Source organism: Vanessa atalanta, chromosome 25 (genome assembly GCF_905147765.1).
Source record: "Vanessa atalanta chromosome 25, ilVanAtal1.2, whole genome shotgun sequence".
Lineage (NCBI taxonomy): Eukaryota > Metazoa > Arthropoda > Insecta > Lepidoptera > Nymphalidae > Vanessa > Vanessa atalanta.
The window spans coordinates 7,090,666-7,150,304 of NC_061895.1; the positions used below are offsets into that span (position 1 = coordinate 7,090,666).

Sequence of the window (59,639 nt, forward strand, 5' to 3'; positions counted from 1 at the left end):
AATACCACAATACAAAATCTTGTAGCAGTCAAATGGTTACAAAATGGACAATCACTAGATTGTCGCAACAGAATTATCTCAACAATCAAACAAATGGCTTCGTAGAAATAACAATCGCCGATCAATTTATCTAGCCGAGGCAATGTCAGCGAATCAAGCTCCCGCGATGATCCCCAGTGATCACCAACACCATCCGGAGGGTCAGAATTGTCGAACGAGCAACGCTCATAAATTCTTTCAACGACTGACAGTTGAAGGGTTCACATGTAGATGATATTGTAGTGGGTGCGATGGTAAGCTGTGATACCACATTCGTGCCCAAGCATGTGGCGGGACAACACGCACCTGTCAAATTCTCCGCCGCCATATTGTTGCCTTTGACGTTTGCTGTTGCGTTCGAAAATCGGGTGCTCGGATACACATACCAGTTTTGTGTTTAGTGTATGACAATGTTTGTGTGCTGTGTGGTGTCGTTATAGTGTACTGTGGTGCGGTGTGTGTTTAATTTTATAGTAAGTTTACTTAAACAGATTTATAATCTCGTTGATTATCAGCCAGCATTTTGCGCTACTATTCTGGTTTTAGATTAAACTAGTATGAATTTACACAATGAAAATTCTAAAATAAATTCGTGTATCATAAATAGAAGTAGTTATTAGCTAAATTGTGGAAGGTGAATTCTCTTCACCGATTTAGTAGTAGTTTTTTAAATAAGAGCTGGAAAAAAGGTACGCTAGTCAATTGGTCTGGTGACTACTGACATTGGTATGGTTTTACTTAATAGCTGGTGGTAGGCTACTTATTAATCGATACTGGTATTATTTTACTTATTATCTGAAATTATGTACCTTTGAACTATATCTACTTATTTCCAAATTAATGGTATAATATAATTAAGTTAAATAATAATATCACTATTATAGTTGCTCATCATTTAATAGTTATATTAGATTAGATATATGCGTGTGGTGCGAATTATTTTGGTGCTTACAAATCTATAAAGGCATTGCAAATCACGCCCGGTCTTAGCGAGTAATAAGGAATTAAAAAAAAAAAATACCTTACATAGACTTAAAAAAAAACTGTCATCATCCATCGCCTACAATAACAATTAAGTTTAAGGAATTGTTATGTGTGATTAGTCTATTGGTCTAGTAGCTTGCTTATGCTATTGAAGTACCAGAAATGGTTTCAAATCCCGGGTCGGGCAAATGAAAGTTGGTTTTTATGTTTTCTGTAAATATTTTTTTGTAGATGTTCTGAGTTAGGCTGTTAATAATTTTGCACTACCCGTGCTTAAGAATAAAAGAAAATCCGTTAGTTTGTCACACTCAGAAGGGATGAAATCCACCACATCACTCTAGTCTTGAAATTGAAAGTGTTCTGTATTTGTGCATCTGCACAGATGCCTACCTATACATATTGGTATTCATTGCTACAATTAGATGAATATTTAGTATCCTTGCTTAAACTTTGTTTTAATTTAGATCAAATTTAAAAAAAGTTACTACAAAAAGTAAGTTTATAAAGTTTAATAAAAATTAATAGCTTTTTAGTATATTAACGGTGAATCATTTAATTTATTTTTATATGATTGCTATAATACTGTGTGGAGCCTAAGCCCTTGTGGTTTTAAATCCAAGGTTGAACCAAAATAGGTTATTTTGTTTCTATATCTATATTGTGTCTATAAGACAGTTTTAAACACTTAGCTTAGGAAGTTAACAGACAGTTAGTATAACACTCAGACCATTGACTTCAGCCTTTTAGTAACAGACCATTTTTATACCAACTGGAAATAAGGTGAGCTAGGATTAAATAGCTGATCTCTTTATGATTAGGATTATGAGACTGATGTGTGTGTGTATTTGGTCACAACGTCCCAATAATTATCTACTATTATACTAAATGTAAAATACCGCATAATCATTTTTAATATATGATATGATTTATTTCCAATATATTATTTGGTATTCGTCTATATCTGTCTAGAAATTCACACAGCTATGACGATAAAACACTTGACTCTTGAGATATTGAGTAAGTATTGAGTAACGGATTGTGATGATTTTCTTATTTAAATACGAACTATTCAGGATCGTGTTCTTCCCTAATCTTCTTTTGAAGCTAGATAGATCTCTGTAAGTGATAAGACTGCTTTTGTATCAATTATATTTTAACCAAATATTTTTTAAAGCATAAAATTTGCTTTAAGAATCTACTTATATTTTCACTGGTAAAATTTGGAAAATTGACTTAGCCGATTTTGGTCCATGTACTCTTAAACGTTATATTTTTTATAGTTACCTATCACTTTTTAAGATTTCACTATCGTAGTATGCTGTGAGTTTCGAGTTTACAGAATAGCTCTACCGTATTGTGTGTAATAATGGATATGAGTTGATAATTTATTATGGTCACTCATCCCTGCAGATTCAATTGACGCAACCTTGGACTTGGCCCGTGTTCCTTACGACTCAAAGTCAAAAGTCAAGAGAAATATATCCGAATCGAGACGATGCGTTTCAATCGTTTATCTTCTATTAGTCTTTGCCAAATACTTATCTGATTTTATACATTTTGTACAAACGAAGACGAAACCTAATAACATTTTAAATGAATGGACAATCTTATCCTTAAATTGAAAGTTGTTTGCCTAGCTGTGCGTTTTTAAATAGCAAGTTTCCTGTACAGTTATTTTGAGTAATTGTAATATTATTTTAAGAATTATTGTAATTACTTATTTGTCTGTCTGTACCCGCATCATAATGTTACCGGCTTCATTTTAATGCAACATATTAATAGCTTACATCCTGAATGTTGACGGGATATTTTATCCTAGAGGACAGTCAAAAAGTCAAATCCTATGTCCAAAGTCCAGACGAAAGAAGCTACGGGTCCAAGGCGTTTGAACTATGAGTAAAATATCAACGCTTGTTATTCTATTAGCCAATTTGAATTCAATGGAGGCATTCATTATATTTTTTTTCATAGAAATAGAGCGTATGTATGTTCTGAGGTAAATATAGTATATATTTCCCTCAAAACATATAAATGCGAAAGTAACTCTTTCTCTTTTTTTAATTCACCCCTCGAAAGTATAAAAAGAGAGTGACCATAGATAAAGTTTTACGAATTTCGCGAATTATAAATGTGAAAGAGAGTTTGATACGTTTTTAAGACCTTTGTACTCAACCGACCATTAAGAAGTTTTCCAAATATTGTTAGGGGTACAAAAAGGGATATAGGGTACTCAACATCTGCACCCTCCCAACAATAGTCAAATTGTAATAAAACAACACAGAAATTTAAATGATTGTTGGCAGTTTGGTTTGTATTAAATGAATGATGACTCATAATGTCGTTTCACCGCCTCGTTGGTCTATTGGCTAGATATAAGGCACCAGATCCCGGGGGTCTGGGTTCAAACACCAGATCGGGCCGATAAAAAGTTATTGTCTTTTCCGGCGAAATTTTCTCAGTAACAGCACGGAGTCTGTTGAAAGTCTACAATCCCATGACTCGAAAGCAAGTAAGAGTTCCTGTGTCTGAATACTTTCCTATCATGTCGAATTTGTGTTCCTTCGGATTATGACAGTGCACCTGTATGTGCGCACTACATAATATATCCTGCGTAGTTGGCCGCTCACCCTTGAGATTCGCCACTGTAGCCGAAACTCATGGTCGTGGTCAGAACGACATCTTCATCATAAATATAGGAAAAAGTAGTAATTTAGTTTTTAAAAACTCGTTAGTAATAGCAACTATTCCTTGTTTCAGAAAAATACTACGAACAGTACAAGATACTTATCTAGTCGACGTACTTTTATAAAAATGTTAATACAGTTCCCTTGACTGATAACTCTATAGCTGGTGAGGGAAACAAAGAGAGATAGAGAGAGACAGAAGACGAAAAAGAGTTTGATTGCGAAGGAATTTTAGAAGAAGATACAGAGATGGATACTAAAAATGATGCACGCGGTGATGACATCGAACTGAGTGTTCAAGGAGCTAGCAGCAAGCCTACGTAAGTATGACTATGTAACGAACTTTACAGCATAATCTTCTAAGCTAATCGAAAGGCTTTGAAGCTCTTTGATGAGATCAAATATCAAAAATAACATAGCTCTTGTTAAACTTTGCAGTGATTATTCTTTTATTTCACATTCTGATCTCTCATCAGTTAGTTTAAGATTTGACAACTCAATGCCTTATGAGCCTGCCGAATTAAAATATCAATGTAGTAGAATAAAATCTTAACTAATTATTTTATTTAGCTTTTGATTATAACTTTATCATTTTAATCAATTTTTTAAATTTCCAAATGGATGTTTAAATGAAAATCAATTTTCAGCACCGTGGTCAAGTCCAAGTCTGACCTCCCCGAACGAGGGTCATGGGGTAGTAAGCTAGACTTTATCCTCTCCGTCATAGGTCTAGCCATTGGTCTCGGCAATGTGTGGCGTTTCCCTTACCTTTGCTACAAAAATGGCGGTGGAGCATTCCTCATACCTTATTTCCTTACGTTATTCCTTGCTGGTATTCCGATGTTCTTCATGGAACTGGCCATGGGACAGATGCTTACGATCGGTGGTTTGGGAGTATTCAAGATTGCACCGATTTTCAAAGGTAAGTTTTATAAATTTAGTCATCTGAAACAGTTGTGTGCCGTAACGAAAATAAATAATGTGAATCCACATACATGAAATTCTATAATTTGGAATTTCAAAACTACCCAAAAGAAAACAACGAATTGCTTAAAATATAAATATTTTCTTAGGTATTTTATAAAAAAAAAAAAATATGTATTTTAAATATAGAACTGTCAGAGTAACCATAAACTTAATTGAAACAATATTTCTTACATTTGCTACAAAGGATAAATAATACCAAGTAATTAACACCCCTGAAGGTACCTTTGTAATGTCTTTAACCAGTTTAATTTAATGGTTTCTCTTCACCATTAATGACATTATCTTAATTATTTCTGATATTAAATGGGTTTTATATTTAAGGTTATAAATATGAAATTTCTTTTTAGGTATCGGTTACGCAGCTGCAGTGATGTCTTGTTGGATGAACGTTTATTACATCGTGATTCTTGCTTGGGCTATTTTTTACTTCTTCATGTCTATGAGAGCAGGTTAGTCCATATTTATTGTACACTTAACTGCAAAAACTTTGACAATTTAATGAGTCTTCTTGAATTGAATTGTCTTCTATTTGGAGTTCTAATAATTATTCTCATTAATGTTTATAATTGCAGATGTCCCTTGGCGTTCATGTGACAACTATTGGAACACGGACACTTGTGTTAATCCTTACGACAGGAAGAACCTAACCTGCTGGTCCGATTTCGACATGACAACATTCTGTACTCTTAATGGCAAGAATGTCAGCAAAGCTATCCTCTCCGATCCCGTTAAGGAATTCTGGGAGTAAGTATATAATAGATGTATACGATACAAAGAATAGCTTTGATATTTTTTGTGTGAACGTAATAACCGGTTACAAGATTTTTTATAAAGAAGCAAAAATATTTATACATGTATTAATTATTGATATTTTATTTTCTCAGACGTCGTGCACTTCAAATTTCAAGCGGTATTGAGCATATCGGTAATATCCGTTGGGAGCTCGCTGGAACACTTTTGCTAGTGTGGGTGCTTTGCTACTTCTGTATTTGGAAGGGTGTCAGATGGACTGGCAAAGTTGTCTACTTCACTGCCTTATTCCCTTACTTCCTGTTAACCGTGTTGCTCATAAGAGGTGAGTTAAGCAAATTTCAATTAAGTTTTTTACAAGAGTTTGAGGAATACCTGATTTGAATATTACATAATCTTTATTGTCAGAATGTGACGAAATTATCTCAGTATTCGTTATTTATTTTTATGATGTTTTAATTTACAATTTTGTCAACAGGTATTACTCTACCCGGTGCAATGGAAGGTATAAAATTCTATATAATGCCTAACATGTCGAAACTTCTCGAGTCCGAAGTATGGATCGATGCGGTCACACAGATATTCTTCTCATATGGTCTTGGATTGGGGACGCTAGTGGCTTTGGGAAGTTACAATAAGTTCACGAACAATGTTTACAAGTAAGTAAAGTCAAAATATTTTCACGTTTCCTTTATGTGTGTCACAAATTATTTTTATTTAACAACATAAAAATAAAACCATCGTTATGGGCTATTATTTTCACTACTTATAAAAATTTGATGATTCAAGGTTTTTGGCATTTTTTTTTCCATTTCATATAAGATAGTCAACGACAATTAAAGCTATAATAAAAATTCAGATACTTTTTTGTTATACATTTATTATATTAGAATGTCAAATATATAATATAATTTTCATCAATTAAACAAATTAATCAACGATTTATTTCAGGGACGCATTGATAGTGTGTTCAGTTAACTCGAGTACGTCAATGTTTGCTGGTTTTGTGATATTCTCCGTAGTTGGTTTTATGGCTCACGAACAGCAAAGACCCGTAGCGGAAGTTGCAGCATCAGGTACTTCAATATCAAAAATATCTTCAACAGATTCGCTAACCACTAAAATAATTCATAAAATCAGTTGATTTAAAAACAAAAAAACTTATTTGGTCATATAGAAAAAAATTAGTATTTTTGGTAAAATTGAATATTTAAAAATTATAATATTCCAATACAACTTTTTATAAGACATTTTCTTTTGAAAGTGCTAATAAATATATTTATCTTACAGGACCAGGGCTAGCTTTCCTCGCTTATCCATCAGCAGTTCTCCAGCTCCCAGGAGCTCCTCTCTGGTCGTGTCTGTTCTTCTTCATGTTGCTCCTCATAGGTCTTGACAGTCAGTTCTGCACTATGGAAGGTTTCATCACAGCTGTGATTGACGAATGGCCCAAACTCTTGAGAAGGAGGAAGGAAATATTCATCGCTATTACATGTGTTATATCTTATTTGGTCGGACTTTCTTGCATTTCGGAGGTAATTTTTGACGAAATTTGTAAGATATATAAAATAATTTATATTTTAAAGCAATAATGACACCGGTGAATTATTTTTCATCTTTACCTTTTTTATTTAGTAATCTTGGTGTTTTAAAGTAAATATTTCTTTTTTCCAGGGTGGGATGTACGTTTTCCAAATTTTAGACTCCTACGCCGTATCTGGGTTCTGCTTACTTTTCTTGATCTTCTTCGAATGCGTCTCCATATCTTGGGCATTTGGCGTGAACCGTTTCTACGATGGTATCAAAGAAATGATTGGCTACTATCCCACAATTTGGTGGAAGTTCTGTTGGGTTGGATTCACTCCTGCTATCTGTATTGTAAGTAACGTTATTTTGTTAAGAGTTTTTCAAACGTGATGTTATATGATTATGCTCAGTATTAAAAAAAATATTTTAAATTTATATTGAATTTTCAAACGCTTCCAGAGCGTTTTCATTTTCAACCTGGTGCAATGGACTCCGATCAAATACATGAACTATGAGTACCCGTGGTGGTCACATGCCTTCGGCTGGTTCACTGCGCTGTCCTCCATGCTGTGCATCCCCGGGTACATGATCTATCTGTGGCGAGTGACTCCTGGAACTAACATGGAGGTCGGTATTGTGTAGTTATATGTCTTTCGCTACCATTGATATTTTCTGTATGTATTATTTGTTCACTAAGTATATACATATTGTTATAACTAAATGTCCTAGATATATAAATTAATAATTATATAAAATGGATATAAGGTTTTCTAGTACTGCTATAGTTTTTAAACATATTTTGATCGTAGTAAGTTATTTTTTTGCTTATTACTAAAACAAATTAAATTAAGGCGATCTGTAATAAAATTTTATTGATTTCATTGTTATTATTAATATATATATTTACGAATTCCAGAAATTCCACACGATCGTTCGTATACCCGAAGATGTTCCCTCGCTACGCACAAAGATGCAACAAGAGGAACAAGCCAAACACGGAAAAGCTTAAGAAAAACTTAACATCTTTCGATCTCGATCGGGTAGAGTTTCGACAACGTGAGTATTCAAATGTATCGATGTGTCTAAGAGTACTTCAACGGATAAATATTCGAAAGATTCACGCACAATTTTATCATTATCAAAAAATGGCATATTACGTAGATTGTTTACATTAAGCGTGTTTAATCTCTAGTGCATAAATGTAATTTTTTAGGGTTATAATTCGTTTTTGTTATTAATATTATTTATAATTAAGTTTGTGTGTTTAAACGTTTAAGTCTCACCAAATTTTTTGACATTTCTTGGGTGCGACGCGATGCGTTCATGTATGTTTGTACCTTACGCTATATTTTGATAATTTTAATTAGTTTTAGTATGAGAACTAATGTTAACTATATTATTGTCGTCTTCCATGTAGTCAATGCTTTATATAATAATACATTAAATATACACATATATAAATTATTTTGTAACCGATTATAATCAGTAATTGATTTTTTATATAAATGTTCGACAATTCTTAGTGAAATTATAATACGTCAATCAGTACTATTATTTGTATCTGATTTAAATTTAAATAACGCATATTTATTTAAAGATATATTTTAATCGTTATTATCCTGAAAGGATTTAGATGTAAGATCAGAAATGACTATAATTTTTAGATTAGGTATTTTATTGTATTTATGAGTAAAACGCAACGAGACGCGGTTATATGTGTGGTGTTTTTGAAGTAATATTGTTAGATTAATCACTTTTAAATCTTCTACTTTAATATATACAATGAGAACTATGTAATCGAAAGCATGTGCATGAAACATGTGTATTGCAATAGTTAATTTATTATTATTTATACGTCTTATTAGACTTTTGTTTACTAATCTTTTGGTTCAGCTTTAATAGTGTAATATAGTTCAAGTAATGTTTTAGTTCATTTAATGTCTTTAAAAAAACTTTCAAAGCTTAGATCAATTTCAAATTTAACGATGAAACAACTGTGTTCGATCCGTGACCAAAATTATAAACAATCTTATATACAAAAAACTAAATATCAATCAATGAAAAATATAACTATATACTGTAGATTTTTTATATGAAACATCACAATATATTGGCCTAAATTAATAAGTTATTATTTACAAAATATTTTATCTAACATTTACTATATATCTATCTTAAATGTTTGTACCTTTATAGATCTGTAGAACGACATATATCTAATGCAATTATGAAAATTATATGTAGTGGAATGTGTGGATTTCCAAAAAACTAATCGTGTTCAAATAATTGTATGTCTATTAATGTCTATTTAATGTCAATTTTCTATTGTATCTTTAAAATTAGTAGTCTCTTAAGATAATATAGAAAATATATAAAAAAATGTTACAAAAAAAGAAAAAATATTTACTCTTCACGTAATTATATGAAACGTTGCCAAATTTTCAGTTAGATATTATATAATGCCTGTATGTTATGTAATCATTATATCTCTATATACAAACATAGCAAATATGTTCTAAACATTTCTAGGTTTTTTTGTCATCATTACATGACTTTGAAAATTAAGCTTATCAAATAATATCTACAGTCTAATATTAATGACGTAATCGTTTGCTTGTTTAAGTAAATTCTTATATTCATAAATCAATATTGTGCTTCCATATATATTTAAATGTAGTTTTAATAAACATATTTACTTATTAAGTATATTAAGTTACATATCAAAATGTACTTTATTGCTTAGATTTTTAATATCATCTTGTATTGCAAATATTCGAGGAATTCAAATTTCTCTCAATTGACTACCAATAATGCCAAAATATTTTCAAGAAACTATGATTGCAGTATTATAGTCCGAGATAAACCAAGTATTCATTATTATTATTAATATTAAGTTGTTTAGCCTTATTCGTTATTATATACACACATGTCTACTTTCAACATAATATCGATACAAACCAAAATTGTATTTGATTATATATTGAAGACGTTGGTATATGCCAAAGATGTGAAATTTAGATATTAGTTTATTTATTTCATTAAATAGTAAATTAAATTTATCGTGTCTTATTTTTAATTTTCTTAAAGCCGTTTGATATCTTAAATTTTATTTGTTTTAATTAAGTAATAACCTCTCTATCAAGTGAAGATCATTTTAGTTACTAAACCTTTGAGAGGCCTTTGATAAAACATACACATTTTTATACTGAATGAAAAAGCTAGCAAATATTTTTCAAACATCTCTAAAAACTATGGATATGTTTAAAATATTAGTATTTATTATTTATAAACATTAAATTTATTGTTATACGTACAGTAAAAGGAGTGCAAAGATTTGAAATCAAGTCCATCTTTCCTATCATATACAAACCTGTCTAACCATTTAGTACTTATGTACAGTGCACATACAGTATACATTGCGCTGTAGATGAGATATGTTTAGTTGCAGTCATTTAGAACAAGCACTATGGTGTCCTACAAGGTTCATTATTAGGTCCTTAATATTTTGTATTCTTTGTTACTAAACTATTTCTTACAAATAATGAAATAAAAATATAAAAGTATATTCAATCTTAAAATGAAAATATTTTGAATCGAGGAAAAATACAAAGAGTGCAAAAATATATCTGCTGGTCTGCTGCTGAAAATTTGTCAATGTATTGAAATTAAAGGTTTTTTCTATTTAATCTGTAGGTCACGTGATCTAAATCATGAGCCGCCATTGTGTGACGTCATACAGGCAAAAACTGTCAGTTCAGTGGAAACAGTAAATTTATCACCTTTAAGTTTAAGCAGTAATAACTGTGTTCTTTCGTCAGTGCATTTTATTTGAACCTATTTATTTATATTAAAATTCAAAATGGTTTTATAAAAACAGATAGTACGAATCTCGTTTTGCGTGTTCCAACCAAACAATCCTCATTTCATTATCATCTGGTACTTTGATAAACTTTTCTAGAGTTATAATGCTAGTATTTGTGCAACAGACACTACACATCTAAGACAGCGATTGTAATTCATTATTTTCCCACAAAACACCAAAAATTTATAGCTGTTAACGTTTAATTTTCGTTTCGTAAATTATAGAGCGTATGTCATGTACCTATACATGTAGTAATAATAATAAATAAATAAATATTGGACAGCATCACATACATTACTCTGATCCCAATGTAAGTAGCTAAAGCACTAGTGTTATGGAAAATCAGAAGTAACGACGATACCACAAACCCTCAGACCCAAGACAACATAGAAAACTAATGAACTTTTTCTACATCTACTCGGCCAGGAATCGAACCCGGGACCTCGGAGTGGCGTACCCATGAAAACCGGTGTACACACAACTCGACCAAAGAGGTCGTCATTACAGTACATGACATACACTCTGAATTTACTTGACCACATGTGAAATGACGTTAGACATTTTAATTGTTTTGGATTATTGCTATTAATATTATACTTTTACTTATCCATAATTTCATTGCTAAATTCTAATATATAGCATTTAGATATATAGTTTAAACGCAGATATAAGGTGTCCGTTTGCCTTAACGGTGTTCCAATTGTTCTTCACAAGGCGTGCTAAAATGTGTTCCACATCAAATATGACATACAATTAATATTTATTTATTGAATGCACATATTTTTAAACTTATTTTAATACAAGGAAGAGAATAAAGTGTGTTATAAAACACGCGACATAAGTAATTATTTATCGTAATTTCTATGTCAAATAGCGTGATTTTTGCACTTCTGTTACATAATATAACAATATTAAATAACGTGCACAGTTTTGTTAATGTGTTACAAAGCATAGGACGAAGAGATAGCGTTTTATTTCATGTTATTAATACTTTTTATTTATGTTTATCTTTCATCTCGTTTTTCAGCAATATGTGTGTTTTAGTGAAAAGGGACGGAAGTATGTAAGTACACTCGAAAACTATTATTTTCTGTACTTTTAAAGTCAACTTCATATGCGGGAGAAATTAGTTATTTATTATTATTATTTCTGTATTTATTATAGTTTACATAAAGATAAATTAATTGTTAATCCAGAAGATATCAAACGATAAAATGTTTTTTGTTTTTTGTCTGATTATTTATATTTTAGTTTTGATACTTAGATACTTTTTAGGGTCCCATATCCAAAGGGTTAAAACAGGACCCTATTACTAAGACTTCGCTGTTTAATAAACCGTGATAGTTAGACAGTTGAAATTTTAACAAATGATGGATTTTTATTCCTCCCATGCAACAGACATATTTTATAGATAATGGCATGGACTGATATGAAATAAAGGCACGGCACGAATCCGACTCGCATGTGGCCGTCTTTTTTTAAAACATTTTTATAGAATCTATGTCTTAATAAACACCCAGTGAAGCGGCCGCGTAAGATTGCGTAGTGTATTTAGTAGGCGTTGACAGTGTTCTTGGAGAATAAGCGAATAGCGATTAAATAAAAACGCTATCTGTTGCATAAAGGTCTTAATACATGCTGTAGGCGTTAACACCTTTTTCGGGTATTAGCGTTTCCATGTAATTGTTTGTTTAAACAATAACTTTATGCGCATGACGTAATCCCGTTCGCCTTGATGTCTATCTTGCAAAATCGAATTTGACATATTTATTAACGTGAGCGCCATATTCTGTAGAACATACACAGACAACTGTTCTATGTTTAGTGTTGATGTTACGAAATAGATTTATGAATGGAATTTTTATAGGTGCTGTAAAATTGATCAAGATTATTTTATGATCAGATATGTTGGTATTTATTTGTTACATAACAACATATAACAAATAAATAAGAACATATCTGATGATATTCATCTTAACCGATGATTTCGGGTTCAAGCCCAGGCAAGCACCACTGAATTTTCGTGTGCTTAATTTGTGTTTATAATCCATATCGTGCCCGGGGGAAGGAAAACACCGTGAGGTAACCTGCATGTGTCTAATTTCAACGAAATTCTGCCACATGTGTATTCCACCAACCCGCTTTGGAGCAGCGTGGTGGAATATGCTCCAAACCTTCTCAAAGGGAGATGAGGCCTTAGCCCAGCAGTGGGAAATTTACAGGCTGTCACTGTGTACCGTGTAAAAGATATTTTTAATCTATATTAAATGCCCAAAGTAACTGGCATATTTAACTAAATATGATTTATAATGAATTGGAGAAAAATCTTAAGAGAAAATAACCTATTGTTTTCCTTACTAACAGATTAAAATACGTATCATGAATGTACCGTAGAAGATAGATACATGATATCGTTTTATTTTGACAAGTTTCAGTGGCCATTTTGAAAATCTTCCTTGTATCTCCAAAGGTTTAGCAAGAGTTAATCACGTAAGCGTACTAAAACATCTGTTGGATAAAATACCGTCGCACTTTACCCATTTGGAACAAAATATTAGCAAATTATACACAAAAATCTTTCTCGTTTATCGATCTTTTTATTAGTTTAAGCCGCATGGCAATCCAATTAATTTAGAAGAAGTTATGGGTAACAGAAAGAGATTTTGTTTTATGCTATATATAAATTAATATCAGACAAATATGAATGGATTGAATGTAGAAATTAAATTTTTCTATGTTCTATACAAATTTGTATATACGGTGTAAGCTCAATTTGCCAAATTTAAAAAAAATGTTTTTTTTTTTTTTTTTTTAATTCTAAACATATTTATTGAGGGTTTGTTCACATTTTGAATATGTCACCCTCATCATTACAAAACTAAAAAATTACAAGCGACGCTTAATACCAATTTGAACAATTTTATAAAGTCGTTTTGCTTCCGAAGAAACAGGGAAAGCAAGTATAAAGTTACATATGCCTACTTCATTTAAATTAATTTGATTGGTTTGACAAAATAATATCCTTTCCGGCTCGTTTCGTAAACACTCCGCCATTATATGATACACATCTTCAATTTTTCCGCATTCGACACAATTCGGAGATTGAATTTTTCCAATTAATGAAGCAAATGCATTTAAGGGGATGTGACCGGATCGAAGTCTTAAGGCTGTAATTATATCTAACCTGTTCATCTCAGCATCTTCAAACCAAATGTGAGTAGATATACTGGGTTGAATTGTTTTAAACCATATTCCTTTAGATTTCGAGCGTTCACCAAAGTATTCATTCCACATTTTGTAACAGTATTTTTTAATAATAACTAATAAATCAGTATAATAAGGTAAACAAGTGTAATCTATTCCATCAAAACAGGCTTCCTTCGCCAGTATATCTACTCTTTCGTTGTACTCTATACCGGCATGAGCAGGTACCCATTGTAAGATTACATGTCTGTTGTTGGAATTAAATTTATTCACAGAATCAATAATATTATAAGCAATAGGAATGCCAGGAATGCCAAAAGTACATCGGAGTAAGTGTTGTAAAGCACCTCTAGAATCAGTAAGGATTACTATATTATTGTTATTCAAGGAATGGACATACGATAATGCTTCCAAAATGGCAATCAGTTCCGTATACATTACAGATATGTTACAGTTTATTTTAAATTTGATACCAGATTTAGATTGAGCATCGTAGAAAGCAGCACCAGTATTATTATTGTGTTTTGAACCATCGGTATAGATTTGATGATAGTTTGAATATTCCAAATTAAGATAAGTATCGCTTGCTAATTTTAACTTATTTAAACTATACGAACTTTTGGCTCTCTCAATAAATGGGATGGTTGTTTTTATAATTGAAGATAAATCCATACTACTCATCCATGACTCCAAAGAGAACATTCTTAACACATCACTTGATTGAATTGGTACTGAAATAACTGATTGATATATTGTCACTAATAGCGGTTTTTTCTTACGCGTCCAAAAGGGTTTTTGACATAAATTATTAAGATTAGCTAGAACATCAATTGCCTCACAACAATTAAACGATCGTATCTTTAGTAAAAATTTACCAGCAAGATAATATCTACGTATACGAAGGGGCTGTAGATGGAGTTCACACTCCATCACGTGAACTGGTGTGCTTCTTAAAAAACCACCTATTACTCTCATGCACTGATTTTGTATTGAGTCTAATTTTTTGAGATGCATATTAGCACTGTTATCATAGAGGAAACTTGCATAATCTAACCTACTTCTTAAAATTGATATGTATAATTGCCTAAGATGCTTTGGGTGAAAAAATTGTTAAGGAACGCTTGTGTGCGAAAGGTTACTATACAATTAGTCGAGTTTATGTTTGAAAGCACACCTTGGGAATGAAACGATCGCCTCCTGGCTGTTTCTATTCATATACAATTATGTATATAATTAATTTGACAAAAAAAAAGACCCGCTGAGTTTCTTTCGCCGGTTCTTCTCAGGTTTAATTTGACAATCAATGAGTAAGCGTAATGCTTCTTTGTTGAATAAAGGAATTTGAGTTTGAGTTTGAGTTTGATTCCATGTAACGTCACTCGATTTAACGACAAACTCTCTAAAGCGTCGAAATCACTCAACTTTGGTTGGTTCAGCTTATCTGCCATACAATGATACACTCTATATAGCGTTACTTCCACTCTCAATAACAACAATAATTACTGGTGCAGTAAAATACATCAGACGACTATACGCAATAGCGTACAAATAAGAATTGTTTCATTTAGTTACTAACATTAGTCTGAAATATAATTTTTTTTTTTCTAATACATATTTTTCTTCTCTCCAACGACATCTATCTATAACGTCAAAGACCGTGTCGTTATATAGAGTTTACACTGTATTTCAAAAAGTTATGTGGGGCGAGATCAGCAATGAGGTTAAATTGTAACGACCGAATTTCCAGCTGATTCCATCACTTTTATTTATTTTTCTTCAATCAATAGAAGCAGTTTTAATGTCTTGTATCGCCTGGAGAACTAAATCAATAAAAAGGTGTTCGAATTAGGCCGAAATTTAGTACGATCTTATCCCATTGCTGATATTGCCGATCCATTTCAATGGAATATCTCGAACCGAACAACGCTTGACGATTCAAAAGTTCTTATGTAATTTGAAATTAGATTCAAGCGTGATTTTGATTGATTCCAATTTTGAATGCATTTCTTATTCCCGATCACGGAACAAATGTAAATTCGTTTTATAAATACCTAAACATTAAGTACCTTACAAGATATTCATTTTATTAGGTTTTCAAGTCACGCGTCGACCTTCACCAACATATCGGTATGGCGATTCAAAGAAACAATGTGAATATTAAAACGATGCGTCTCCGCATATAAAGTATCTTTTATTTGACATTGTATTCCGGTATGAGGTCCTAATTATTTTATTCAATTACCAGGTATGTCTGACTAGACAAGTTTGTCTGTTTAAAGGCACTTATCTCAGGAAGTATTTGTCCGATTTCAATACTGTTTTTTATATTTGATGGTTCGTTTATTATGGAATGTTATAGGAAATATTGGTCCAGCTTAGATGAAGAATGGTAAGAATATCGGGTTCAATTCCTGTTAAGCACCGCTAAGCTTTCATTATACGCGGCGCTGAAGGAAATCATCGTATATAATAAGAAATTTGAATGTCGGATGAGCATGAGTCGAGATGGCCCAGTGGTTAGGTTAGGTTAGAATGCATTATTAAAACGTGCATCTTAACCGATGATTGTAGGTTCAAACCCAGGCAAGCACCACTGAGTTTTCATGTGCTTAATTTGTGTTTATAATTCATCTCGTGCTCGGCGGTGAAGGAAAACATCGCAAGGAAACCTGCATTTGGCTTATTTTAACGAAATCCTGCCACATATGTATTCCACCAACCCACATTGGAGCAGCGTGGTGGAATATGCTCCATACCTTCTCCTCAGAGGGAGAGGAGGCCTTAGCCCAGCAGTGGGAAATTTACAGGCTGTTAATGTAATGTAATGTAAAAATAAGTATGTGTTAGAGCGCCTTGGAATAAGTTCAAACCCATCTGTGTGACATTGACAGCTATTACTCTGTATCTTTTTAAAGGCTGTATAACTTCAAGTTAAAAATCCCTCAGAAAAATACAATCATAATAAATATTAATGTCAATAAATATCACAAACTTTATTAAATATATTTTTTATATACGCTGATTAAACCGCGAGGTATTGTAAGTAACATATAATTATATATCACGTCTGAATTCCATATTTATTTTAAAGTATGTCCAGTATTTATAAAATGTCAATGTTTATTAACTAATAACGTATTAAACGAATAATCGAATGGCGTTACAATTCAAGGAATTATAGTTTTGTCTGGTATTTTATAGAAGCCGATATATTTATAGGTATGTTAATCTTATTCCAAGGAACGGATTCAAATCTAAGTAACTACTGACATATATATATATATATATTATATATATTATTATTTCGAGTTTCAGCGAACGTAAATATTGTGAGTACATTTTTATATTTTGTCCGTTATAATACAGAGTAAAACAGTTTTCTAAATTTCACCCGCACCACCTAGATGTCCGAGAATACACAACAGCGCGATTTTTAAGGCATTTTCTGCCTCGCACAACCACTCTGTGGAACCCGCTTTCGCCGGCGATTATTCCGAACCGATACGACTTCGGAACCTTCAAGAAAAGAGTGTAATCCTTCCTGAAAGGCCGGTAACGCACCTGTAAGCCTTCGGTGTTGTAGATGTCCATGGGCGGTGGTAGTCACTTTCCGTCAGGTGAGCCTCCTACTCGTTTGTCACCTATATCATAAAAAAATATAGTTAATTTACTTCTAAGATGACTTCTTAAGACAAGAGGAACGTTACATTTTTTAATTAAAATGTAACGTCATTCGCTTAAAAAAGTCTATCATGTCTAGTTATAATAAGCGACGAGTTAATGCTCGTTGACTTCCAGGCAAGAGACATAACATACATATATAATTGTATTTAACTAACATGACTGTATTTTTAGACGTTGAAAAAGAGTAACTACTGAGTTTGTTGCCGGTACCTCTCGGTAGAATCTACATTCCTAATCGGTTTAGCTTTACTTTAAATAGTTTGTTAAATGACGATTCAAAAGAGCTTGTAAAAGCCTACTTGAATAAAGTATATTTTGATTTGATTTGAGTTATTAGTTAATACTAGAGGGTATTTAAAAACTCACGTTTAGTTTTTTTTTAAGCCGACTTCAAAAAAGAAGGTTTTAAATGGTAGTTTCTGTTTCTTAATGTAAAGTTCCGAGTTGATCCTGCGTATCTTTTGACTGATAACTTGTAATTGGTGTGATCCAAGCTTTGGACGTCAGGATTTACAAACTTATAATCTATCCGGTTATAAACGTCTGTCATTTTAGAGAATTACTAATTTACATCTATTTATTATTATATATTATTATTATTATTTACTACTGTAAATTGTTTCTGCAGATTAGAAGACTGTCAAATGAGCTACCTGATGGTAAGTGTTCACACATGGCAAAAGATATTGGCGTTGTTGGAAATTTTAATCATTTATACATAAATAAATATTGGACGACATCACATGCATTACGCTGATCCCAATGTAAGTAGCTAAAGCACTTGCGTTTTGAAAAATCAGAAGTAACGACGGTACCACAAACACCCAGACCCAAGACAACATTGAAAACTAATGAACTTTTACTACATAGACTTGGCTGGGAATCGCACCCGGGACCACGGAGTGGAGTAGCCATGAAAACCGGTGGACACACTAGTCGATCACATCATCAGATTCATTTATACCGCCAATGCCCACCAAAAATGTATTGTATTCGATTTAATTGTATTTTATTGAAAATTGTATCTATGTATATCTAGTTATATCCCTTACGCCTGTAATATTAGTAAATATTACTGCTTTTTGGTAGAATTAATTATGATGATTGATACCTAGACCGGCCTTCATAGAGTCCTATCTAAGTTAAAGTTGGTGGAAAACACATGTGGCAGAATTTCGTTGAAATTAGACACATGCAGGTTTTCTCACGATGTTTTCCTTCATCGCCGAGTAAGAGATGAATTATAAACACAAATTAAGCACATGAAAATTCAGTGGTGCCTGGGTTTGAATCTACAATCATCGGTTAAGATGCACGCGTTCTAACCACTGGGTCATCTCGGCCTACATTACATTAATTATTAATTATAATACTAAAACGCAATCAATTGCAGGACGATGCACGTGACCTTGAGGTCAGCTATACGGCAACAAGGACTCGGGTCGCGGGTTCAAATTCATGGACAGACAGAAATAAACAATGAAATGTGTCCTTCCATGAACTTCGATTCGTTTTGTTCTTGCTATATGTTACGTATACGACTTTTAATGTTACCTATATTAAAAAAACAAAAACTAAATTTTATTTTTACCAGTAGGTTGGTATCCTATTACTTATAATAAAGAAATCTCTAGTCTTGTAGGAGGACGTGTGTACACGTTTGATCTCAAAGAGCTAGTAAGGCCGTTGGTTCAACGCCTGAACTCTTTTCGATTGTGTTGGATCCTTCCCATAGGATTATAAGAGTCAGGGAATAAAGTGCACCTGTACTTCTGTATATGCGCACTTCTGCACGTTACTATGTCATGCGTAGTTAACTAGCCATGTTGGTTCGACATTGAAATTTATATAACTTTATTTGTGATACTGCTAAAGGAAAATATATTAAACACACACACACACACACACACATTGTATTGTAATAATAAGATGTCATCACTCAGCTTATGTTTTTTTATGATGTAGGTGACTGGTGTGTGTGAGTGAGGAGACTCATCTGATGGAAAGAAACCACTGCCCATGGACATCCGAAACACCGGGGGGCTTGCAGATGCGTTGCCGGCCTTTAAGAAATGTGTACGATTTTTTCTGGAAGGTTCTTGAAGGTTCGAAAAACCACCGGAAAAAGCTGGTTGCACAGAGTGGTTGTGCGAGGCAGAAAGTGCCTTAAAAATCGCATTGGATTTTCGGACATCACGGACCATACAATGACCTCCAAAGTTCAACGTTGATTTTCAGTAACCGCCTTATAGGTACCATACAAACAGTGACACATACAAATATTTTTTATTTATAAAATAATAAGAAAATATTTTTTTTACTCGAAATAGCGCGCTCTTAAAACGGACAGACAAAACATGTTTATTTACATTGCACAGCACGTTCGTAGAAAGGCAAGAGATAACGTCAACAAACAGATGTGATAAGAGATGTCTCCGCTTCTAAAACATTCATACAAACAGTGGGTGTCTGTAGCGCAAAAAATGTCGGAACATAAATATTATCAAAATATGTTTAATAATTGTATATAATATGATTTTTCTTATAAATCTTAACATTTTAATATGGATTAAAATAAAAACCCATTTTTAAGCTATATTATATATGATCAGATAATTTACCGCCAAACAGCAACACATATAATATTTTATTATGTTAATAACTATAATATATACCTATACTAATATTATAAATTTGGGAGTAACTCTGTCTGTCTGTCTGTATGTCGCTCTTTCACTGCCAAACCAATAAACTAAATTTGACGAAATTTGGTACGAAGCAAACTTGAACTCCAAGAAAGGACTTAGTTACTTTTTCTTCCTAACATATGACAACCAACCCCTAAAACGAGATTAAAGTCGCGGGTGATAATATTTTGTTAAGGTTTACAAGGGATATAAAATCTTAGTCCAAGGTTAGTTGGGGTTTGGTGATGTTAGGGTTAATATTCTTCATTACAGCGCCAATTCTTTTAAATTGGTAGCGGTGAGCACTTACCATCCGGTGGCTTCTTATGCTCGTCCGCCAAAATATATTATTAAAAAATTAGACTACATACATATATTTTTTTTCGGAACACATAAATAAAACGTTTAATTAAGCTTTAAATTAAAATTGACTTTTCATAAGCCTCGAAGATGTTTTGCGTTTGTTAAACCCACATGCACTGCAAAACCCACATCTAAATATAATTCTAAGCTAATAGTAATATTTATTTCATTCATCATTTTATTGGTGATTTTATGAAACTTTATTTGCATAAGAATTATTACCATTAACGCCATAATTATATACAACTAAGAATTAAAAAAAAATGTTGCTGTACAAATCAAACACACACAAATGGCCGCGTGGAATTGTGGCAAGAATGCTAGCAAGATCTCCCTTGTGATATACAATTCCGTTCCCGTGGGTAAAAAATGAACCCTGTCACCAGTGGATGCAATAAGGCGAGATGTTATACTTTTAATGAAGCTTTATACACTACTATTCCAAGGTGTTTAGTTTTATTTTTAGTTTTACTTCCCTTTATTATATATGTGAGTCGAGATGGCCCAGTCGTTAGAACGCATGCCGCGTGCGTGCGTAACCGAATGAGACCACTGAATTTTCATGTGCTTAATTTGTGTTTATAATTCATCTCGTGCTCGGCGGTGAAGGAAACCTGCATGTGTCTAATTTCAACGAAATTCTGCCATATGTGTATTCCACCAACCCGCATTGGAGCAGCGTGGTGGAATATGCTCCAAACCTTTTCCGCAAAGGGAGAGGAGGCCTTAGCCCAGCAGTGGAAAATTTACAGGCTGCTAAGGTAATGTAATGTAATGTACTGTAATGTAATGTAATGTAATGTAATGTAATGTAATCTAATGTAATGTAATGTAATGTAATGTAATGTAATGTAATATTATATAATTATAAGATATTTTAAAATTAATTTACATGTTAAAAATTGTGAATGTTGGGTACACTTTCAATTGATATACATCAGTTAATTTTATGACGTACACGTCATATGTTTCTTTTTATTTAGTGTATAATATGTAATATTGTTAATGTACCTTTTTAAATAAATAAACAAATAAATTATTGTATCATAATTTAGTGGTTTTGAACCGCAATCATCAGTTAAGATTCATATGTCCCAACTCATGGGCCCTCTCTACTTTTACGCAAATCAATACATATGGAAAAATCGAATCTAGACTCATAAGTGGTTCGTATATATTTGCATAAATAATGCAAAGACAGACTTACTATCTCGTCGTCTTTTCAGTCTACAATAAGTTCATCCGAGAATACGTCTTGCGAGGGAACAAAAAAGGACGTATAATAAAAACACTATATTTGTTAAAACAGTGGATAAAAAAAAAGAAAACGAAGAATTATAAGTCAAGGGGAAAACAAAGTAAATATTTATATTCCTTAATATCGTATAAAGAAACTTTTGTGAAGATTAGCGTGAGAAATTTGCGATACCTTGTACCAAAACGATATATTTGTGTTAAAAACGGCAATCTCCAGGAATTCAACCAATAATTGTTTCCATAGATCTACGATTTTATAAACGTCACTAGTAGGATTTTCGTGTGAACATGTTTAAAAAACAAGTATACATTCTTTGAGATATTAAAAAAAGGCAGAATATAAAAATCTCAGTTTAAAAAAAAAAAATAAATCGCTCAAGCCTTTTATCGCTTCTAAAGTGTGCGATTCCATTGATTTATTAAACAACATAATAAAAAATAAAGAGATTTTTCATCAAAAGCTCCGTAAACCATTTTATTAAATGTCCTGCAGCATCTTGCTTAAGACGCGGACTTGTAGGAGGGATAATGTAGATTACGATACAAACAGACACAGCAATAACTAATGTGACTTTAATGCCTATTGCATTATTTTTGCCACATAAAAGCAAACAATTATAAACTGTATTTTACTCAATGCCCTAACTCTGTACGGGTTTTGCTTATAAAGTTATATACCCAAAAGTGTTTCTATTATTGTAGGATTGGGTTCGTTTACTCCTAAGAAAATAAGTACCCTTGGAGAACACCAAGCCTTAAACAATAATAAAATGACAGAAATTTTTTGATATTTTTTTAAAAAAATAATAGTCCATAATAATAATAAATTTAATAACTCATAACAAAGACATTATTTTTTTTAAAGAAAAATAACACGAATTTATACAAGTCATTGGATAGATACGTAACGTCTCTTGGATACGAAATTACTAATTAATAGAAAACAATAATTACTTTTAAAAAGATAAGTACTGAAATCATTAACAATGTTCAAAGTTTATACTTAAATGACATAATAAAAAGACACATTTTAGTTAGTGTATTAAATGCACGTCTGTTTTAGAAAAATCTTTGACAAGACAGAGATGGCTGCTACACACGTCGACCGAAATAGATCGGGTCGCGTACGCACTCAAAGCGGACTCCTGCGCAGCGCGCGCTTAAAGGATCTACGGATTATTCTTAATTTAAAAATGCGATTAGATTAAATACATCGTTCTATCGCATTCACACATATCGAACTCGGGTGAAATGTAGCGAGTGCGCAAAGACCAATATTGATATTTTACTAATATTGTTTTATGCAATTGTGATAATGTGGTATATTGTTTTGTGTCTGTTTATTCTGCCTATGCCGTATGCGGACGGTAAGATTTATTCACTATTGTTTATTTATTAGTATATTATTTTATAAGTTCCTCTTTTTTTTAATTTTATAGGCTGAGATGTTTCATTTGAGAGCTTTAGTTTCTATGATTTATTAGTTGTTTTTTTTTACGTAAAACGTGCTCTACTTGGTAATATTTTTAACAATAAAAGTTATATTAAATTTAGGATCTTTTCGTTTGCTCTGCACAATATAATAACTATAAAAAAAAATTAAGTAACATAAAACATAGATATTTAATATTGGTTAAGAACAATTCATTCTTTATTTTTTTTATCATAAGTAATTTTAAGCGGGCAAGGAAATGGGCCAACTTATGGAAAGTGGTCACCACTACTCATAGAATGGTACTGTGAGAATTGATCAATGCCCCACCAACCTCGGGAACTAACATGTTATGTCCCTTGCGCCCGTAGTCATACTGGCTTACTAACCTTTCAATTATGACCTTACCAGACTTGCACAAAGCATGTTTTCTTTTATACGAACTAATATATTTAATGGGAGTCCTTAATGCAGATATTTTTTTTATCAGTTTGAAGTAACATGTTTCATGTAACATTATTCTCATAGTCTGTCATAAACCCAAGAGCACTTTAATAAAAAAAGTTAAGATTTCTTTATTTGTATTGTATATGGGTTTTCGCTCGCGACTATGCCTGCGCCGGTCAGGTGTCCTTTCCTGTACCCCTCGCAACACGTATTCATAATTCAATTCAGATCGATCGTGAAGTTAAGACGTTAGCGCGTAACAAACTAATGACACACATGCAATTATAATATTGAATACGGTTGTCTTCCTAATGGAAAAGTTGGTGAAACAACTCTAACTAATAAAAGTCGATTGTGGAATAAAACAAATTATCAAATCAAATCAAATCAAAATATACTTAATTCAAGTAGGCTTTTACAAGCACTTTTGAATCTTCATTTAAAAAATTATTTAAAGTAAAGCTACCACCGTTTCGGAATATAGATTCTACCGAGAAGAAGCAGCAAGAAACTCGGTAGTTACTCTTTTTCAACATATAAAAATACAGTCATGTTAGTTAAATACAATGTATGTTATGTCTCCTGCCTGGATGTCAACAAGGATTAACTCCACGCTTTTTTATCATCAATATAATCTTGTATCGAATAGTATGCCTTCTTTACCGATGTATTTTTTATAAATGACTTGAATCTATGAAACGGCAATACGGATATTATTGTGACCGCGTCGTTAGTCTGGTGATTAGATGGAAGGATCCCGACGTGTCCTGCATTCGAACCCCAGATCGATCCGATTAATAACTATTGGTTTTTGTTTCGAAATATAACAAACTATAGCAAATCTAAATTTAACGTGGATGAAACCGATTCAAATGTTATTAAGGGGACGAAATTAAGATTAACAGTAGTTGTTTAGTTCATTTAAATGTAACAATAAATGAATATATATGTACAACTGTTTTCATGGTTTAAGGCATGGTATTATAATAGGTATGGGTACCGTCTGGGTAGGTACCACTCATCATATACTCAAACTCAAACTCAAATTCCTTTATTCAATATAGAAGCATTACACTTACTTATTGATTGTCAAATTAAACACTACCACCGGTTCGGAAAAGGAAACACCCTGACTTGAGAAGAACCGGCGAAAGAAACTCAGCGGGTCTTTTTTTTTTGTCAATCTAATTAATTACTACTAATAATTTAGTATATTTTTATGTCTATGGGTGTCGGTGATCACTTACCATCAGATAGCCTATTTGCCAGTCTGCTTATCTGCCCAAACATACCATGCAACTGTTACAGTAGCATGGTAACCGTATCCGTAAATTAATTTTCTAAAATGATAGACCTGTCCCTGCATAAACTATTTTGATTTAGGATGTTGCTTGTATTGTTAACGTCTCGTTGCTGATAGATTACAAGTTTGCAAAACCCGGCTCACTGGATCTAAGCCTGGATCACCAATTAAAATGTATCCGTCAAGAATTGTCTGTAGTCCTGAACTTTAAATTTACATTAGAAATGTTAGTCAATTAAACTTGACATAAAGAAATATAATTACAATAGTTTCAAAGAAGGCTACGTTCAAATGAGGTTTGAGGTTTATAATTAAAAAAAAAAAACGTAAATTATTTAATTTTAGAACAAATTAAGGACAGTATAAAAACGTTTGCTAACTAGAAAGCGTTAGAAACTAAAGTGGACCGTATCTATTTCACTGTTTGTTTAGCGATTATCGTGAAAACTGTTGCGATAAGGGAATTTCTCTAGAACATAGTATTTTATCTCTACCTCGTGGGTTCAGTAGCTGGCCTATAAAACTGAAGATCCTGACACTCCAGAGTTCAAAGCTCCGGTCCTGCAAGTATAAAAGTAACTGCTAGAACAAATTAGATACATCGTAGAAGACTATTATAATATATCAGAATATTATAAGCGACATTAAATAAATAAAATTATAACATTACAAAGATCATTCACTCATTCTTGACAAAACTATCATCATACAACATTGTTGTGTTCCGGTTTGAAGAGTGAGTGAGCCAGTGCAAGTACAGGTAGTACGGGTACAAGGGATATAATATCTTAGATCCCAAGGTTTTGGCTCAATGATGATGTAAGGGATCATTAATATTTCTTACTCATGTCTATGTGCATGTGTTTGTGAGGACACGTGTGTGACCCAATAACTGTATGTATTAAAAGCTCATCAATGGGGAAGAATAATCGCTTAACACAAAATATACCATACCATAGCTTATTATATCTATTTAGATAAAATATATGTTTTGATGTCAGTATTTGCGTTCTTAAATTATTCATTGCTACATAGTGCTAAAGAGTGCTAGACTACCCACTAAAACCAGCGGTAAACAGTCCGTCCATTCGAAGGGCACCACCAGATCACTTGTGCAGTTTCTACTTCTTTCCAATAACGAGTTGTTTCCGGATTACAGAGGAAGTCCTAGTCGCCAGCGAAGGATATCTAAAAAAATAAACAATATATTTCATTATATGTCAGTTTTTCAAGTCTAAAATTCAATGAAGAACCTTATTCGACCCGTGCGATACCACAAGTAGCTATTTTTGTTACAAAACAAGCTGTTTTGAATCACAAGTAGCTTTTGTGAAGATAGGAATTTGAAAAAATACGCAACGACTACGACTTATTCAGTGAAGTGATCTATGACTGATTTTAAGGGAATTCGTTAAGGTAATTCTGATTTGAGTTTCAAACATAATTCATAGTCTTAATTACATTAATTTATTGCTCGTTTAGAGAATTATAATGTAATTGCTGTGAAATTTCCTAAATTAAGACTTATAGAGTTTTATAGCGTCATTATTGTTCGAATTTTTTAATAAGAATTGCGTCAATATTGCTCATATTATGTTTCGATTTTATAAATAACGAAAAAAAAATATAAATTCGTTTCAATAACGTTTCTTTAGGAAGTTGCAGCTAACAAAAACGCTTGTTCAATCTATATATGATAACAAAAAAGTAGATATTGTTTTTGAAAATCAATCCCGGTTAATATAATGATCCAATTCTACATTTTTTCAGTGGAATAAAGCTACTATTATCTTGAGTGCTATAGAGTATGAATACTTAAATCACATCATAATTTTCTTTACACTGTATGTGAACGACAATCTGAATTCCACTGTTTCAATCTGTAATGTATTTACAAGCTCTCACGTAAGTCGACCTTAGATTTAACTTAATGAAAATTATCTGTAATGCTTAAAAATGCACCGATTATACAAAATGTAATAATCTGTAAAAATGTTATCGAGAGGCTTGGAGCATATTCTACCACACTGCGTTAATATAAGAATGATATCCTTCTAATCGATTTCAGCTACATCCAATAGAGCCTAGACTGTTCCAACTGTCCAACCATTTCAAGACATATTATAATTTATATATGTATAAGTGCGCTAACACAAGTGCACTGTATTAGTACACTGTATAGAATGGGAGGAGTAATATACTTAAAAGATACCAGGCGCCAGAATAACGCCTTTACATATTAACTCAGTGCTGCTACAAAAAAAATCTTACCAGAAAAACCTGAAGTTTGAAGTTTTTCAAATAAATGTCGTCAGTGCTCGTTTCATTCCCTAGAAAATTGAAGAGTATGAAAGAAAAAACAATCATTTTTTCGAAACATTTGGATTTTTGAGTCAGTATAAAGAATTTCATAAAGTCAACGATAGAAAAATCGAGATGAGTTTGATGGTGATATTTAACCTTTGTTCAAACCTAGAGTAACAGCTTCGCCATTTCAAACGGATTATCCTCACTAAGAGAATATTAATAACGTTGATAAAGTTATTTGCGTCGCATGAATCAATGTCGCGTTAATCGTATCTCGGTAATGGGGACAAAAATGTGGGGCGAATGCTCGTGAAATTCCGTATGATTCAGGACGGCCTGCTGATCTTACTTCAAAGATCAGTTGTGATCGTTTTAATTTTTTTTATAGTAACGTTATTTCCAGATGTTAAATTCTTATGGAAAGTTAGTAGTAGTACTTGGGCTTTGTGCTCGTCCGAATAGGTACCATTTTAGCATTAGCAGTCTGTAAATTTCCCACTACTGGGCTAAATGCCTCCTCTCCCTTTTTTGAGGAGAAGGTTTGGAGCATATTCCACCACGCTGCACCAATGCGGGTTAGCGGAATACACATGTGACAGAATTTCGTTGAAATTAGACACATGCAGGTTTCTTCACGATGTTTTCCTTCACCGCCGAGCACGAGGTGAATTATAAACACAAATTAAGCACATGAAAACTCAGTGGTGCCTGTCTGGGTTTGAACCCGAAATCATCGGTTAAGATGCACGCGTTCTAACCACTGGGCCATCTCCACCTCCACTACAACTACCATCTGATGAGTGGGTGGTACCCACTCATCAGATATTCTACCGCCAAACAGCAGTACTCAGTATTGTGTTTCGGTTTGAAGAGTGACTGAGCCAGAGTAACTACAGTCAGGGACATAACATCTTAGCTCCAAAGGCTGGTGGCGCATTATTGTAACTTAAGGAATGGTTATCATTTCTTACAGCGTCAATATCTATGGGCGATAGTGACTTATCATCAGGTGGCCCATTTTCCCGTAAAGTAGACATATTGTTGGTTTAATGTCAGATTTCCTTCCCGTCGTATCATGAAAGTGAGTGATTAATAAAATCTGGTTTTACTTCATTATTTAACACTTTAATATTTATCTTTATTGTATTGTTGATATGTTTCCATTAGTAAAGGCCAATGTGGCTGAAATCAACCAGATGCACATTATTATAAGTAAGAATCTTACGATAAAACAATCAGAAATAACGACGAGACAAAGTTCAATCTGATCTATCACAGATGTTCTTCCATAAAAATAAATAATCACATAAATGTAAGACGATTTCAGTGGTCCAAAATTTTCCGCTTTAAGTCCCAATTGTTCTGAGATCTATCATTGGATAGACTGGTATCAGCTATATTTTCCATGCTTTGATACAATTGTACATTGGGCACAATAGTATAATTACCAACTGTCAAATAACGGACTGCTGAATTTCTCTATATAGCTTCAAAAAATTCGAAGTCGTCGATTCAGAGTCGATAAAATTAATTTAAAATATTGCATACAGAACCCCTAGTTTTGCATTTAATACGTGTATTTCTTATCCTTGATATAGTCAGGGATTGCACACCTGCTGAACCAGTCGAAGCGGAAGCGACTGCGAAACGAAATCATCTGTAAGACTGACGCCACATGTGTGCGATTAAGACTGTTTTTTTTCTTAATCACGCTCGCTCATTCGGTGTTACTTAACACATGATTCGGTACGCTCGTTTAGATATATTTAATATTTTTTTTAATTATTATTAGATGTTTTGAAATGTAAATAACGCGAAAAGAATTAAAAGAGTTGCATGCGTCAAATTTTTATAGGAGATATAGCCTATTCCAATGGAAGTAGGAATAAAGATAAACAAACCTTAGATTTACGTATTTCATGTGATCTGCTAATAACTCAGCTATATTGTTCACTACTAAGAGTTTATGATTATACCCTTATTTATAATACAACACTATTACACTTAACTACTTATTTCCTCTTTAATTTCCAAATTTTTGATATCAAAAAAAAAAAAATTAAAAAATTAAAATTAAAGCAAAAATTTCGCGAATCCATAGTTCACTATGGATTTGTGACAAGCTCTCGACCAATGACATCGCGTCAATTTCTGTCAAATTTTGTTTATTTGGTTTCTCTCTTCTTATGGAAAGAATTGATTATATGTATTACACGGATAAGAATATACTATCATGGATATACTATCCACTTGTAAATTGTTGCTAGATGGTACACACAGACAAACTTTCCAAATCAACAACAATGACAATTGATATACATATATACACAGGCAAGATATCTGCTGAGCTTTGCTTGTATAATATATGGGGATAAAAAAAAAATATCAGTGCAAAGAAAGGGTGGTATAATAGATATTGTCATTTTCTTTAGTCATATTTAATAAGTCTTGTGCCTTGAACTCTTTTCGGTCATGTGTGTGTGATAGAGTGCACGGTACTTTCTACCTTTGCCAATTAAATTTGAATATTGTTATAAATATAAAAAAAAAACATTAATAACATAATTATAAGAGATCACTATTTAGATTTATTATCTTTTGTGGATATCGTTTATTTTCATTTATTTCTATAACCATTTGGTAGTATATCTTTTGACCTTTGCGCACATAGCGCAAATAAACTGAATTAAAAAAAAAAGATCACTCAAATGCCGAATCATATGTAACCTTCGTAGTAAGAATACATTCAGATCTATAATCATAGGAGATAGAATACACCTGTTTTTAAATATATCACATTGAACAATCATCAACTAATGTACAATTGACGTATTTACGTAACGCTTTTCAACTTTGAGTTGATTTCAACCTTGCCTATATCAATATACAATAAACCATTGTAGAAATTCAAATTTGTATTATTTTCTTTAACATATATTTAAACTAGTTTTCGCCCGCGGTTGGCCCAAGTGTTAAAGGTGGGGTTTGTTAAAGCTAGTGGTTTTAATTCATAAAGAGTAAGCTTATTTTTAGCCTTTTCTTGGGGTTTAAGCCTGCTTCCTATTCAATTTCATCAAAATCGGTTTATTGGCTTAAAGTGGCAGTAAAAGCGTAACAGACATACAGACAGAATTACTTTCACATTTATTAATTAATTACATTGTCAAACCATTGCTTTATTAGTGGTTAAAATATTTATACTTTATGTCAATATTGCGGGTTCGCATTCAACAAATTAATAACTCGACTTTAATTGTGTGCGATGGCTATCTATCGGAAACGTAGGCATCGTATCAGCCTCCTGACAGACCCAACTCGATCGCATCTCCCAAATACGTCTGTATTAATATCTATGTTATTAGTTGTTTAAATCCCTTTGAAATCACAGTTGCCATGACAATCATTTTTAAACAAATACATTGGTAAAGAAGGGATATTATTTAATACAAGATTATATAGATGATAAAAAAGCGTGTTAAATAGTTTTTGACTTCCAGGCAGGATGTATTATAATTTTAAGTATTGAAAAAGAGTAACTATTGAGTTTCTTGCCCGTTATTCTCGGTAGAATCTGCATTCCGAACCGCTGGTAGCTTCACTTAATATAGTTTGTTAAATGACGATTCAAAAGTGCTTGTTAAATAAAGCCTACTTTAATAAGGAATATTTTGATTTTGTCAGGAAAATCATCTTATAGTGTAAAATGATAACATTAAATCTTTAAAACAAATTCAATCTTGGCTTAAGGCCAAGGTGTCCTTTAGTGTTACAAGGAGAGGTCGAGATGATAAATCAGTTGATTGCAAGTTATTTAAATCTGAAATTCTCAGTAGAGCCGGTTTCCTCAACTTACAGAATCAATTATTAAGAGAAGCTTAATTTAAATACTTCCATTTGATTGACGTAGTCCTCTTTAGTGTATCTTTTTAATGGTTTTGGTTTACTTTTTGTTTATGTGAAAATTAACAGGTTTTAAATATATATATTTTTAAATCATTTTGGTTTTTCAGTCAAACAATTGCTTTAAAAAAAATGAAATAAAAAAAATTATAATTCATCACTTATATCACTTCACCAGTCGTTCCAATTTGGAATAAATAATGGTAACATTTTGTTTCACACAAACACACTCACATGATAAATTTATACTTATCTGTCTCAATAAATATCCTTCAATTTAAATTTGGAATATTAGTTCCGTATTTGTACTGTTATGTTATAACAATAATTTAATTATCTTTGCTTAATTATATTCTTAACTTTTCAAGGTATTTAAAGAGACACATTTAATTTAAATAAATTAATATTTTCTGCTTAATCTCTGTCCTTAAAAAAATTGTATTTTAAAATTTGTAACGAGAGATATGATTAATGTTTTGACGACTGTTAAAATGTAAGTAGCATGCTCGTTGCTAGCACAGTGCTCAGTGATGTTCATTTTTCATATGTAGAGATAATATAGACATTGGATAACTGGACAGAAATACTTATTATTGACTCGAGGTATGAACCTGTAAGATCTGTAGCTTCATAGGGTAGTCACTAAGCCAACGAGGAAGTCATATGACTGGTTTCATGCCAATATCTATAAGCAGAACGACTATTATAATCAAAAGACATTGTTACATTAGAACCCTGTAAATTTCCCACTGCTAAGGCCTCTTCTCCCTTTGAGGAGAAGGTTTTAAGCATATTTCACCGCGCTGCTCCAGTGCGGGTTGGTGGAATACAGATGTGGAAGAATTTCGTTGGAATTAGATACATGCAGGTTTCCTCACGATGTTTTCCTTCACCGCAGAGCACGAGATGAATTATAAACACAAATTAAGCACATGAAAATTCAGTGGTGCCTAGGTTTAAGCCCGAAATAATCGGTTAAGATGTACGCCTTCTAACCACTGAGCAATCTCGGCTCTCTTGACCTTGTTGTGTATATTTATTTCTACTATAACTTTTTTTAAAATAAAATATAATTAATTTATCGTTTCTCCTTTTCAGGCTCAATGGCAGATGAAATGGCTGAAACGATGCAGCTGTGCTGTAAACAAGGAACGACGTACGCTCGAAACCATACAGTTGAAGAATGTTCATCTTCAATACCCCCCCACGTAGCACCCTCCTTCGACTCGCTGTGTATCTTCGCGATGGATCAGTGCTGTAAAGAATATTTTACGTAAGTATGAAACGTGACATCACATTAGAATAAATGACACCATTTTATTATTATTAGTATCCAGACTTACTTGGTGGCAGGGCTTTGTGCAAGCCCGTCTGGGTAGATACCACCCAATTAGATATTCTACCGCCAAACAGCAATACTTAGTATTGTGTGAGTGAGCCAATGTAACTACAGGCACAAGGGACATAACATTATAGCTCCCAAGGTTGGTGGTACATTGGTTTAATATAAGGAATGGTTATTATTTCTTACAGCGTCAATGTCTATGGGCGTTAGTTACCACACCACCATCAGATGGCCCATTTGCCCGTCCGCCAACCTATTCCATAAAAAAAGTCTAAGTTGTGTCCTCCCGAGACCACTCCAAGATTTCACTAATATACTAACATAATAATATACTACTTCGTATACATAAAAACAATCACGTTGATCTTCATCTTTAAAATGGTATTCGAGTTTGTTTATTAAGTTTACGAATCAATTTAAAAAAAAGACCTTTTTTATAATATTTATTGATTAAACAATACGTAGAAAATGGTTTATCTTAAACTCGTCAAGACTGTTGTCCAGAATACCGTCATTGTACACCATTGAAAACCAGAAAAAAATATGAAGGGGTTTCTGTATGGCGCATGTATTTGAATGCAAAATAAACACGTGTAGTATGTCTGGAGTTGACGGCTTTATGTACCATTGACAATGTTTATAAGCAGAAATGACCAAATCCCATCGGGGAGTCCATTTACACTGTAGCTATTCAGAAAAAATTCTGACAATAAATGTCGCCAAAATTGCCATAGGTGGATTGTTCCGACAGTGTAATGAGACCTTATAAAATTGTTTAACAGTGATGTTTATAATGGCGTTGATAGGTTGAATAAAAGACAACATTAAAAAAAAAAACATAAGTTTATTCTTTACCATAGTATACATAGCATATTTAAAGGGGACTCTCTAGTCAGCATAATATACTGAGGAATACTCTTCCATAACATATGTATGTGTGTGTGGGTTTGTTATATAACAAAAGAATAAATAACTTTTAATAAGTATAAATTGAAATTAATAATTAATTCAGTTCAGAAGTGAATGTGTGTTTGTGTGAGTCGAGTGTGATGTATTATTACGTTGTGTAAGATAGATGTGCATCTGTGTGTGTTACTTTGTACATACAAAATATTGTTTATCTTCTATGGACGACTTTGTTCCCTTAATAGCTTTTTATTTTTAACCATTCAAACATTATTTTTTTAACCTTAAAACTACATAATACGTTTCTATGTTAATACATATATTATATTGGTTTATATGGCATACAGCAGAAGATCTCGGTCGACATGATTTTTTCCGAAATCTGTACCATATGACGAGAGCCAATTCACACTAATTCAATAATGAATTATACACTTAAACCATTCACGTGAATTCACAAATCTATGTGTCCTTGTTGACTTCCAGGCAGGAGAAATAACATACATATATAATTGCATTTAAGTAACATGCCTGTATCTTTAGATGTTCAAAAAGAGTAACTACTGAGTTTCTTGCCGGTTCTTTTCGTTAGAATCTACATTCCGAACCCGCGGTAGCTTTACTTTAAATTCAAAGCGATTCAAAAGTGTTTGTAAAAGCTTACTTGAATAAAGTATATTTTGATTTGATTTGATATAAGTGAAAACCGTATGAAAGACGCGTTCATACAGACATGCTTTAGCGAGAGGACTTTATAATATGTAATGATGATCAATTGTACTAAATAAACAAAGTTCACGCGATTCTAATAATAGATGAATGAACAGTCGTTAGAAATTACGGTACATAAATATTGCACGTAAAGGGTACGGCATTCCGAGATTTAATTATAAAAGGTTAGAAGAATAGTATACATTTACAGCCACTAAATTTCCCACTGCTGGGCTAAGGCCTCCTCTCCCTTTTGAGGAGAAGGTTTGGAGCACATTCCACCATGCTTCCCCAATGCGGGTTGGTGGATACACATGTGGATACTGCATGTGTCTAATTTCGTTGAAATTAGACACATGCAGGTTCACGATGTTTTCCTTCACCATAACGTACACATGAAAATTAAGCGGTGCTTGCCTGGTTTTGAACCCGTAATCATCGGTTAAGATGCACGCGTTCTAACCACTGAGCCATCTCAGAAGAATAGTATGATTCCATACAACTCCTATAAGAAGATTAACTAGCAAAAAAAAATGATGCAACCTTTTAGAATTAGTTTTAAGACAAAAAAATTGGGTAATTTTAGTATTACTGGCAGATTTAGTAAAACGTTTTGTATTGAATATAGAGTCGTTTGAATATTTACGAAGATACAAATAATAAACTTTTTGTCTTGTATTATGTTTAAAAGATTTTCTTTAAGAACAATGAGTTTTAATTCAAAGATTTTACTAAAGAATGGAACTATTTTTACTTAGTTATTTTTCTGAATACGAAGACCTCTCCCAGAGTATGCCATTGAACCAGATCTTCGCCTTTTTTCGGATACTCGTATAAGATTTCTTATACGAGAAGGCTTACGATTCTGATAAATAGATTGGCGAGTAGAATCAGCTCTGCAGTCTTCACTTTAAACACAGACTAGATTGAAAGGTAAAGGTTCTTCTTCTTAAATTATACAAGAAATATGTGTTCTTGTTAAAATAGTTCGTATTCAAAACTCGATGCTTATATAAGCAACTAATTTACCAAAACTAATTACGTACGTGATGGATTCCAATACAATCGATTGTTTTGGAAAAGCCAAGGAAGTCGGCCAAATTAAATTTAAACTTGAATTTCGTAAACTATTCTTAATACTTTGTAAATGATTTTCTTGGTGGTAGGGCTCTGTGTAAGCCCGTCTGAGTATGTACCATTCATTCATCAGCTTTCTACCGCCAAATAGCGATACGTAGTATTTTTGTGTGTTGAGTTTCAGTCAATTTAACTACACCTTAGCTCCTATGATTGTTCGTGCATTGGTGTGATGTTTAGGTATGGTTATTATTCCTTACAGCGCCAATGTCTATGGGCGGTGATGACCCATTACCATCAGGTGGTCCAAATGGACCACCACTAAGCACGCCTAAGCCTAGCTATTATATATTAAAAAATATATTTTTAGCTTGACTATGCTAAGTATTGTTGTGTTTCAATTAAAACGTGTGTGAGCCAATTTAATGACAGGCACAAGGGTCATTACATTATAGTTCCCAAGGATTACATTATGGATGGTTACTACTTCCATGGGTGGTCGTTCGTACTTATCATTAAGTGGCCCAGCCACTCAACTGACGGCAAATGTCATATCCGCAAATAAAAATACCCATAACAATGGATACTGTCAAAGCTATAAATACAGAAGCGTTACATTGTATATTCATAGTAAAAATGTACCACCGGTTCGGGATTAAACACGTCAGACCTGAGAAACCCCGCGGTTTTTTTATGGCATATATTTTTTATATAATAATTAATAAAAAAAATAATTCTTTATTTGAAATAGCCTGATCGTGTCATAGAGGTGTGCAATCAACTAAGATGTTTGTTTTGTAATATCCTTTAGTACAAAATAATGCTTTTGTATATTAATATTGAATATCTTTGAATGTTTTGTGGATGTTTGAACACCGAGGAAGGACATAGGCTTACTTTTTTATACCTAAAACCAAGTGGTGAATATAAAAATTGTCATATGTATCGATACTGTTACTAAATACGTAAGTAATTTAATATTGTTGAAATTTAAATTTTTTTTTTTTTTTAATAATTTTGTTTTTTCTTATCTTTTTTGGGTTAATGTGTATACTGCCACAGATTCTACCACTAAGTTACATGTATTGCTCATTGTAAAGTGAACTGTAAGGTTCTTTATGAGTAATAAAGTTCTTTAACCTGAATACTTTCAATTCTTATACTAAGAAAATTAATTTTAATTAACTTATTTCAGTACTGTTTCGTAGACGACTTAAAAAAAATTCAATGATGAAATAATACTTGCTACAAGTTTATGAATCTATTAAAACTGTCGGTTCTGAAGTGCATATTCGTTTTTACATATGGAGACAACATCAAGACTATTTATAATATTTACAAAGGAAGTGTCGTGGTTGCTCTTGACCTCAATATATTAATCATTTACGAGTCGACCTACTTTGTAAAATTATTTGCGGTTATCCTTATTATATTGCTAATTATATTCTATTAGAAGACACGTACCATATAAAATAATAATATTGCTTTGTACGACATTGCTTACTACGAAATACCGCATCAAACGACCACATTTGGCTGATGTTTTTGCAGAATTATATTTTATTTTTATTTTATTTTTTTAGGATAACAAACGATGATATGACACTTATGGCATAAAAATATACAATATTATATACATCAGCTAAGTTTCCACTGATACTAATTACACAGTTATTAAAATTAAAAAAATAAGACTAACATACATAAAATCAAATAGGTAACATTATACAATTAATGAAATCAATAAACATATACTTAGGGAAATCTTAAACAATTATGAATAAAGTTAAACATAATTAAACGAAATAAAATTAAAAAAATAAACAGAATATAAGGCATCAATGGCTACATTGGTTAATTAATTACAGGCTAGACAGGTTTATACATGTCAGAACATATTTTATAAATTGATACATAAATTTAGCTTATTTACTTTATTTTTAAAAGAATACATTTTTTCGAATAAAATATCAATATCTGAAGAACAACCAGGTGAGCCGTATTGTAAAAATCTGTTTTCTGAAAGGGTGACAAATTTATTATATAATATTGATATAACATAATATTGGACAACATCACATACATTACTCTGATCCCAATGTAAGTAGCTAAAGCACTTGTGTTATGGAAAATCAGAAGTAACGACGGTACCACAAACACCCAGACTCAAGACAACATAGAAAATTTATGAACTTTCTCTACTTACATCGACTCGGCGGGAAATCGAACCCAGGACCTCAGAGTAGCGTACCCATGAAAACCGGTGTACACACTACTCGACCAGGGAGGTCGTAAACAATTACTATTGAAGCTGACGAGTGCATTAATGTAGATAGGTCTGTTGCGATTTGTGCACCGGCTACGGAAGATGATATTGTACGAGAAGCTCAAGAAGAAAATGACAAACTGGAAATGAAGTTTAAAGAATTTCTATTTTACGCCTAATTAATCATCGCGTTGAGGTGGGGGGATGTAAAAGTGTCCTCGCTGGCGCTACAGCAGAACTAACGCAAGTTTTGTATTAATTTATGGATAGTATTTTTAAGAATAGGTGTAATTAAGCAATGTATGAGAACCGAAATGATCCAGTGGTTAGAACGCGTGCTTCTTAACCGATGATTTCGAGTTCAAACCCAGGCAGGCACCACTGATATTTTCATGCTTAATTTGTGTTTATAATTCATCTCGTGCTCGGCGGTGAAGGAAAACATCGTGAACCTGCATGTGTCTAATTTCAACGAAATTCTGCCACATGTGTATCCACCAACCCGCAATGGAGAAGCGTGGTGGAATGTGTTCCAAACCTTCTCCTCAAAGGGAGCGGAGGCCTTAGCCCAGCAGTGGGAAATTTAGAGGCTTGTAATGTATACTATTCTTCTAACCTTTTTATAATTAAATCTCGGAATGCCGTACCCTTTACGTGCAATATTTATGTACCGTCATTTCCAACGACTGTTCATTAGTCTATTATTAGAATCGCGTGAACTTTGTTTATTTAGTACAATTGATCATCATTACATATTATAAAGTCCTCTCGCTAAAGCATGTCTGTATGAACGCGTTTTTCATACGGTTTTCACTTATATCAAATCAAATCAAAATATACTTTATTCAAGTAAGCTTAAATTTACAGGCTGTTTATTAAGCAATGTATAAAGTTTAATGTTCTGTAAGCACTATGAGGGTAGCATTTTCTTGAAGTAAAAGGTCAGTCAGGAAGATGATGACATCATAATTACAAGCACAAAGGAAATAATATCATAATTGCATTAACAGTTTAAACTTTACTTGTTGCTAGCGCTTTGTGCAAACTCGTCTTCAGACATTCTACCGCCAAACAGCAATACTTAGTGTAACTGTATTCCAGTTTGAAGGGTGAGTGTGCCAGCGTAACTACTGTCAGGACAACGTCGTAGTTCCCAAGGTTGTTGGCGCATCGATGATGTAAGGAATCGTTAATATTTCTATGGGCAATAGTGCCCACTTACTTTCAGGTGGTCTATTTGTCCTTACGCCTACATATTTCATTATATATATATATATATATATATATATGTCACCGTAAGATTACAAACATCGTTAGATTACAATCTATCTCGTCAGATTGTAAACTGTCGAAATATTGTGATCCGTGAAATATGATTGCAATTTAACGCATAATTTTTCGCTATATTGTAATCTGTCGAAATCAAACTGTTAGATTACAATCTGCAAACTGTCCCCTGATTGGCCGGTCTTATTGTAAGAGCGACCAATCATACGTCACCGTTATTATTCGCTAGCTTACAATCTATCGAAGTAAACCTGCATTATTACTGATATTATAAATGCGAAAGTTAGTCGGTTTGTTACGCTCTCACGTCTTAACTACTCACCTCATCATCAGAAGTTGCATACTTGTTGTCAAGGGTACAGAAAAGGCCATAGGACCTTAGATCTATCACTTGCACCCCCAATACGAACCAATTCACGGATGGAAACTTGTTAAAAGAAATATAAAAAAATGGAAACATAAAAAATGGTCCTATTTGCTAAGTACATTGCTTTAAAATTGAACTTTATTAAAATTGTTTTAGGAAGAAAATCGACTGCGACAAAGGGGTCGATGTGGCGAAGGGTTCGAAACATTGCGGATCAACAAAAGATTCGGTGAAGGTAAGTTTATTAACCATAAGACATATTAATTAAGATTCAATTCATATAATTTAATTACATAAATATTCTCAGGAATAAATTATTATTAATTTATTGAAATAAACGTCATTAGATTTTATTTATAATACATAATAAATAAACGATTTCATAAACTTGTTTGCGGGATAAATTTTATATAATATTATTAGACTAGGTATATTTATCATTTCTTGGTTTGTCTGACGGACACTAATGGCGTACATATTTTTGCAACTATTTGTTAGTCGCCAGATTTGCTTGGCATGAATTAAATTTTAGTAATGATTTATTTATTTGAGAATTGAGATGGCCCAGTGGTTAGAACGTTTCATGTTAACCGATGATTGAGGGTTCAAATCCTGACAAACAAAATCTGCCACATGTGTTGTAGCTCCAAGGGAAAGGAGGCTTTAGCCCAGCATGATTATTTATTGAGCTAAGGTTACCCAGTGGCTTGAGAATTTGAATTTTTAAAGATAGCAGGTAAAAGTCACATAATAATTGTGTAAAACGGAGAAACTCACCAATAAAGCTCTTTTACAGAAATGCTGCGATCAATGCAGGTCTGGAGTCGTTATAGGCAAAACACGCGGGGCGAGCTCGTGTTCCGTGACAATACAAGGCAATAGCGCTGAGCAAATATTAGCTGGAGAGGCCTTCGCACAATGCTGCAAGGTAATACTTAATTTACTTCTGTCGTCTGCCATCTACTCGCCCAAACTGCGACTGCAACAATGCAAATCGGCGTAGCTGCTTTTCCGATCCAAAATCTACCGTTTACCAAATTTTAATTCGATAAATGAGGCTGCTTATGTTAAATAATGTTTGACATGTTCCTAACCACTTATTATAAGCCAGTAACTATATCAACGAGGGAATAACGAATTAAGAATATTCAGACTTACTAGTGTTAATAATCACTGATATTGTAAATGGTAATGTTATTTTTTATTTTCATTGCCAATCGATTGCTCCGAATTTAATAATAGAAATTTAAAATGCTATATATCTGATGCTGATTAGCATCGACTGTGTTCCTCTAGTTATAATTTTGTGGGCACGGAATACGAATTTCTGGAATTGATTGGATCATTATTTTAATATGACAAGAAATAAAAATCTTAGAGACCCAGAGTTAGGTAATTGGCAGAGGTATTGGCACTTACATGCATAATGTTTCCATGGTATTTCTTTAAACTTTTTCCGGTCGTGTTGGATTTGCCGTCCCATCGGGTTATGAAGGCGGGGGAGTTTGCGCACACAATTTTGCTCTATAATATGTTTTACATACTTGGCTAGTCTCCTAGATTGCCGCAGCGACTAAAATCGGTCATGAGGACATATTTCCTTTGTAATTGGTAAAATACATTTTGGCAGTAATTTAATTGGAAAGATTTCAATCTACGATCCAAAACAGAAACTGATAGTATGCTCATTATAGTTTTGTAGTCTCGACATGCATGATCCACCAGGGTAAAACCCACCAGAATAAAAAATTGAGAGAGGGGAAGACAGTAATTGTATTCATTTAGATATAAATAAATGTTGCAAATTAATTGTAAATGATTAATGGTATTTACAGTATCACGATAAATGTTACATCGTTTGTAGCAAATACTGCAGAAACCAGTTAAGTTAATGATGCTGATAAAATTATATCCTTATTGATAAATATGCAAAAAACCTACCATATGCAATGCGCCATACATTACTTTAGTTATATAATTATATTTTAGGACGCAGTTAACGATGATACAACTCCAAGAGAAAATAAGCAAAATTCTGTCACACAGTCCAAGCCAGTTGAGAAAGGTAACAATGATACAAATTTTATCAATTTCCTATTGTTTGATTAATTTGTTGGCATAATTCATGATTAAGGTGTAATATACAATTGTGAAGGTAAACTTAAATTTAACAAATTAATCAAGTACTTAGCCAATATATTTATTAAGAACTTCAATAAGCGTTTATATACAAATCAAAATTAAAAATACCTAATGTACAATCCATGATTACGTGGTTATAATTATGGTAGTTGGAAAAATAACCAGTAGTACTGTTATCAAAAGAAGTAGCTGTCTTATAGGAGACAGCGTTCCCTAGGACTGTTTGTTATTATTACTCCAACGTGTACATTTTAAAGTATATATATTTCAAAAGAAATTTGTTAAAATAATCCTATTTCATCAATTTCCAAAACTAATTTCTGAAACAGAATCATTACATGTCATTTTGAAGACTCATGATGAGTTTTGTTATTTTTAACTTTGTTGCCTATAAATTTACTTTCTATTACAGATTCGACGTTTATACCGTCAATATGTGAAGAGTACGCACCGAATGAATTGTGCGCTCATCATTGTATTTCTGTCCCCGGTTCCTACAAGTGCGAATGTAACCCTGGGTTCATGCTAATGCCCGATGGAAGGAACTGTAAAGAGGTTTTTAAATCTTTGTTTGAATTTATTTACTCCTCAAGATATGCTTGTAAATGTTATGGTTGAATGCCTGTTTGCCAATTAATTATTTAAGGATAATCAAGGAGATTTCCCGTATTAGAAATTGTTAGATTTTGAAACTGTTCATATTCGAATTTTTCGCTAGAAATCTGTAAACAGAGTATTTTCATGTTTTAAAATATTTTAGGTTACAAAAAACAGGTGCAAACCGCATAACCCATGTAAACACAAATGCAACGATAACGGTATAGAAGTTAAATGTTCCTGTAGGAGAGGTTATCAGCTCATGTCTGATGGAAAGTCATGTGAAGGTATGATATCTAAGAAAAAAACTATCCAAATATACTCCTAAAGATAGAAAATTAGACCTAAACGAACACTAAATTGAACTAATTAATAAACTTGATCTAAAATTATTGTTTATTTATCCAAATAAAACTGAATCATCCAACCAAGTATTGAAATTTACATTTTAATTTTCTGAATGTTTTAATCGTTTCAATTTCCTATGCTATAGATATCGACGAATGTACCTTGAACCCACCCGTGTGCTTACCAAATACCCAGTGTTTTAACATCCAGGGCTCGTACAAATGTATTCCCGATAAGCACCCAAAAATAAATCATGAAAAAGGCCAGTGTCCTCCAGGATTTGCAAAAAATCTTTTTAATAATGCCTGCGACGGTAAGTCCTAATATTAAGATAAGTAATGCAAAATACGCTCAAGATAATAAAAGGGAGTTCTTTGTCTATTTGGAAACGAATTAGGTTTAAAAATTCATCCATTCCATATCCAATTGGCTTTATTGTCGTGGGACATACTTACCTAAAAAATATATATTTTTAAAGAATCATGTCATGGATCTCGTGTGTCATGATGGACTAGTTCAATATATCAAATAACTTATACGTATATTGAAACAGTAAATAAAGATTTTAAAATAAGAATTATCCTGCAGATATAAACGAATGCAAGTTGCCCTCGCCACCTTGTCCAAGCTACCTCTGTGAGAACACCATCGGTGGGTATAAGTGTGGTGGAGTCTCGGGAGATCCAATGAAGTTGAATAATAAGCCCAGACTTCTCCCCGATGATAGATGCCCACCTGGATTTAAAGGTGGATTAAATGAGGAATGCGAAGGTAGGAGAGACTATTCATTTTCTTTAGTATTTAAATTTAATTATTTTTTAAGTGGGAGTGGACTATTATGAATTTCAAAAATGAAAAGTCAAAGAATCAATGCTTTAATTTAATAATTGTACACGAAAAACTAATTACCACTACAATTAAAGTACATTTTAATAATAATGTTCATACCCAATTATTTCTAGGCATCGTAAGTATAGATGTCATTTATGCGATCTGCGCACGTACCTACTATTGCAAAACGCACATATTACATACGTATTATTATACCAAATCAACGAACCACTAATACAAAATGATAAATTCAGGCTTTACTAAGGCCTAACGACTTAAACAATTTTATGGTATACTTTGATTGCGTTTAGTTGCATCATCGTCTTATATTTTAATAATCAAAAAGTTAACTCAGAAATCGTTATTATTTTTCTTTATAGATATTGACGAATGTGTAATCGGTAAAGACGATTGCAACAAACTGTCGCAATTCTGCATAAACACGAGGGGATCATTTCACTGCCAAGACAAAGGTTCAAAGCACTGCCCGCCTGGTTTCAAAACCAATTCCATCACTAATAAATGTGAAGGTAAGTCTTATGTTTTAAAAAGTTCAGTTAGAAAAAGGCAACCAGAACTTTTAGATTAAATATAAATTGTATAACTTAATATTATGTATGTATAATAGTTATGATCAATTTATACTTTTGAAAAGAATAAAGTTTTAAAGATTAAATTATTTTGATGTTGTCGAACGACGTTTGACGAACGGATAAATAGGTCAGTTGATAATTAGTGGTGAGAAATTTAACCCATTTTTTACATCGCCAATGCGCTACCAATCATGGGAACTAAGATGTCATAACCCTTGTGACTATAGTTACACTGGCTCACTCACCCTTCAAACCGAAACACAACAATACTAAGTATTTCTGCTTGGTTGCATGAGCGATACTTACCCAGACTGGTGCCGACCAGTTGGGCTTTGTCGGCACAAAGCCCAACATACCAAAATACAAATATTTCGACTCAAAATTTAATCTTTTCTAATTCTAAAATTATTTTTAAGTCCCATAAACTCGTTTGGAATTTATTCTTCAAATACGAACGCTATATCGCAAGGGTATTTGAAAACTAGCTTGAAGACATTTAGTTATCAAAGCAATTTAAAGATGACTATTCTATTAATATAATTTCAATAATGGTAACCATGTAATTGTAGATATCAATGAGTGTGAAGATGGCCAGGACATTTGTAAACATGATCAGATATGTGTCAATGTTCTTGGAGAATACGATTGCAAGCCAAAGGTGGACTTAAGGTAAGTTTACAAATTTATGACAGATAGTTATGAATCTATATGAAATGAAAATCGATTCTTATTTTATGTTATTTTTAGCAATTCCAAAAACAAATGTCCTGATGGCATGCGACGAAATCCAGCATCAAAGCAATGTGATGGTAAGTTGTAAAAAAATCTCGTAGCGTTCAAATCATCGATATCTTTCAAATAATATCATTATCGTTCTTATAATTGAAACTTACTTATTATTAAAATTACAAAAAGACAATTTTATTTCAGACATAGATGAGTGTGTAGAAGGGACGCACATGTGTGATCAATACCAGAACTGTCTGAATACAAACGGCAGTTATGCATGCAATTGTAAGGTTGGTTTTAACCTGGATCCCAGGACCAGAGCCTGTGTTGGTAAGTATTTTTTTTTATAGGAAATAATGAAGTCACTAGAAGCCTAAATAATATTTCCAGTATTTGACCAGAAATTAATAAGAAATTCTTATTATTATCCATTTTTTTTTAAATAATTTCTTAAACCCGAAAATGCAGTAAAACTAGATATTAACAGATTGAATCTTCTAGATATAAATGAATGTGCAACCGATCAAAATACCTGTATTCCGGACTCCCAGCGCTGTGATAACACTGTCGGCTCATACTTGTGCATTAGATTGTTGTCCTGTGGGACGGGATACATCATACATCATTCTTCTAGCAACTGTGAAGGTATCACTTTCGATCTTAGACTGATATAAGGAAGAAAGTTTATGGCTCGATGGAATATCACTTTTTCATAAGAGTACATTACAATTAAGGAAGCGTATAGTAGTAATTTCGCATAAGACGACCATAGACGAACATTTCAAAACAACAAATTTGAATCCCTTTTACACTTATACCATATAACACAAACTAATTCTAAGTTTTTTCAATGAAATTATCAGGCGGATGAGCAGACTTTGGCGCCGTAAGAAATATTAACTATTCCTTAGAACACCAATGCGCCATCTACCTTAAAAACTACGATGTTATTTCCCCTATGCCTGTAATTACATTGACTCACTCACCCTTCAAACCGAAACACGACATTACTATGTATTGCTGTTGGGCACCCACCTTCCTAGTCCTTCTACCGAGTAAAATATATTTTTGAATGAGATGTGATCAAACTTTAACAATTATATAATATACGTATATAATTCTAACAATAATGCTAAGCCTTATTTATTTGTAAGTCTATTCTTTTCTTCTCTGTAAGCATTGATCGTTTAACTTACTTAACCGTGATATTTAGCCGTAAACATATTCAAAATACATTACACGATTACTTAGATATTGACGAATGCGCTCTGGGTACACATAACTGCGCCCGTGCGGGTCCTGAGTACCAGTGCGTCAACATTCCCGGATCTTTCCGCTGTCAGAAACCCACGCCAGCACCGCCCGAATACGAATATGAATACTATGACTCCGAGTAAGTTGTTCTCTCCATGCACCACATTAGATGTTAATGTATACCACTAAATATGAATTTGGTTTTAAATTTTATTGTAATAATTATGCAACAATTTTAAACCAATGTGTCACAAATATGAAACTATTTTTTTTTTAAGAATTCTGCTAATCTTTGATAAATCGAGTAATATTTGGATAATCTAAGCATTGTTTTTCTATATATATCCGGTTTCATAAAAAAATAATTAATTTCGATTCTTATTTTCAGAGAAGAAATCGAGGAAGGAGATAAAAACACAACTGAAACTGAAATTATAACAACTACTACTCCTACCCCTACTACAACTGAAACTAAAACTACACCAACTCCTAAATCTACTACAGAACATACACCTGAAGAGCCTAAAATCACACCAGCAGAGGAAAACTTTGATAATAGTATTAATTTAAACACGATTAACGAGGAAGAAAAACCAGAACCAGCGTTTAATTATCCCAAACCAACTGAACCTACATCACAAGAACCGAATAAATTCAAAGAAACTACTCCTGAGACATCGTATTATCCTATTAGACCTGAATTACCACAAGAACCTAGAATTGAACCTCCTGCTTACCGACCTACCCAGCCTAGCTATGAACCAACGGAACCTACCAGACCCCCTGAAACTATAACTGAACATAAAGAATTAGAATACTATACTGTATCATATCCTAAAGTTACTGAAACTACATATAGTCCTCTACCAGAAAGACCGACATCGCCTAAATTTGTATTTGTGAATTATAGTGAAGAAACAGCGACAGTCGTAGGACATAAAAAAAATGATGGATCAGTATTAGTAGATACTAGTAATGTACCGAAAAATGAATGGACCAAAATTAATGAAAGACCTACAGATTGTCAAGTAGGCTTTGAAATGGATACGTACGGTGCTTGTTTTGGTGAGTTAAGAAAAAGAGAAACTTATTTAGTTCAATGATATAAGAGTGTTTATTACGTATAGATAAAAATCTTATTCTATTGTTATAAGGTCCTGACATGTTTTCAAACCTTGGTTTGGTCCATAAAAATATTAAGGGTTTTCTTTCAAAAAATAGTTACTTCCTTGCTTCAGAAACCATGTAGGATCCTGATTTTCATGGATTATAGCATGGACATTTCCCACGTGGCGACTATTATTTATGTAGAGAGTTTATGTAGAGAGTGGGATATTTAGGCACTACAAATAGGACATTCCGCACATAAAAATGTCTGTATTCAAATAAACCGTTGGCAATTTTTATTTTAGACATTGACGAATGCGCTACAAATCGCCACAGCTGTTCAGGCTTAACAGAAACATGTCGTAACACAATGGGAGGCTACTTGTGCGATTGCGCTTTTGGCTTCAGGAGGGATTTGCCAACAGGAGCCTGCGTTCTTATTACCAGCTCATCATCTACCACCACTAGTACATCTACAAGTACTACTACTAGTACAACTACCAGTACAACTACACCAGCTCCGACAACATCGAGCACTAAAAGTAAGTCAATATAGTATGAATTTCTTCTAATGTCTTCTAGTATGGATTTACTATGTATAAACTATAACTATAGCCCCCAAAACAATTTGACAATATAAAGCTAAATATCACATAATAATATAAAATTAAACAATAAGACATTATTTCCTATCAAGGCTACTTTTGGGGATATCCAGATCAACGTAGTATGATTTCAAGACCATTCAGACCAAGAAACATTTGCGATGTCGGATATCACTTAAATTCTCAAACCGGAAAATGTGAAGGTAAAAGTTTTAAAATATTTTATTTCATTTTAAGATCGCTTTTTTTAGTTATCGTCTATTAAATTTAAAATAATACATTAATATCTCATTCTAATTAAAAATAATATTCTTGATTTATTTTATATACATTTTTGGTTGTTTTGATTATTTAACGAACATGATTTCAGATATTAATGAATGCACAAACGGCCAAGCCAATTGTGCTTCAGTTGAAATTTGTATCAACACCGAAGGTGGCTATCGATGCGAGTGCCTGCCCAACTGGAGATTAGATCCAGAGAGACACAGGTGTGTGCCTGTCAGGAACAAGGGCAAATTCCCACCCGGTTATAGTAATATACCTGGTAAGAATCATGTTTATAAGAAACTAAAAATACACAATTTATAAAAAAATAAGTTACAATAATGTTTTTAAGCCATATTCGTTAATTAACAATAACCAACCATAATATTCTTGATAAGTTATTGTATCTCTATTATTCTTTGTAATTCAATGTATACGTTTACAGCTTATCCTCGTGTTGACCCTAAGAATATAATCCCTGGTACAAAAGGCGGTAGAAAGATCGCTAACCCTGAAATCACACAAATCGAGGACAGAGGATCAGTGTACAAATGTCCCTGGGGAACTAAACTCGGAGATGATAAGACATGCGAAGGTAATGCAAAAATGTTTCAGCTTGTACATGTTGGACTGCTGGGCAAAGGCCCAGGTCAGGTCAAGGAACAGGTCCGAGCTTATACAGATTCAATTAAATTACAATTAAATTGGGTATGATACACAAAATTTCATATAACATGATGATTTTTCTTCGTTGCCGAGAAATGAGAATGATGAAAAGAAATGAATTTCAAATTTATCAACACTTGAATATTCAGAGGTGCTTGAAAGAATTTGAGGGCGCCATCTACAGTTACAGATTTACGGTCTAGCTAATTAGATACAACAAACTGATAATAATGTCACAATGATCGTATCAATGGACGTGACAATTTTATCTTCAATTTGTATTTTGCTCAGATAGATACCATTTCTTTACAATGGTTTAAATTTTTTCGTGTGTTTCATTTCATCAAACATTTCCTTCCATTTCTAGATATAGACGAGTGTGCCACAGGAGAAGCTCAATGCGGTCCCTTGCAAATATGTACCAACTTACCAGGCGGGTATACATGTAGCTGTCCGGTAGGACATAAACTAATTGGTGATCATCAGTGCGAAGATGTGGATGAGTGTTCTTTAGGTGGCAGTGTGGTAAGCTTAAAATAAATCTCTAAAAGTATTTATTTAAATTAAGATCATACGTTAAGATTCTGAATTTTACAATCTTTAACTACTGTAAATGAACCACTATCTTGAACTGTTGAAAAGGAGGTAATTATTGAACTGAAACTGGATAATATGTTTGTATACCTTCGTGATGCAAACATAAGCATAGTTCAAATAATCGATGACAAGTAACGCTAGTATTTAATAGTAAAATCTAATAATATATACAATAATCATGCACACTTTTGGTTAACTATTTTCAAACTCTAATTTTAATTTCAGCCTGTCTGTTCACAACACGGAGACTGCGTGAACACAGTGGGTTCATATCAGTGTCAATGTCATCAAGGATTCACGTCAGCACCAATTAATGATAAGGTTTGTCTACAAACAATATAATAAAATACAAATTGTTATATGATCTGTGTGTAAAAATATCCTTAATTGGTCCATTCTTGTATGTGTATTCCTTAGAAGTTTATGCAGCTCCATATACGAAAGTGTGCTTTTGGGTAGAGTAGGATATTAATCTCAACCCGTAGGTATCATAACAGCCGACTAATAACTAACTAAGGAAATCATATTAAGTTAAATTGTACTAGAGTAGATAGAGCACGGTTGAGATACAGGATACAAACTTGTTCTAGATACCCGAAATTATTATAAATACATTTAATTTCATCTAGCAGCTATAGTATACCTACCTAAATAGAATATAAACATTTGATGACTACTTTATTTTATTTTTCTGATATGATTGCAGATATGCGTGGACGTGGATGAGTGCGTAGAGTCTCGTCCAGGCACATTGTGCGAGCAGCGCTGCAATAACGTGTGGGGCACGTACCGCTGTGGCTGCCACCGAGGCTACCGTCTCAACAAGGACAACCGGTACGACAGCCAACGAAACATTTTTGATTTCACTATATAATTTAGTTATGCTGAAGATTGGTATATCAAGTCTCGTGTAACGATTTTGGAAATAAACGATTGTTTTTTGTTTTAATAATATTAGAAAAACACACACTCAAACAGACTAAACTCAGATGAAAAGTGGTTTCACCAAACCTTTGACCAAAGACATGGATCAATAACGGTATAAAAGTACGAGTATATTTTAATTTTTAAGAGCGTTTAAAGATTTATGTTCTAAACTCGAATGCCTTAAAAACTTCTCTGTGTTCTTAGCACTTGCTCTGATGTTGACGAATGTATGGAGTTCAAGCACAAGAACCTGTGCATCGGTCGTTGTCTCAATGAGCCCGGCAGCTACCGCTGCACCTGTCCGCCAGGATACAGGCTGTCTGAAGATAAGAGGAGCTGTATTGGTAAAATATAATTATAAATAACCTATTAAAACTTCTAGATGTCACTAACTTTTTTATTAATAAGTAGGTACCCTCATTTTATTTATATTGGTTAACTGAAAGAGATGCTGAGTTAATATATATTTGTACTTTTCAAAACTAGTGTTATACCTTCCCATGGTCACAGGTGAAATTGTGGTGAAGTGGGAAGATCAATATTTATCAATCTATTTAGGTTCCAAATTTAAATTATTTTAATAATATGCTATGACTCTTTTTGAAGAAAATATGTTATTCATTCGATTTTTATTTTTCGATTTTTGAAAAATCGTTTGTTATCTGTGAATTTGACAGTTATTGTCGATTATCAGCAGGTATCAGCCGCTAGTAGCCTTCTTCGTTTAGAAAAACATCATAAATCTCTTGTGCCACATAGTACTGTAACGTTTTGCATCCTTGCACAGATATCGACGAGTGTGAGACGGGTGCGGCCCCATGTGCACACGGTGCGCAGTATGAGGGCGCCAGTGATGTTTGTCTTAACACGCGTGGTGGTTACCGTTGTCATCGTATCACATGCCCACCAGGATACCAGCTCGAGAGCAAACAGTGAGTACTGTCAGCAACTTACAGCAGTCACCAAGATCACGACTCCACGACTCCGAAAATAACAATCTTCAATAAGTGATGATGTTCCAAAACACTATCTGCATATTATATATTTATATCTAATGCACACTTTTCACTTTCTACCGACAAAACAATATTGTTTTTAATAGAGATTATTTGTTATATTCTTGTTAAAAGCAATCTAAGTATCACATTCAGCGTTAACACTCAAATTTATTTATTTCAGTCGGTGCTCGATTATTCAAACCTATTGCCCTCCCACCGACTGGGAGTGCTCACACAAGCCAAGTACTTACTCCTACAACTTTTTCACGTTCGTCTCAAATCTCTACATACCTGAATCTAAAGTAAGTATCGAACAAAATAATTGTTTGTAAATGATTAATTTTAACATTTCTTTTGGCAGATATTTTCATAATTCTCTGATAGTTATATTATTAGTCAACAAACTTATTCATACTCGAAAAGAGTTTAGTATTTATGAAAATGTTTTTGTATTTATAAGGATTTTATTAATCGTTTTTAGAAATCGTTGGCGGTAGTTGTAAATAATATTTCTTTTGTAATTCGAACAGACAAATGTCACCTTAGTCTGCCCGTGACCACGAACACTGCAAAGTGCTCGAAACGTCGGGATGTTAAAATAATTAATATACGCGATTAAATCCGTTAAAAACTAGTTTTATTATCTGTGGTTGTTGAAACGCTTAACAAGGTTAGATTAATTGATGTCTCTTTAATCTGATCGGTCATTGGTCGATGGCAGATGATGACGCAATAGGCAATCAACGATCGTTCAATGATTTACTTATATTTTATTTGATATTCTTACTTTGGCGATCATTGCACAAAGTGGTAGTACTGATTGTGATGTCAGTAATGATAGCTGGAACGCTGATGCTTGATGATTATAGTGCTACGATCGGTGATGTTAATGTGTTTCCAGGTGGATCTGTTCACAATGCGAGGTCCGCCGTGGACGCACGCACGTATGGTGTTCCAGCTACGCATCGTACAAGTAGACGCTCCACCCTCAGTCGCTGAGAAGGCTGATATTAACGCCTTCCTGTGAGTAGAAATGATGAAAGATGAAAATAAAAACAGCTTAAAGTCTTCAAAATGAACCTTTATTTTTTAGTAGTAGATATTTTGCAAGCAACTTTAGCAATGTTAACGTGTGGTCCCACTTGTTTGAAAGACATCATTACGTAAGATGACTTGATCATTTTGGCACTTATTGTACGTATTCGATTCGTATCCCAAAAGTCTTAATTATTGGAAACGAATATGAGTATATTAACAACAGTCTTCAAATTGGCAGTATGTATATTTTAACTTTTATGGAAAATGGCCACATGGTAATATATGATCATCTTCGCCCATATACTCTAACACTAAGAAGTATAAAGTTTTTCTAACACCGACAATGTTTCGTTTATTTTTCCAGATTAATTCAGACCGGTAATCAAGCTGTGACGTCACTCGTTCGGCCTCTTGAAGGACCACAGAGTATAGAACTGGAATTGTCTATGACGCTTTATAACGGAGAACAGTTCGGAGGCATTGCTGTTGCCAAATTATATATTTATGTATCGGAATATGAGTTTTAGATATACTATAATAAAATTTTAAATTGTTTGTAGTTTTTTTTAAATCTTCATTGCTTAAAAAGTAGTATATAAATAATAATAAAAATGTTTATTTCATCAATAACCAACACAGTACAATAACATCACAAAGGTTGACAGGTTGAGCTCCAGTGCCAGAAGAAGTCGCTCTTCCTTAACACACTCATACTTTAGTTCAAAGTTATAAGATGAAACAAGCTAAGAATTACAAAAATACTAATGAAAATAGTAAATAATCATTTCAAATAATTCACTTTGACAAAAGCATTAAAATCAGACTACTCATTCTATTATTAATAAATGAAAGATTGAAGAATCATATTTTTAAGAACTTTGTCAAATTAAATTTCAAAATGAACACCACGCGACGCATTTATAGTCGAAAGGTGGAAATCTAATAAAATAATTATAGTAATTCTAGCTACCTATACTGACTTCGTCCTATCAGACTAAGGATCCACATGAAATGTTTATACACATATAACTCTATTAGTTAACACGGCGTAGACCGGTGAAGCTTCCAGTCGGCACTATTTTTTCCAATATCTTTAACAAACATTGTTATATTTCAGCCAATTAAAAAAATGCCCCTAATTAATTATACACTTAAACCCTCTTCATTAATCAGAGTGATGATTGGAGATTTGAGTGGTGAAAACTGCATGGGTAATATTTTTAAAGTTTTTGAGCTTAACGCGTTTACACACAGATACATTTTGTTGGAATATACAAAAATTCAAGCCTCTATACATAATAGATTTCTCTTTCATTATATTATTCAATCTTTCACTCATTCACATTCGCTCACCACTCATTCAATCAACGAACAGCTTTACTTGATTATTTAATATTCATTATTAAAAACATTGTCAAACAGTGCAGACGTGTCTTATTATACCTACCCCATTTCCCTTCAGGTTATGGGCCCAGGTCATGTTTAAAGTTGTTTAAATAATTAAAATTAATAGTAAAAGTGTTACTCAAAATGGATTCGAGAAGTAAAAGAAATATACAACAATTTAACGGTGATCGCTATAGTACTTGGAAGTTTCGTATAAGGTCACTACTAGAAGAAATGCAGTTATTGCCTGTTATTGACGAAGAACCACCACCAATACCAGATAATGAGTGGATTAAGAAGAATATGCTAGCAAAAGGTACGATTGTAGATTACTTGGGTGACACATTTTTAAGCTTTGCAAGAGGTTCTTCTACTGCAAAATCCATAATGGCCGAACTAGACAAAGTATATGAGCGGAGGAGCTTAGCGACTCAATTAGCTTTACGTAAACAGTTACTTAATATGAAACTACAGCCAGATGTGACACTATTCGAACATTTTAACAATTTCGATAATATCATTACTGAATTAATATCGGCTGGTGCAAAATTGGATGAGATGGATAAAATATCACATTTACTTTTAACTCTACCCACATCATACGATGGTGTTATAACGGCACTGGAAACACTTGGAGAGGAACAATTGCATCTATCTTTTGTAAAAACTCGTCTTCTAGATCACGAAGTCAAACTAAAGAATACCACGACGACAGAACTCAAAGTTTTACATACATCAACGAATAAATTCAAATCGCAGAACAAAATTGGATTCGATAAAAGGAAATCATATAATTATTATAAAAAGAAGTCATACACCGGAAATTCATCATATAAAATTTCAAAATTATATTGTGATTATTGTGGACGACGAAATCATATGAAGAAGGATTGTCGATTTTTCAAAAAGTTACAACAAAATGGAGGTAGTAGCGGCAGTAAAACAGCAGCTGCGAGCGCTTTGCAAATCAGAAACGATAACGAGGACAGTTTCGCATTTATGTTTTCAACGTGTAAGTTGTCAAATTCTTATAAATATCATATTAATAATATTGTTTTCATTTTAGATTCGGGTGCAACTGACCACGTTGTAAATAGTAAGGAATTATTTTCTTCCTACTCAGAGTTCACAATACCGATTAAAATTGGTATAGCTAAGAACAATGAAAGCATTCAAGCGTTTGGTAAAGGTACAATAAATGTCACTACTAATTTAGGTTTTCAAGGGGCGATTAATAATGTATTATATGCGCCGGACGTGCCATGTAATTTAATATCTGTATATCGTATTCAACAAGGAGGTATGGTTGTTATATTTAAAAATAACAGTGTTTATATTAACAATAGTATCAAGTGTTTAGTATCGAGTGTTATCAGTAATAATTTATTTAAATTAGTTTTTCAAGTGCATACGCGATCTCAACATAATTTAAATTTGTCTCAAACTTCTACATCTTACGAACTATGGCATAAGCGTCTAGGTCACTTAAACAAAAATAAATTTAACATTCTAAAAAACTTAATTGATGATAGTTACCTAATTAATGATATTATGCCTAATGATACATTATGTGAGTCTTGCATACTTGGTAAACAGTCGCGGTTGCCCTTTGCAAAATCAAAAGATAAATCAGTCAGAAATAGGCCACTTTTTATAGTTCATTCCGATATTTGTGGTCCTATTACACCACCTACATTTGATGATAAAAATTATTTTATTACTTTTATTGACGATTTTACTCATTATACAGTAACGTATTTGATGCATTCTAAATCTGAAGCATATAAATGTATGAAAGACTACGTAACAAAATGTGAAAATTTATTTAATTCTAAAGTTGTTAATTTATATTGCGATAATGGCCGAGAGTACCTTTCAAACGAATTCAAAGAATTTTGTGTTGACAAAGGGATAATGTATCATTTAACGGTTCCTTACACCCCACAACAAAATGGTGTATCAGAAAGAATGAATCGTACATTAACCGAAATGGCTCGAACATTGGTTACAAGTGCGAAATTAAATAAAATATTTTGGGGTGAAGCTGTTTTAACAGCTACTTATTTAATTAACATACTACCCACTAAAACTCTGATAAATAAAACACCATACGAAATGTGGCATGGTAAAAGGCCGAAAATAAATCATTTAAAAATGTTTGGATCTACTGCATACGTTCATAACAAAGCTAGAAAAACTAAATTTGATGAGAAATCTTTCAAGTCAATATTGATCGGTTACGATGCAAACGGTTATAGATTATTCAATATCGAAAATAATCAAGTTTTTATAGCTCGCGATGTTATTTTTGACGAGTTAAACTTTGAAAAATCACGCCCTACACGTAGCAGTAGTGACAACATTGAAACCCTTTCAAAATTTAGTAAGCCCGAAATTGATTCGGCAAAGCTAAAAATAGATCAACAACAAGATTCTTTTAATGACAATTCGTTGGACGGTTCATCGAATACCACTAATTTAAGACGTAGCGAAAGAATTCGAGAATTACCCCCAAAGAATTATAAGCAAATGCACGATCCTGATTTATTTTTATCTCTTTTTAATGATACGCAATCTTTACCTACATCATATAAGAATATCTTCGATAGGCACGATTCTGATAAGTGGTTGAACGCTATACAGGATGAAATTGAGTCGCTTCGAAGCAACCAAACGTGGACATTAGTCATTAGACCGAAAAATGTTAATATTATAAGTTGCAAGTGGGTATTTACAATTAAAAATAATGAATTTGGTGAACCTACACGTTATAAAGCTCGGTTGGTTGCTCGAGGTTTCACTCAAGAGTATTTACAAGACTATCACGAAACGTTCGCACCAGTGGCTCGGATAACTACTTTTAGATTTATATTAGCACTGGCAAATCAGTTTGATTTACATTTACACCACATGGACGTTAAAACCGCGTTTCTAAATGGTATATTGAAAGAAAATATTTATATGGAAGTACCGGAAGGTATTTTAGCAAGTAATAACCAGGTTTGTAAATTGAATAAAACATTATATGGCCTAAAGCAGTCGTCCAGGTGTTGGTATGCACGGTTCGATCTCATTCTCAAGGAAATGGGTTTTAAGAACTCTGAATTAGATCCTTGTCTGTACATATTAGATAAAAATTGTATAGATAAAAACGTGTATATAGTTCTGTACGTTGATGATTTAATTATTACTACTAAAAATAGTAATTTATTACAAGCGTTTAAAAACAGTTTAATGCAAAAATTTCAAATGACTGATTTGAAGGACTTAAAACTATTTCTTGGTATTAGAATTCAAAGAACAACTAATACAATTTCTTTAGATCAAACAACATATTTGCAAAATGTTCTAAATAAATTTTCTATGAAAGATTGTAATCCATCGAATTCACCTTTTCCTTCTAAAATCAATTTTGTAGCTTTAAATTCAGACACTCACTATGATGCACCTTGTAAAAATGTTATAGGATGCCTTATGTATGCAATGCTTTGCACAAGGCCAGATATTTGTGCTTGTATTAATATATTAAGTAGATATCAATCTAAAAATAACGAAGAGTTGTGGAAATATTTAAAACATCTCTTACGATACATTAAAGGTACAATTAATTTAAAATTGGTTTATAAAAAATCTGAATATAAAGAGATAATAAGTGGGTATGCAGATTCCGACTGGGGAGGTGACGAGAACGACAGAAAAAGTACAACTGGCTATTTGTTTAAGGCCTTTAATAATTGTACAATTTCGTGGACCACACGAAAACAAAATACTGTCGCCGTCTCTTCAACGGAAGCTGAATACATGGCTCTCTTTGAGGCTGTGAGAGAAGCAGTCTGGATAAGGTCATTGTTAAATAGTATTTCTATACAAATAACAGAGCCTATTGTAATATTTGAAGACAATAATAGTTGTATATGTATTGCCAATAACCCCACAAATCACAAAAAATCTAAGCACATAGATATAAAATATCATTTTATTAGGGAACAAATCGCTAATCAAATAATAAAGCTAGAACCTATTTCCACAGGAAATCAACTAGCTGACATGTTCACAAAAGCGATACCCTCCAAGAGATTTATAGAATTAAGAAAGAATTTAAATTTGTTTTGAAAAATAATTCATGTTTTGTGTTAATCAAGTAAATGAAGGAATGAGTTTATTTAATAAATAAAACTATGGTTTATGTAACTAAATAGTTAGTATTTTATTTGTAAAAATGAGTAATGAAAGAAATTATGTTATGGTATTGTTATATTATATTAACTTGTATTTTTGAGGGGGACTGTTGGAATATACAAAAATTCAAGCCTCTATACATAATAGATTTCTCTTTCATTATATTATTCAATCTTTCACTCATTCACATTCGCTCACCACTCATTCAATCAACGAACAGCTTTACTTGATTATTTAATATTCATTATTAAAAACATTGTCAAACAGTGCAGACGTGTCTTATTATACCTACCCCATTTCCCTTCACATTTTTATATTAAATTCTGTTATTAAAATTTCAATAATGGTATTGAATAATATATTTATTAGGCATCTATAGAAAGACTTCCAAAAATATAGATATATTTTTTAATACATAATAGTTAATTGAAACATTATAGAGAAATAAGACTGACTTTAAACATCACAAATAACAAAGGGCCCAATTGTGAACCCTGTGAGACACCAAAAATCGCAGTGAATTGTTTCGGTTTTAAGATATTTGCTATAAACCAAAGAATTTAATTTCCATAACAGTGTAACCTTATCTACATCATGTTCCTTAAATCCTGTACTTATGACGCTTTAATAGCATATCAGTAACGAAGGGTATTAATTTAGAAATAATGAATTTTTCGTAAAACCGAGTGGAAGTTTTCAGAATTGACATATAAAATCTTACATGCCATGAAATCTGTGGAAAAAAGCTCTTCATAGACCTACAATTAGAATGATATTTTGTCTTCTAATTTTAGAAGATTTTTCGATAATTTTGGAATAACTTCCTTCCAAAATTGTAGAATAAACGAATACTTGTCACAAACGGTATATATAAGAGGACTTTTTAGGCTCTATAAATAAAACTCACGTTAAATTTAATAAGTATTTATTTTAAAGCGCTAGATTATATATTTCTAAAGTTTATTCATCTATAATATTTAGTTTTATTCAAATTCTAAAACGTTCCCACTTCAAAACAAAACAATGCTCATATCACAGTCCAATTCTAATATTACTATATATTTTATTATTTATTATTTATGTTCATTGATCTGAAAATTTGTACTAATAGGTTTACAATAATCTATTTTAATAATGAGGTACTGAAGATCACAAGTGGATTCGCAAAAAAACCAATTTAATTCATAATAATTCTCTTCAAAACACAGCCCACGTTTCCGTATCTTAATCCATAATTATAACGGATCAATATTTATCACTATTAAAAATACTTTACAGTATAGCTTTGGTTACTATAATCTAACAAAATGTCGATATTTAAGTTTATTTTCTGATTCCGTACCTATAAAGAAAAAGGAACCCTTATAAGATAACTTCGTTGCCCCTCTGTCCGTCTGTCGATCTGTCTGTCCGTGAAGACCCCTTCTCTCAGGAACGTATAAAGTTAAAATGAATACCAAATTCTGAGGTCTGCGGTCTCATCACGTTATTACATCAGTAACGGTTTATTTATCGGTCTAGTGGTACAGAATGCAGGTTATTGAAAACGGCCGTAAGAGTAAGGACAGCAAAAGCAAAAACATTCATATCAGATTATATTTGTTAAATTTATTTTTAATTTTTGACAAAATAAATTTAACAATTATTATAAATTAATAATAAACTGAATAAAATAATTGAAAACGGAGCGGAGCGCCTTCGTAAACGAATAGATCTGTACAATTTTTTGTTGATATACTAATATTTGCATTACATTTTCATCAGTATTAACCCTACTTTTCCTTATTATTCGCATCATTCTAATCCATAGGAAGCAAGCTAATGGTAGCTTTTGAATTACCCCTCGTAATAAAATTCGACTATTCGAAAGAAAAACGAATTGTTTTTTATAAATATTAACCGGACATAAACGAAGCGATTGACGTTGTCATCTTTAAAACTGTCATAATTTGTCTAAAATAAGTGCCTCCGTCCTTGTGTTTGATTTTATCAACGCTTT

At 32.7% G+C, this 59,639-nt stretch overlaps 2 protein-coding genes across 3 annotated transcripts; both read left to right on the forward strand.

The window, feature by feature from the left end:
- Positions 1–261: 261 nt before the first annotated feature.
- LOC125073765 (sodium- and chloride-dependent GABA transporter 1) lies at positions 262–9,022 on the forward strand. The gene is made up of 12 exons (XM_047684796.1): positions 262–512; positions 3,781–4,027; positions 4,355–4,629; positions 5,042–5,143; positions 5,267–5,438; positions 5,579–5,769; positions 5,923–6,103; positions 6,396–6,520; positions 6,735–6,979; positions 7,119–7,322; positions 7,431–7,598; positions 7,888–9,022. The coding sequence occupies exons 2-12, from the start codon at positions 3,957–3,959 to the stop codon at positions 7,978–7,980; spliced, it is 1,827 nt and encodes a 608-aa protein (XP_047540752.1). The 5' UTR covers positions 262–512; positions 3,781–3,956; the 3' UTR covers positions 7,981–9,022.
- A 14,127-nt stretch (positions 9,023–23,149) lies between these two features.
- LOC125073696 (fibrillin-2-like) lies at positions 23,150–52,630 on the forward strand. 2 transcript variants are annotated; one of them, XM_047684667.1, is made up of 28 exons: positions 23,150–23,395; positions 32,516–32,690; positions 39,533–39,611; positions 40,173–40,304; positions 41,366–41,441; positions 41,931–42,073; positions 42,279–42,402; positions 42,609–42,776; positions 43,052–43,234; positions 43,675–43,824; positions 44,457–44,556; positions 44,635–44,696; positions 44,818–44,946; positions 45,118–45,261; positions 45,868–46,009; positions 46,259–46,935; positions 47,283–47,519; positions 47,675–47,785; positions 47,953–48,129; positions 48,295–48,444; positions 48,883–49,040; positions 49,338–49,433; positions 49,819–49,946; positions 50,244–50,383; positions 50,827–50,971; positions 51,219–51,339; positions 51,939–52,060; positions 52,440–52,630. In XM_047684667.1, exons 1-28 carry the CDS (start codon positions 23,344–23,346, stop codon positions 52,600–52,602), a joined length of 4,284 nt encoding a protein of 1,427 aa, XP_047540623.1. In that variant the 5' UTR covers positions 23,150–23,343; the 3' UTR covers positions 52,603–52,630. The 2 variants fall into 2 exon arrangements, with proteins under 2 accessions (XP_047540623.1, XP_047540625.1); XM_047684669.1 differs by lacking the exon at positions 39,533–39,611 and having other exon boundaries at positions 32,516–32,664; positions 40,182–40,304.
- Positions 52,631–59,639: the final 7,009 nt, after the last annotated feature.

What these genes read in the sequence shown, in the direction of transcription:
- LOC125073765 (XM_047684796.1), top strand. Translation starts at nt 3,957, where the DNA reads ATGGATACTAAAAATGATGCACGCGGTGATGACATCGAACTGAGTGTT. An exon ending in TTCACGAACAATGTTTACAA is followed by an intron (nt 6,104 to 6,395) that starts GTAAGTAAAGTC and finishes GATTTATTTCAG; the next exon opens with GGACGCATTGATAGTGTGTT. An exon ending in AGCGGAAGTTGCAGCATCAG is followed by an intron (nt 6,521 to 6,734) that starts GTACTTCAATAT and finishes TTTATCTTACAG; the next exon opens with GACCAGGGCTAGCTTTCCTC.
- LOC125073696 (XM_047684667.1), top strand. Translation starts at nt 23,344, where the DNA reads ATGTGGTATATTGTTTTGTGTCTGTTTATTCTGCCTATGCCGTATGCG. An exon ending in CAACAAAAGATTCGGTGAAG is followed by an intron (nt 39,612 to 40,172) that starts GTAAGTTTATTA and finishes GCTCTTTTACAG; the next exon opens with AAATGCTGCGATCAATGCAG. An exon ending in ATGGAAGGAACTGTAAAGAG is followed by an intron (nt 42,074 to 42,278) that starts GTTTTTAAATCT and finishes AAAATATTTTAG; the next exon opens with GTTACAAAAAACAGGTGCAA.